We start from the raw sequence: 72,089 nt of genomic DNA, 5'->3' as shown, positions 1-72,089 counted from the left end.
AGGGATAATCCAGCAATCCCCTCAGTATCTGTTAAGGTCCTGTGGATTGACCTCCAATCCATTTCTCTGCAGCAACCATAACACACAGTGATGCAGCCAATCAGGACACTCTTGATAGAGCTCCTGAGAAGGTTGACATAATGGTGGCCAATAGCCTTGCCTGGTTCAGTCTTCTCAGGAAGTGCAGTCTTTGTTGCACCTTCCTGACAAGTGAGGAGATGTTGAGTGTCCAATTATTAAATTTTTACATTAAAAATAAATTTAGATATACAGCACAGTAACAGGCCATTGCAGCCCATGAGTTTGTGCCATCCAATTCAAGTACATTTCGAATGGTGGGAAGAAACATGACCATGGTGGGCCTAATTAGTAAGAATAATTAGTTCGCTACAGAGATGAAGAGCAGTCACTCAAGGACTGGTTCAGAGCCAACAATCCGTATCTGAACATAAATAAAGCAAAAAGAGATGGTTGCTGACTTCAGGAGGGCCCACGGGGGGTGGGGGTGGGGGGGGCGGGGCAGACTCCACTTATCATTGATGACTCCACCATTGAGCATCAAGATACACGGAGTAAACTTCATGGAGAATCTCACTTGATCCCTTAACATTAGCTCCACAGCCAAGAAAGCCCAGCGGTGCCTCTACTTCCTGCGAAGGCTGAGGAAAGTTCATCTCCCATCCTCCAACCTCACTACATTCTACAGAGGATGTATTGAGAACATCCTGTGCGACTGAATCACCAGCTGGTTTGGAAGCTGTACCACCTCAGACCACAAGACCCCCTGCAGAGGATAGCAAAGTCAGCAGAAAAGATCATAGGGGGCTCTCTTCCTACCATGAAGGAAGTCTACAATACTCGATGAAGGTGAAGGGCAATAAACTCCACACACCCATTAAGTAAACTGTTCTCCCTTCTGCCATCTGGTAGGAGGTACTGCAACACTTGGGTCCTTCCATCCAGATTGGGCAACATTTTTTTCCCCTCAAGTCATCAGGCTCCTGAATACCCAGAACACATGTGGATAGTGTACCTTGGACTTTTACTGTATACATCTAAATATTTTAATATGTTTAACTTCTATTCTAATTTATATTTATGTAAATATGCTCTGTGGTCCTGGAGAAATGTTATCTCATCTTTACCATGGAACAATGGTATGAATGATAAATAAAGGTGATGTGACTTGAGTTCACTTGGCAAGAGAACTCCAAGAAACTAGGTGTTCTCCACTCTGCCTACTACAGAATTGTTGATATGCAGTAGAGGGTGATCAATCCTGGTCCTCCTAAAGTCCTCGATCATCCCCTCGGTTAATAAGGGATTACTTAAGGTGTATGTGAGAGGGGTAAAGAATGGTTGAGAACTATTGCTATTCATTCAACTACATCAGACTGACTTTCACATCTTCTAGAGAGAAGAAACTCATTTTCTGTGCCAGAAAACTGCTTAACAATGAAATCACAGAATCCCTTGGCACAAAGGGGCCCTCAACAAAATAACACTTTGCTGGTTTTTAATAAGTCTTTAAATTTTCCCCTCTCCCATTTTCTTCCTGCAATTGTCTTCAAGTATAAATCAGTTTCCACCATACTGGATGAACAGCTGAGGCCAATCTATCAAAATTCCTCATCAAAAATGGAGATAAATTTGCATTGTGGCTCTTTGTTTAATAATTCATCCTTGTGTCATAAAAAAATGTTCATTTTGCTTTACTGAGATCCAAGCATTTGTAATAACCCTACAATAACCCTCATATGTTTAATTTGGCTTCAATTATTTAATGCTGTTTCATAAAGGATGGATCAATTAATAAGTTCTGGTCCACACAGGGTTTGATGTTCGTTAATTTGAGATAAAGTAATACCTTTGAGAAAGATGTAAGGGTGCGAAAGGGTGCTTTAGGCAAATTAAATGAAAGGGAAGGATGTTTCAACTGGAATACAAAGTGGAAGAATTTGTTGGAAAGAGGGCTGAAGTATTGTGCAGCAGGTGTGATGAGCTAAATAGTATGCTCTTACTTCTTATGTTCTTATTAACTGAAGCTCTTCAGTTAAACCATTGCATCAGAGGGCTAACAAGAAAAATGAGCAAATAAGTGATGGGAGAAATTAAAGATGATGTACCATAAGTATTTATGTCCCCATTCTATTTTGTGGCACTTTCATGGTAATCTAGGTTTTGACACTTCCCCGTGTTCTCTGATTTTGTCTTTTATTTTCCAAGCGTCCTTCCCAATCACTGACTATGTTCTTCTATGCAATGGATACAATTCCATGGATTGTCACATTGAAGAAGCTTGTGTGGCCCTGAGATCCTGAGAGCAATGCTGTCTGGAGCTACACTCCTGGTAGGGCCACCTAAGGCGGTAGGGGCGGGGTTGAGATCCCCGACAAAGAACAATTCAACCAAGACCTCAAAGATGGAACAGGTGGACGAAGTTAGTCTGAACTCAATGGCTGTGAAGGCGGACAAATGCTGCAACAAATCCATCAGCTCCAATCGTCATGGTTTTCATGCCATTGGAATTAGTTAGTTAACTTGTGAAGAACCGTGTGCTTCTTGGAGCGCAACATTAAGTACATGTTAAACAAATACACGCACAGGCACCTTCGCTCGGTGGGCCACTTTCTAAGATTGGACTCGTAAGCCACTTGAGACCCCATAGGGATGAAGACCATCATCCTTGACCTCGAGGAATAGCCACAATGATGACATTGGATACAATTATGGAACCAATTCCTTTCACTTGAGATTAATCTTCATTTCCAATCCCCTAAAAATCTTTTTGATGCTATTAACATTTCTGTTCAATTTGAATGGAGAAAATTAGTATTCTGATTATCTACTCTTGGAATGGGCATCGTATATTCTTGAATACTTCTAATTAAAGGTGATTTTCCTGATGTTAACATTTCTGAAGAAATGATAATGCTACTCTTTCTGTTAATTCTACTTCTGAAGTACCTCAAATGCTGATTGGAAAAGACTCTGGAGGCATGATTTTATGTTACCATTGGTCTGAAATAAATTTAGTGCGTCAGATCCTATTCTACCCTATCCAATGTACTATGATCAATTAGACCAGCCATTTTTTTTAGAAGAACATTGTTCTCAATAATTTTAATTACAACCAAAGATAACCATAGAATATCACAGTAGGGAAAACAGGCTATTTGGCTCTTCTAGTCTGTGCCAAACTATTCATTCTGCCTAGTCCCACTGACCTATGCCCAGTCCATAGCCTTCCATATCCCTCCCATCTAAATACCTGTCCATTTTTTGCTTAAATCTGAAAAATTGAGCCCGCATTTACCACTTCAGCTGGCAGCTTGTTACACACTCCCACTACTCTCTGTATGAAGAATGTCCCTCTCATGCTCCCCCTAAACTTTCCCCATTCAGCCATAACTTATGTTCTCTGGTTTGTATTTCACCTATCTCGGGATCACTACCTGTGCCACACAACAGTGAGAGCAGAAATAGAATGAGATAGAGGATGAATGCGTGGCTGAAGGAGTGCAGCAGAGGGCAGGGATTCAAGTTTGTGGATCACTGGGACCATTTTTGGGGTGCGTGTGACTTGTACAAAAAGGACGGGTTGCATTTGAACCCCAGGGGGACAAGGATTCTGGCGGGGACGTTTGCTAGGGTTACTCAGGAGACTTTAAACTAGAATGGCTGGAGGGAGGGAACCAAATGAAGGAGAACAGCAAGGAGAAGGTTAGAGTGCAATCAGAGAAAGCTTGTAGACAGTGTTTGAGAGGGAAAGGCAGGTGATAGAAAAGGTGGATGCTCTATACGAAGATGGAGAGGTCGATTGCAAAAGATCATAAAAAACCTGTTGGAAAAGATAGGGGCCTACAGGAAGTAAAAAGTGGGAAATCTCTAAAATGCATATATTTTAATGCTAGGGGCATTGTAAGGAAGGTGGATGAGCTAAAGGTATGGATGGACACTTGGAAGTATGACGTGGTTGCGATTAGTGAAACATGGTTACAGGAAAGATGTGACTGGCAGCTAAATATTCCTGGATTTAGTTGCTTTAGGTGTGATAGAACCAGGGGGGCAAGAGGGAGTGGGGTTGCACTACTTGTTAGAAAAAATATTACAGTGGGTGCTTAGGTGCAATAGAATAGAAGGCTCATCCAGGGAGGCTATTTGGGTGGAATTGAGGAATGGGAAAAGGGAAGTTACAATTATAGGGGTGTATTATAGATCACCCGAATAGGGAATGTGAATTAGAGGAACAAATTAGTAGGGAGATAGCAGATATTTGTAATAAGCACAGGGTAGTGATTGTGGGGATTTTAATTTTCCGAATATTGATTGGGAAACCCATTCCGTGAAAGGGCTGGATGGGTTGGAGTTTGTAAAATGTGTGCGGGATAGCTTTTTACATCAATACGTGGAGGTACCAACTAGAGAGGGAGCCGTGTTGGATTTACTGTTGGAGAATGAGATGGATCAGGTGACAGAGGTATGTGTGGGGGAGCACTTCGGGTCCAGTGATTATAGTGTAGATGAAAAACCTCACAAAGATAAGCGAATACAGAGCCGTTGTCATACCCACACTCCTGTTCAGCTCCGAATCATGGGTCCTCTACCGGCACCACCTACGGCTCCTAGAACGCTTCCACCAGCGTTGTCTCCGCTCCATCCTCAACATCCATTGGAGCGCTTTCATCCCTAACGTCGAAGTACTCGAGATGGCAGAGGTCAACAGCATCGAGTCCACGCTGCTGAAGATCCAGCTGCGCTGGATGGGTCACGTCTCCAGAATGGAGGACCATCGCCTTCCCAAGATCGTGTTATATGGCGAGCTCTCCACTGTACTCGAGATGGCAGAGGTCGACAGCATCGAGTCCACGCTGCTGAAGATCCAGCTGCGCTGGATGGGTCACGTCTCCAGAATGGAGGACCATCGCCTTCCCAAGATCGTGTTATATGGCGAGCTCTCCACTGGCCACCGTGACAGAGGTGCACCAAAGAAAAGGTACAAGGACTGCCTAAAGAAATCTCTTGGTGCCTGCCACATTGACCACCGCCAGTGGGCTGATAACGCCTCAAACCGTGCATCTTGGCGCCTCACAGTTTGGCGGGCAGCAACCTCCTTTGAAGAAGACCGCAGAGCCCACCTCACTGACAAAAGGCAAAGGAGGAAAACCCAACACCCAACCCCAACCAACCAATTTTCCCCTGCAACCGCTGCAACCGTGTCTGCCTGTCCCGCATCGGACTTGTCAGCCACAAACGAGCCTGCAGCTGACGTGGACTTTTTACCCCCTCCATAAATCTTCGTCCGCAAAGCCAAGCCAAAGAAAGAAGAAGCTTCAAGGTAATTATGGAAAAGGATAGGTCTGGGCCCAGAGTTGAGGTTTTTAAGTGGGGAAAAGCTAGGTTTGAGGAGATGTGAAAGGATTTACAAGAGGTAGATTTAAGAAAATGTGTTTTCTAGGTAGGATGTAATAGAGAAATGGAGATCTTTTAAAGAAGTGATTTTAAGAGGAGATAAAAATATCGTACAATAAAATCCCTGGTATCCAAAATTCACGCAACCAGCCAAAAAAAATTGAGGAATTAAAAAATTAAAATAAATAAGAGTAAAATACTGTAATAGGTAAAAATACATGAGTTTAAAATTGAAAATATTCTCTGAAATAACACAAAAACCTTTGGTGAAGATGGCAGCAAATATTCAGCTAGAGGAGTGCCTTGGTCGTGCTTTGCTCATCAATGCTGTTTAAATAAAGGTGTTTGAATAAAATGGTGTCACCCAGCATAAAGAGCTGGTTGATGCCACTCGCTGTTGGGGTGACTCTCTTAAAGTGTCTCCTAATAAGAGTCGCCTTAGTCTGAGACTTTATCTGTATACTTTGGGGAGGGTGTTTTAATTATCTATATTGTTCATCTTCCTGGTGGCTCCGTGGATGGGGATGAACCTGCAGATGCAGCAATGGTTAAATGTTTTCAAAGAAGGTGACTGAAAATAAATTAAAATGCTGTAAGGTTTATATATTCATGCAAGTGAAGTTTGTTCAGTGTAAGTACAGTATAGTATTTTTCTCTTTTAAATTGTTTATTCTTATTGTGGGTGCATGAGTTAGGCATTGTAAAAGTATTAAGCAACTGGAAAATATATTTATCTGGCATTTACCAATCCCCATATGTGCTGGATGCCAGGGGTTTTACTGTATAAATTTGCTGATGACACCACTGTTGTTGACCATATTTTAGGTAGTGAGGGGTTAGATTATAAAATGGAGATTGAAAATCTGATTATGTGGTGCTAGAGCAACCTTGGTCTCAACATCAGCAAGCTTAAGGAGTTTTATTGTGGGGAGGCTGAGGGACCACTAACCTGTCTTCACGGTCGAAAGGTTAGTACATTCAAGTTCCTGGGCGTCCTTATACATTGGAGGACTACTCCTGGGATCTCCATCAAGACAACTGTGAAGAAGACATGCCAGCACGTCCACTTTCTATTAAAGGAGATTCAGCATGCCATTGAATACTCTTAGCAAACTTCTATAGGTGTACTGTGTAAAATATGCTGACCGATTGCATCATAGCCTGGTTTGAAAACAAGTGCCTCGGAACACAAAAGCTTGCAGTAAAAGAGACAGACATCGTCACAGGCTCTGACCTTCCATCCATCATCCATCAAGAGATTAAATCAAGAGATTCCCCCATGGGTTCCTTGTCTTTCATCCCTCACGTTAAAGAAATGTGGTTACTTTTCCCAGTATTGGCTCCTGATATTTCACCTGTGTTGGCCTAGACTTTGTTTACCACTTACTGCTTTTAAAATTAAAGCATTAGTTGTTCTTTGCAAGTTGTGGTGAATAAGATTAAAGATGTTTTGTCCAAGTACCTTATTTTAAAAATCGGTACAATTACCTAATGATGTTAAATATCTATTTTTCTTACTTGCAGGAAATTAGAGTCTAACCGGCGCCTCATTACACTTGCACACTGCTGTTTTTCCTTCCTGATCTGACTTTACTGAAAGAGAAGGCTGGCTTCAGTGTTGCCAATTTTTTGCCCGGTTAGCAATGATTAGAGAGGCGAAGAATAAATGATGGCCATAAAAAGATAGAATAAAAGGAGGGGATGAAATGTGAAAACAGTGAGCACAAAATAAGTACTTTGTCTACATTGCTGAAGACAATAAATGAGGCAGAAATGGAGGAGAGACGAGCCTAGTGACAGCACATATTTAATTTGATTAAAGTGAGAGTACTGGAAAAATATAAGCGACTAATCTATTGAACTATTGAACTAAAAGAGGTGGCTGCAAATGTAATAGATGTGTTACTGATGATCCTCCAAAGTTCACATGGATTTGAATAGTCCAAAACTCAGTTGGAAACAACTGCTGGATTTTGGGATATAAAGGATATGCATCATATTTCTCAGAAACAGCCTCTTTAGCCCAACTCGTCCATGCCTGGATCAGCATGCAGCCTTAGTGCGTCCATGGAAATGATCAGTGAAGAGGAGGTGATATGGCTGATCCACACTGATTGGGGTCTGCCCAGAGTCTCTAAGAGCATCAGTTCCCTTGATTTGGTCATGGCTTTTGCAGGTATGAGTTGTAGTAAATGAATACTAAAACTGATGCAAGGTGATCTCAAGCAGAGTGGATTGAAGTGGATCAGTTCCTTCCTGAGATCCATATTAATCTGTTCCATAACCTTTTTCCTTCATTAGCTACAAAACAGCCATTTTTTTTCTGACATGAAATGAATAACTGTAGTAATTCACGTGTATGCAGGGGTGCAGTGATACAAGAGCTCACAAGAGTGCCGCTCCGGGCACTTTCTTATCACCATTTTTGGTGAGCTCCTGCATTTACAAAATTAGTACTGTACCACTGTGTGTATGTTCTTAAAATAAAAATATCCACCATCAATCCACTGGGTAAAATTCCCCACTTTATTACAGCTAACTTGAACTGAGTACTTTTAGAATTTTCAAGGAATGCCATCACTTCAGAGCTCATAATGGAGGGAAGGCCTGACATTTTTATTGTTATATTCTCAATATTATTATTTCTTCCACTTCTACTTGTCACCTGGCCTTCTCCATTTCTATATCCAATTAAAAACAATATTTGTGCATGTTTAATTCATATCTGTTTAAAGAGCACTTCAAAATGCAAATTTAAATTAATTCACATGACCTTAATGCCCCCCAATGATCCCACATCAAATAAGAAATGCAACATTTTATTTGGGTTACTGGCCAAAAATGTTGCTAAAACTAGCTATTATGTTACTTTTTGAGAGGCGTCACTGTATAAATAGGCCACCATATTTTGCTACTGCAGAGCTCGTCGAAGGAACCAAAGACTTGTTGATCCAAACCAAAGCTTTTATTAGCAAAAGACAGGAGCTCTTCACAGGTGGCCGAAACCTGGCTAGGGACACAACTCTTTAAGACCCAGACAGTAGGCGTGGCTAAGCTCTCAGCCAATCGCTGTAAGCACAGTCTAGATACTGTAACTATATACACTATATACATTGGTGATAGATCTGTACTATCACAGCTACTTTACAAATTCTAGGGTGAAACATTTTTCTTTTAAACCTATTCATGGACCAGACATTATTAACAGATTGGTAATTTTTTAATATTTTAATTCTTGAATGAAATTAAATTGCAAATCAGAGCATCTGAGGGCAATTTTCTGCATTACATTAGATACAGTGAGGTACATTAGACCAAAATTCAGCTCAAGAGCCATTTCATTGCAGAATGGAGGCAAAGGGTTTCGCTCTGGTTTCCGAAGGTGACATGTTAGAGGGCAATTTGAAGGCTGAACTAAGATAGTCGCAGGTTCTGGAATAAATAGAATTATAATTTCCTTCAGAGATTAAGAATGAGACATTTTATAGACTTCATCTACAATGATTAAATAAGTGGATTATTTTATCATCCCATGTCTGGAGATTGATAATAAGTGTAAATCCATAATAATAATTGAATAGGTTTTAAATAGATCAGAAACCAGGAAACGTTGCTTTCCAAATGGACTTTGGTGTTCTTTTGTTTAAAAATCACAGTTTAAAAAAAAATCAGTATAAATAACAATGTGGAAATCAACAGATAGTGTTATTTATATTTAGAGATGATAGTTTTAGAAATTATAACGTTTTATATTAGAAATACAGGGCCATAGCGAGACCAGAGGTGGAAGAGTGTCTGTCATTTTGTTTTCCCTTTCCTATGAGAGAGAGGTAGCAAGATTTTGCAATCAGACTTCCAGAATGAAGCATCGCCCTATGAGAAGAGTTGAGCAGATCTCATAGGGTTCGAAGATGGCGAGGAGGAAGTTTTGATGTGCCTACTTTATAAGATGCTTAACAGGGTTGATGCTGGGAGAATATGACACAACAGCTGGAAAGGAGGAAGCAACTGTTTAGGATTAAGATGAATTCAAAAGATTGAAATTAATTTTTTTTTTACTTCAGGCTCTGAAGATCAGTCACTGAGCACCTTCAATGAAGGAAGTGACTGATCTCAGTGTTCCCAATCAAGTGATACATGTCAAGTGGAGGCAAAAAAGAAGATTAAAAAGCCAGGCATGATTTTGTTGAATTATTATGTCTCCGTTTGCTGCCACATAAATGTTTGTTTGCACCAAATTGCAAATATTCTGAACTATATCCATAAACTCTATCATATCTATATATGATCAATCCTGAAGCATTGGTTTGGAAATTACTGACTCCTGCTGAAAACACTATTGCCAGATTTATTGAAATGTAGACACACAAAAAAGCAAATGAAAATAAAAGACCGAACAAATACCAAGATAAATGGCCCAACTATTTTGCAACTGATCTGAGGTACCAACTATTCTACTGCTGTCCACCCCAAGACAATTCGCAATTATTTTTGCCCTCAATTATGGTTGGAAACCGAATACGATTGTAAATGTTGTTAATTTTAACAGTGTAATTGTTTCAATGGAGAACAAAGAACATCACAATTATTTAAAACACCCCATTTCCTCTGCACAACTGAGTAGGTAGCGCAGAAAGAAACACATTTTAATGAGAAAGGATGACTTGTTCTCCAGGCCATCAATTCAAATGGTAGTTAAAGCCAGTAATCTCAAGTTAGGAGGGGTTAGAAGCACCACATTGTAATAAATAACATACAGTTGACAAGCATACAGTGCCCAAAAGCCAAATACTGAAAAATCTAGAAATTTGAAGTAAAACATTAACTTTTAGAAATATATATACTGTATATGCTGCACATGGATTTGGACATGTTCACAAAGTAGTGTGGATTTAAATAACACAGTTTTCCACCCCTCAAATACTTGTTCTGTGGTTCCCATTTGCCTCTGAATGAGGACATCAGGCCTCTTTTAATTGATTGCAGCTCAGCTTTTAATATCATTATTCCCTCAATACTGGCCAGCAAGCTTCAAAACCTGGGATTCTGCACCCCCCCACCCCACCGCAACTTCCTCATTGGAAGACCACCGTCAATCCGGATTGATAACAATATCTCCCCCTCACTGACAATCAACATAGGCGTACCCCAATGGTGCGTGCACAACCTATTGCTCTACTCTCTCTACACCCATGACTGTGTGGCCAGGCACAACTCAAATGTCATCCATAATTTTATTGATGACACCACAATTGTAGGCAGAATTACAGTTGGCAATGAGATATTTCAGATTGTTGAATGGTGTTACAATAACAACTTTGCACTCAACTTTAGCAAAACCATGGAATTTATTGTGGAATTTAGGAAGGGGAAACCAGAAGAAACAGTCTTCATCGAGAGGTCAGCAGTGAAGAGGGTAAAGGATTTCAAATTCCTGGATGTCAACACCTCTGAAGACACATCCCAGGGCCATCATGTCGAAGCAACCATGAAGAAGACTACTTCAGTAGGAGTTTGAGATTTGGTATGTTACCAAAGACTCTCACAAATGTCTCCAGATGTATCACGACTTATTGCATCACTGTTTGGTATGGAGAAGCCAATGCACAGGACAGGAAAATGCACATAGAGTTGTGAACTCAGCCAGCACCTTCATGGCCATTAGTCTTCACTCCATTAATGAAATCTTTAAGAGGCAGGTGTCTCAAGAAAGCAGCCTCTATCATCAAGGACTCTCACCACCCAGACCATACCCCTTTCTCTCTGCTTCCATCAGGAAGGAGGCACAGGAGCCTGAAGAAGAACACCCAATGTTTCAAAAATAACGTCCTCCCCTCCATCATTAGATTTCTGAATGAACAATGAGCCGATAGGCCAGAGATTCTCAACCTTTTTCTTTCCACTCACATTCCACTCTAAGTATTCCCTATGCCATTGGTGCTCTGTGATTAGTAAGTGATTGCTTAAGGTGGTATGTGGGTGGAAAGAAAAAGGTCGAGACCACTGCCTTAGATGAAGTGGGTGTGAGAGATCAGAGATGACAGAATGTTTATTAACTCATGAGACCCTTGTCGAGATGGTCTTTTTAGATGAATAACAACCAAATCTCCCCTCTTCTTTGGCATAGGGGACAATGGAGCGAGTGATGCACACAAAGTTTCCAAAACCATTTCTATGGTTCAGCAGAATTCAAGTGACCCTCACAATAGTCACAATCCAAATGTAGTCATTCTTCTGCTTCCAGAACCATTTCTGTGGGTCAGCTGACCAAAGTGACCTTCACTTTTTGATCTCACTCACCTATAACCTGGAGAAATCAGACACTGTCCATCACCACACAAGGCCACATTCACTGCAGTATCCCTTTAAAAGGATGCTTCTCCAAGATAGCCACACTCATGGGGAAAATCAGACAGATTGTCTAATAACCACAATCAAGGCCACATTCTGTACTGTGTTACTTCCAAGAGCATTGCCTCCTCAAAATGGCCCCTGAGCAAAACTGTATACTCAGTCTTGAATCTGTTGGTCACATGGTCTCTCTCTCTCTCTCTCTCTCTCTCTCTCTCTCTCTCTCTCTCTTCAGATGTATCCAATTTAAGAACATGCTGTCTTCAGCCTGCTGTCAGTTCACAGTCACTCTCCAAAACCTGTAGGGCTTTGTTAAATTTGTTACCTTAAAATGACAGTCCCTCACAATTGAAAATGAACTGGGTGCATGTAACACCTCTCACCAACAAAGAAACTTTTGAGCTGTAAGAGCAAAAATTTAACTGTAAACCAATGTCAGAAACAATACATTCACTATTTACATCACATAATACAGACAAGTATAACACATGTTAGTAATATTGCAAACTTAACATCTTGAAAAGACAGTCAGCATTTAAAAAAAAACAGAACTTCTGTAATACCAAACCATTCCCAAAAATCTCCCATTAGCTTTCTTACTCAAGGGAATGGGAAATTTTCTGAGCTTTCATCGAACAGTTGTCAACTTGCCTTGACTAACTGTAACAGAGTTAAAAAAGGGTTTTAATAATTTTATTTTCAATTCTGTATTTGTGAATTTTATTTCAATGAAGTATTGGTATTTAATAATGTTTCTGGTGGGAATGAGTATAGCAATACACCCCTCTTGTGCACCTCCTAAGCCCCTCCCTTCTTGTACCTCACACCACCTGCTACTTTGCCAAGGGAGAAAAAGGGGCAGAAGAGGAATAAAACTTGGAAGACAATGGTTGAGTTATTTCATCTTCTAAAAGGGAGCAAATAAGTGCTGGAAAACAACTCTGTGAGTCATCTCTTTTCTATGCCCTATGTGAATCCGTTATGCAACTACATGACCAAGACAACAAATTTTGTGATATGTTCATGACAATGAACCCATTTTGGAGTTTCCAAGTTCCATTCTCAAGAACAAATCCATACATCCATGCTTCCAGGCTAGATAAGTGAATGCTGCATTCTCTGGGATGCTTCCTTTTCACGCAATATGCTAAATGAAGCCTTCATCACTTTCGCAGACAAACATAGCTCAACGAAGAACAAGAACTGTTTAGAATATTGCAATTCAACAATATTGCAACAGATTATCGCATCATTATTACATTTCTTTTGGAAGTTTTCCACATGCATTTTTAACTGCCGTGTCAACATTTATGGCATCCAAAGTGTAGTCCATGTGCTGCAAGGCATGTTAGGAACTCAATTGGTGTCATATAAATGCAATTTAATTTTAAAAAGATGACAGGATTCAAATTCTGGTAAAGACTGAGGCAACTAACTAATGTGTAATTCTTCCAAAAAGTGATACTGCTTTAACACAGACTGATGGGATCAGGCAAAGCCCAGCTCTATGGGGATTCAATAAGTGCTTATTTTAATTTAACACAAATTTGTTAATTTGGGAAGACCATTATACTCCATTTGTATGAATCTTTGCCCTCCTAAATGTCCTGTCATTTGCTAGTACTTTAACTTCATATTTAATTGTTAAAGTTTAACAAGGTCCCTCATTTTCTCATTGTGCTACTTATATTCAGTGATGAAATAATTTGAGAAGCTGGTGTTGAAGCAGATCAGTTCCTGTCAGAATGGCAGCATGGATCCATTCCAATGTGCCTACCACAGTTGCCATCTCTCAACTCTTCATAAAACCCCTGAAACATCTGGAAGCAAAGATGCATATATCAGGATGCTCTATATCGAACTAGAGTTCGCCATTTAACTCCAACATCTCCTCAACACTGATCAGTAAACTCCAAGACCTTGGCCTATGTGTAATAGAATCCTGGATTTCCTTACCTCCAGACCCCAATCAGTGAGGATCTCCATCATTAGTAGAACACCACAGGGCAGTGTACTTAGGCCCCTTTACATCTGTGTCGCTTGATACAGCAACAACACCATCACCACCATCTACAAATTCGCTGATGATCCCACGGTAGTAGGTTGCATTAAAAGGGGTGATGAGTCAGCGTACAGGAGATAGATTGAAAACTTGGCTGAATAGTGCACTAACAACAAACTCACACCGCATGTCACCAAGGAGCTGACTGTTGACTTCCATAAGGGAGCGCCAGAGGTGTACAGTCGAGTGACCAATGGGGAAATGAGAGAGTGAGCAAATTTAAATTCCTGGGAGTCACCATCTCAAAGAACCTTTCCTGGAGCCAACACACTAATGTCATTGTAAAGAAAGCACATCATCGCCTCGAATTCCTCAAGAGTTTGACATCTGAAACCTTGGCAAACTTCGATGGGTGTGTGATGGAAAGTGTGCTGACTGGCTGCATCGTGGCCTGGTATGGGGACACCAATAACTGTGAGCATAAAGCTCTCCAACAAGTAATAGACACTACCCAGTAGATCACAGGCACCATCACATTCCTAAACAACAAACTCAATCAGAGGTTCATTTAAGGACTTTGCACATTATTATTGAATATTTATTTTCTGTCTTGTAGTCAGTTTGCTTTCATTTCTTTATTTATATTTCTCTCTTCCATATATATTTTCTTGAGTAGAGTTTTTTTTTTGCATGACCAATAAGTAGAACTTCTGTCTGGCCTTCAGGAAAAGGAATCTGAGTTTTGTATGTGATTTCATGTAATGTATTCTGATAACAAATCTGAACTTGAACTGTCCACTTATTCACTGCAAAATATTGCTCTTTCATCTGAGTTACAATTTCTCAAAGTTAATCTCATTGGACAGTACACTGGAAGAGAACAGAAAAAGCACTGTATATATTGAATCTTCCTCCAACCCTCAACTTATTCATTCAATCAAACTGCTTTATCAGCAGTACCTTTGTTTTATGGGCTAGAATTAGTGGTAGAATTAAAGGTAACAGCACTCAGTATCATTAAAACCTTTATCAGGCTGCAACTTTTAATAAATATACAAAGTTAGAAAATTCATGAAGCAGTTGTCAATACAGACCTGAGCAAAAAGCTGCAAGCCAGCTAGCATCCATCCGAGGAACTGTTCAGTCAATGCTGTGAGTCAGGCCCATTTGCTGACCTGCCTGCATTTTGTTACACCTGTGTAATGGTAAAGCAACTTAGCATTAAAACCCATGGAACAAGGTGAAGTTACCACACTCAAGTGTTAGGTAGTCACCAGAAAAGATCAATTGGCTATAATATCATAAATAAACTTTCACCACCATTGAAAATCTGAATTAGAGCCAAAAACAGTTAAGCTAAATAAAATTTTTTTTGGGGTCTGAACAACAGAACTACATTTTATGAATTCTTTTAATTGATGTTTAACAAATCTTCCATATTAAAGATTTCTACCCACAATGAATTATATATTTTTTTACTTCAGCTGCTGTTAATTCAGAACAAACAATTGCTCCAAGTGATCTCTCACTTCCATCAATGATCTCATCAATGATGTCAGGCTGGGCAGCCAATCACATTGAAGAATTGTCTGAGAGAGCAAACAAGGAATTTAATGTGTTTTTTTCCATTGGATTGTATTCTTTTCATGTGCTAAGATGATGAAAAGGCTCAATTAGGTGCCTCACAATAATAATGGGGGTAACTTTGCTTTTACCAAGAAAATGTTAGGGGAGTTGAGAATGAGGGCTCAACTTCAGGATGAAAATACATCAATTTAAAACTGAGATGTGGAGAAATATTTTTAGCCAGAGAGTCGTGAATCTGTGGAACTTGTTGCCACAGGAGACTGAGGAAGCGAGGTCGGTGGGTGTATTCAAGACAGAGATAAACAGATATTTGATTAGTCAGGGCATCAAGGGTTATGGGGAGAAGGCCAGGGAGTGGGAGGATGGATCAGCTCATGATAGAATGGTGGAGCAGACTCGATGAGGCGATTGGCTACTTCTGTTCCTACATCGAGTGATCTTGTGAAGAAAATGCTCAAACAGAACCTATGAGATTTCTGATGGGATGCCCATCAATGGAAGGCAGCTGCTAATATTTTTTCCACCCAACAATCACAGAACCAAGTGAATACTGAAAAGCATAGACCCAAAGGCTGCCAAACATCGGGCAGACACATTTTGGCTGCCTTCAAGGAGAGAGAGCTCCTATACTTACTAGAAAGGGCACCACAATCTGAAGAAAAAAGTGAGGTACACAACAGGAGGGAGGTCCTGTATGCCAGGGGATGATTAAAGTTGGGAGAGGAGTGGCAAGGTCTTGCAGGGTTATAGTCAGCTGAGTCTGGTAGAATAATGTGGTCACCTCCAGCAATGAAAATGCTCATAAATGGAACAATGCCATGAGGAATGGCATGACTTTGCAACATGGGCTGCATGTCATTTCAAATACTGTATTTCTTTCTTCCACAGACTCAGTAATCTGGACACACACTCATACAAACACTCTGACACAAATTGTTGATCACATACAGGCCCACGGATATTATTGCCAACCTTCACCCCATCACTAATACATGTGCCCTCCACACCTGCGCAGAGGTAAACCCCTAGAGGCAGGGTAATGTAACAGTTGCTCAACATTCTTCATCTCTTTCATTCTAGGCATGGGGGGGGGGGGGGGGGGGAGAAAGAGGACCATTAAGACAAGAGCAGGATCCTTCCATGTTCAACAGTTCTCAGATCAAGTGAAATTTTCATGGTTTTGAGATGGAAATGAAGGAATACAAGAAACCCATCAGATAAGCTCATGATGGAGACGAGATGACATAGTGGAAACAGGAGCAAAAAAAAACAAACACCTGACGGCAACTCAGTGGAGGGTAAAAGACAGTTGCCACTTGAAGTTTAATTTGTTTAGGACCCTGGATGGAGGTGAGTGAGGAGGCGTAGGGACAGGGTTGCACATAAGGTCTCCATCAATTATGACATGAAGCAAAATTAGCTTCAGTTACTTGAAAAATATCCCTCGGGGTCTGAGTTGAGAATCAGTGTGACTTTGACTTTTGTATAGTCCAGAGAAGACAGATGCTCAAAGGCCATTCTGTGGGATATCAGTGATGACTGTTTTGGAAAACCAAGGCCTGCTTGTGCTTTGTTCACCAGAGAGCTCTGGCATGAAGTTGTGTTTTGAAGATTATGAGAGTAAGCACTGACAAGCTTATTTACCTTCAATATGGAGGTTGCCGACCAGCCCTGTGACCTCTCTTATCTGTAGTGAAAGCTCTGGATATTGAGAGCTTGCAGCAATGTCACCAGTGAGACTCACTGAAAATCACAGAGGGCTCAGTATAGGAGACAATAGTCCTGTTAAGTTTTATCATTTTGTTTCAGTTGCCCTCAGCCACAGTTCTGAAAGTGCCCAGTAAGTTTTCCTGATTTCAGTCTATGGGTTTTTCAAGTAATGAGAAAACCACCATAATGACTAATATTCTCCTAATTGTTTCAGTATAGAACTTTAAGATATCAACAATTTATTGAAAAAAAGAAAATCCTAGAATATATTTGAATGGTAATTGAGTAAATACCCACATTTTCATATTGGTTAACTCATTGAAAAGTTTACTCATGATTAATGCTGCTACGAGAGATGAATAGTTACTGAATTTATCCTTGTCCCTCTGAGACCCAAGTTTCAGTTTCTCATCTTACAAAAAAAATGATAAATTGTGTCCAGTACCTGATCAATAGCCAGGTCTGCTATGTCATTATATGTGATTGAAGACTGTTTCTTATTTTCTATTGATAAGAAAGTCTGCTACATAATTTCTAATTCCACACTTTTACTCAATATAAACTACAATTCTTACTGTTTCATTCTTCTTGTGGTGGGGAGAGCAGGTAGGAGAGACATGTTCGTTGCTGGTAATGCTATTTCTTGCCTATTCTAAGTAAGGATGGTTAGCCAACTGTGGATAGAAGATGAAGTTCTCTTTCTCAGGTTTGCATCAGTTCTCATTTCAACAGTATAGACGGCCACACTTGGACAGAGCAGAGAGGACGTGAGATGGTTGAGGGACACAGATTTTGAACATGTGGATTGGAACATTTTGTGGATGGCACACACTTCAGCCATAGTGAAGTGGTATCAGAGGAAATAATGTTTAAGGTGGAAGATAGCTGATAGTAGACTCTTCATCCTAGATGGCACTTTGAGCATTTTTCTTGGCTATCAAGAGATTATTGTTTCAAGATTTTGACGTGTTCAACTTGACTATCAGTCTGGAAAGGATTTAATATGCCTGTATCATCTTTTTTCAAGCCTTTTATTGTTGTACCAATGCTATATCATCTCTCCAAACTATCCAGACTTGTTCTCCAATTACATTTTCATTGTATGATCAACTATATTTGGCAAGTTTGTCCACCTCTTTTATTTCTTAAATTGAGATTACTCTTCATTATTATCAGAGAATCTCATTTTACAGATAGCAAAACTATACTTCAGGTTCCAATTTCAATCTCATTATTGAGTTTGTCATTGTGTACAGCAGTAATTTACCAAGACCACAAATTCACACATAGTTCCATCATCAGATAAATTACCTTGGAATTAAATTCAGCCGGAGAATGCATTGTACCTACCCATTAAGATTTGAAAATGTGAATCAGGAATTCATGGGCATATCAAATGAACCATAATGAATCCTACAACTTGAGATGAGTTTTACCAGAAGCTCTAGCATGTTGTACTTTCACAGCATTCAAAGGATGGGTGTTGAAAATGAATGTTGATACTACCAATTCCAACTGGTCACAAGAAAATGATGGGTGACTCCACCCTGTATGGTCAACATATCTTATGTAGGAAGTTCCTTAATAGTGGAGCTTGCAATGATGAAAGGACAGCAGTGACTCAAGTGTAGAGGATAAATCAAGCTCCAGTGAGCAAAGCAGCCAGGAAGAAGATAGGGATCCAGTGGGGGTCCGCAGTATTTACTTTAATGCTCACAGGCAAATCAAATGAGTTTAAGAGATGGATCGGCACATGGAATTATATCATTGCTATCATGGAATTGTGATTGAAAGACACGCAGGCCTAGCAACTCAATGTTCCAGAGTCTCAAAGTTTCCAAATGAACAGACAAAATGTTGGCTTTCAGAGGTCAGGGCACAATATAAATACTGGTTAGATCGAATTTATGGCATTTTGTGGACTGGGACAGCACTGGCACACACCGGCACTGGCACAGCACTGGCATAGCACTGGCACTGGGATAGCACTGGCACTGGGATAGCACTGAGCTAACCTTGCCAGAATAAAATGGGCAACAGGAACGCTTAGGCTCAAGATTGGAAATGGTTGAAACTGGGACAACTGCATAACATTCTGTAGAAGGGTCATAAATAACAAATGAAGTTTTCTCTTTCAAGCACAATCTTAAGTATTTCTAAATTCTTTAAAGTGAAACGCAGATGTATTGTATTCACTCCTATTTAGCACAAGATTAGCAAGCATTTAAAAAGAAAATGCCATCACTTTTGATCTGCCATCATTTTAATACAATGCAATACAAAATAAAAAATTTATGGTCAAACCATTCAGGAAGTTTATTAAGTAAACTTGCGCTTTAAAAAGTAAAAACATAAAGCTGGAGAAATTCAGCAGGTATTTCATGAAGGGCTCAAGGCCAAAATGTTGGTTATGAATCTTTATCTTTGGTATATAAAACATCGTTTGATCTGTTGAGTTTCTCCAGCATTGTGTTTTTACTTCAACCATGTTATCTGCAGACTTCCATGTTTTATTTTGGTCACCATCTTGTTAAATTGTAGACTAATTACTTGAACCAAGACTTGCATCAAGACCTCCATAAAGTGTCTGTTATTTCTCCAAATCAGCGACATACAAGACTTAATTAATTTCAGAAGCAAACTGAACTTCCAAACAATCCTGCACCTTAAAGACTGATCATTTAAATTTTAATTTCTAAGCATGTGAATGAAGATAAGCCAACTATGTGATTTGATGGTGACTCCTTAAAACAAGTGTCAAATAGATACAATATAGGCAATTGGCCTCACCTTTGAGGATAAAATTGGTAGGGGTGCAACTCCTGCTGGAAATCAAGTCAAAAAAGAAGCAAGTATAATTAATTTAATAATTTAAGCAATTGTGATGAATGATTAATTTTCATGTCTCTTGCCACAAAAACAAGATTCAGAACATTTTTTTTCCAGACAAACAATGATTAAAACAAGTTGATTTTGAGACGTTATTCATTTCAAAACTTATAGTTCTAGAATGGGTTACAGTCAGAGGCAGTTTCTACTGTTTACTTTTATTTAAATACATTTCAGGATTCCTATCTTTTGCATGAAGGATACATAACGAGTTGTTTAAAACACTTGGGGAATGCAAGGTATTATTTAATACCAGACATTTTACAATAGACTTTATAAAGAAAGCTTTGGAAATTCCCTTGCACACACTGCTTAATAATTACATTTCTTTTGAAATGATACTTATACTGGTGTTCTGGTACACCAATTTACACAATAGAGAGACTTTGCCACACAGAGATCTTTGCCCAAAAACTTTCATTTTCATCAGGCTCATCCTCCTAGAACTTAAAAGGAATGTACACTGAAGACAAAGTCTCACATCCAAAGCAATTCTAAAAATAAGTTTTCTTCAGCAGAGGGATAGGTTCTGGGTGACAAATTGTTAATGGCTTCCGACTCGGTCCCTGGGAATAAGTCGTAGCTCTGATCCATGCTTCAGGAAAATATTTCCTACAATAACATTAAAGGAAAAACAGGTTACTAAAAACAGCATACACTCAACATTTATTTGACATAACTATTTTAATTGTTAATGCTTTTTGATCCAAAAAAAAGCAATGGAAATACATTGGTCATTGCAAATATTCAAGTGGTATCCCTAAGAAGTAATCTGAAAAACAATTTTGAAATGCATACGAATTTATGATTTCTCCTTCCTCTTATCAGCTTGTACAACTTAAACCCCAAACACAATTTTCAACAAAAAAAACTTAAAATTAAAATGTTGTAATAAAAAGCAAGCAAAACATGTAGTGATTTTTAAAAAAATTTAAAACACATTGCATTCTGGAGAAAGGGATTCCACTCAAATTTAGATGAAAAAAAAATTAAAAACCTAGTACCCTTTATCCAAAATGCATGAGACCAGAAGTGTTTCAGATTTTGGAACACCATTTAAAAAAAATGCACTCATTCACTCAGAAAAAGATATATACATTCAATTACAATACAAATATTTACATATGCATTGTTAGGAGTCATTGGGCTGAAACGATTAAATTGCTGTAGCAAGTAAAAAATAAACTTTTGTCGCAATGGAGCAGCTAACTGTTTAAAAATAGATCCTTCACCTTTGCAATTCACATCAAGTCGATTACTGGGCCTGCTGGACATGTAGGTCACAAACAAAATGAACCACAGCACGTTGCCTTTCAGCACAAAAAAGGCTTCAGAATTCCGAAGAAGATTCACACTGCAACATCAATGTTGGAGCTGCAGTTCCAACAATCAAGCCCCACACCAAACCATACACTGGCATCACATTTGTCCCCTTAACAATTCAGCTGCTCAAGAATTAATAAGTACATTTCACACCTATGAGCTACCGACCTTTCATGAATCAAATACTGTCAAAACCCAATTACATTTTCAAACCAAGCTAAATTCAACTCTGGCAAGTAATGCTAAATATTAGAAAATACTGCGAGTACTTAGCAGGGCAGACAGCATTTGCAGAACGAAGTGGAGGTAACATCTTTTCAAAAGAAAAGGAGAGCCAGCAAACATATTTCTTCTTGTGGGGGTTGTGGCAAAGAATAATAAGGAGAACAAGGGTTTTGGTTATGCCAGGGTGGTGACCAAGTGAGACTAAAGGACACAAATGATGGTAGTGTGAGCTCAGACAAAGTGGAGAAAGCTATCAATCACAGCTATCTGCCAGATTGAATTCTGAGGGATTGATTTTGAGAGCATAATAGACAGGAATTTTTAGTGAGGTGGTCACATCCAAGGTGCCTGGCAGGTAGCTGAGTGACCATCAAAAGAGGTAGAGGATGTCGGCAGAGAGTGCAGGATTCCCCTGTGGCCATTTCTCTCAGCAACATATTTACTGTTGTGGATGATCTTTCAAAGGACAGATGCAACTGCTAGGTCTGTGGCCCACTGCTGTCTCTAAAGAACAGGAGGGAAGCATAGAGACAAGTGGAGTTAGAGAAATAGGGGACAATATTTAAAGGTCAAGACAAGAGCTTCTGTGGCGACAAACAAGACTCAAGGATGATGTGTTATTTCCTGGGTGCCCAAGTCAAGGATGTTTCAGAACATTCTCAAGGGCAGAGAGCGAGAGCCATTGTACACATTGGTACCAACAGAAAACAGAACAAAGTTCTCCAAAGTCAATACAGCGAGTAAGGCAGAAGGATTAAAAAGTAGGATCTCAAGGGTACTAGTCACTGAATTACTCCCAATACCACTTACTGGTGTTGGTTAGATTAGAAAGACAGGGCAAATGAGTGCGTGACTGAGGAGATGCAAAGTTTAACGTTCAGATTTATTGTCAGATATCATGATATCACATACAACCCCGGGATTCTTTTTCCTGCAGACTGGACAGAATTTGTACTTGTCGGTAGGACAAAAAAAAACTGCATTCAAGTAAAGATACAAATACAAAAGGAAAAAGAAAAAAAAGAAAAAATGTAAACAAACTGACTTCAATACAGAAAAAAATATTCAGCAATAAATAACCTGCAAGTACAAGTCTTGTGGCACCTATGCTTCAAGTGGGAGAGAATCAGTTTCCTTGGCCATTGAGATACCTTCTGGAGCAGAGGTAACCGGCACAAGAGGAATAACCTGCACTGATACTGAAGAGGGACCAAGATTCTGGCAGGGAATTATGCCAGTACTACTCTCAAGGTTTTAAACCAGTCTGATGGGCAGGTGAGATCTAAAGCAGCAGTGTGGCAGATAAAAAGGATGAGGAAAATACAGACATAAAGACAGCAAACTCAGTAAGCTGAAAAAATGGGTACATGACAGTGGGAAAAGGCTGGGGAACTTCACTGCATTTATTTCAATGCAAAAAGCCTGACAGGTAAGGCAGATGAACTCAGAGGATGGATAAGTACATGAGAATGACAAAAACATGGCTGTGGGAGAGACTGGACTGGACTGAACCAATGTATAAATGCTTAGAGGTGAGTGTAAAGGAAATGCTGCATTTTGGTTCAGGAGCACAGTACAATAATACATAAAGAAGATATATCTAGGAGAATTGTTAAAAAAGGCTATACAAGTGGAACTGAGGAATGACGAGGTGATGAGATTGTAGAATAGGCCCAAGAATAGTCAGAAGGAATTAGAGAAATATGTAGGGAAAATGCAGATAGTATGAAGAATATGGAATTGTAAACTTTCCAAATATCAACTGGATCTGCCACAGTGCCAAGGGTGGAATAAATGTGCTCAAAGGTTTCTCAAGCAATATGCAAATTGTCTGACAAAAGAGGGTATAACCCACAACCTCTGCTTGGGAAATAAGGCAGTGCAAGTAACTGAAGAGTCAGTGGGGGAGCATTTCGGGACCAATTTCCATAACTATTTGTTTTAAAATGTAACAACGCTGTAACAGTACCAGCAACTGGGGTTCAAATCCGACACTGTCTGTACAGAGTTTGTATGTTCTCCCCGTGTCTGTGTGGGATTCCTCCAGGCACGTCAGTTTCCTTCCACCATTCAAAATGTACCAGGGATGTAGGTCAATTGGGCGGCATGGGCTCGTGGACCGAAAGGGTCTAAATTTAATTTTTTTTTAAATATAAAATAATAATAGAAAAATATTGGTCCACAAGTTAAAACCGTAAATTAGGTCAGGGCTAATTTTGATAGTATTAGACAGGAAACTATATAGGTTGATTGGAAAGGTTGCTTGGAGGTAAAGGACATCTGGCAAGTGAGAAGCTTTTAAAAGTGAGATAACAAGAGCTCAGGGACAGCTTGTGCCTGTTAAGAGTGAAAGACAAAGCTGACAGGAAAAGGGAACACTAGATGACTAGAAATATTAAGGCTCTGGTCAAGAAGCTAGGAAAGAAGCTGCAGAGGTCCTGGCAGAAATACTTGTCAGTTTTTAAAAAACCCAGTCAAGGTATAGTCAGGAGAGAGTTGTGCTTTTAAGTTAGACTGCAAGGACAACAGGCCAGTGAGCTCATTATTTGTGGATATGTTATTGGAGGGGATTCTGAAATACAAGCATTTGGAAATGAAAAAAATAATTTGGGATAGTAATATAACTGTGTGCGAAATAGTGTCTATTTTATTTAAAAGAGGTGACTAAGCAATATCAATGAGGGCAGGGCAGTAGACATGGTATACATGGACTTTAGTAAAGCACAGGACGACCCGATCACACAGGGTAGGCTAGTTTGCAAGATGAGAACACATAGGATCCAGGGTGATCTGGCCAATTGGATAAAGAAATGGTTTGTGGATGGAAAGTCAGAGGGTGGTTGAGGAAAGTTGTTACGCAAACTGAGAGTCTGTGTTCAGTGGTGTGCTACAGGGATGAGTGCTGGTTCCACCATTCTTTATTATCTATAGTAACACCTTGGATGACAGCATGCAGCATCTGGAGCATTGAAATCAAGTGCTGTGACATACAGGTTGGTAGAGTCACACCTGGAATATTATGTGAAACTTTGGTCAACTAGCTACAGGAAGGACATTATAAAGTTGGAAAGTGTACAGGAGAGGTTTACGCGGCTGTTGCAAGGATTAGGGAAACTAAGCTATCGCGAGAGACTGGAAAAACTAGGCCCGTTTCCCTTGGAGGTTAAGAGGGGATCTTGTTGAGGAAGCATAGATAAGGTGAATAGACACAAACTGCTTCTTTATCAATAAAGCTGGTTTCAGCTGCTCTCAATATTCTTATTAAAATACAAATCTAAAATGTTTGCAAAATGAGTGGGTAAGGACACAATTTTCAGGTTTGTTATTCTTGAACCTGCTCAATAAATTCCTGGGATTACGGTCATGTCAATTTTTCACAGGAAATCTCAATATTATTCACTTTCTAAAAAAAAAACTGTGTCCTGCCTTATTATCACTAGTTTATAGGCACATTTTGACAATATTTCCTCTTTGGATTTTCAGTTCTTGACTTCTTTCATACCATTCCCTCAAGCACCTGCGCTTTATCACTGCTTGAAAACAGCCCACAGCACAATATGGTAATTTGAAACATAGCGAATCCATTCCTGCACCCACACATTCATATCTTCCCACCTTCAATGTATAATTAAAGACATATTAAAATTTTATTGGAAAGGATTACATTTGGAACACTAGTTTTTAAAAAAAAACACATTGAGCCTTTCATTTGTGAGCTGTGGTGCACAAGCTATTTTTATTCTTAAAAATGATTTAGCCGCATGTTTATTTTTCTTCATGTTGACTTGCATGCAGTCCTGTTAATAATGTACATTAAACCAGGAATTCTGTGCTCACAACCAAAACTTCTCAAGCATGGAATACGTATGGGCCATAAATATTTTAATATGCATGCAGATAAAACAAAGGGACTTATAAAATGCAGATGCTACATTTTTAAATCTGCAACTCAAGTCCAAACAAACACTCTGGCGCAAGTACAATAGAATACTTGGATTAAACTGCTGCAAGTCATTTAAAAAAAAAACTGTTACCAGAAAACTGCGATAACATTCGATTTCCACAGCAAAAGAGTACATAGAGATAAATTGGGAAAGGATTGTTGGAGCAGGTCACATGCAAACACTTTAAAGCTCAGAATATTTGCAGGAGCTTTTGCAAGAGTCTCAGACTCATGATGGACTGTTATTTGCAAAAGGCAACAAATGAAACAACAGCAGCTTTGTCTGGAAAACAGAATTTATTGTCTGGAAGGTCATGTGATCTTTGCAGGCAGAGAGCAGATAAAAAAACCAGGCTTTGCTAACAGAGTTGGAGGGAGTGAGAGAGGAAAGACACAGTCATCAGTTCCAGAGGGATAAGCTGGCAAACTTTGGAAGACAGCCTGGTCAAAGGAGAGGACTGGCTGTCTGGTGTTTCCCTTGGAATAGGTGAAACAGAAATGAAATCTGTGGTGACCTGAAAGAAAGAGGTTATCATCTGGAGAACCCTGAAGGGGGCAAGTTTCGTCAGCAAGACACTGGAGTGGCTGATTAAAAAGGAATCAGTTGTGGATGCCTTGGAACAAGAAAAAGTCTCTCTCTGAAAACCAACAAGAATCCTTCTGAGTGGTAACTATTTACCTGTTAAGCATGAAAGCCAAGTGAACTTTATTAATGTTAACTTCTGTGAACAGTATAAGCATTGCCTGCAACCAGTGAGATTGGACTGTGAATCAAAGAACTTTGCTAAACTTACACACACACGTGCACTTAGAATTAGAAGGGGGTTAAGTAGGTTAAGTGATTCAATAGAGATAAGCTAAAGTTTGATTTTATTATCATGTTCAAAGATAATTAAAAACAACTTTTGTTTAAGTAACCCTTTGTCATGGTGCTTATCTATTGCTGCTGGGTTTTGGGGTCCTCTGGACTTGTAACACCACCATCACTTGATTTCTAAGTAAAACCCTTTTACACTTAACTAGTAAAAGTTTAATTAATTTCCTTGTGTATAGACAATTTGTGTCAGTTTATTAAAATAGTAAATAATGATGAATTAAGATTTAACCTACAAGTTCACTTTACAAACAACTTGGATTTTGTGAGTATTATTGCTTTTTACATCAGACAATATTCAATCCATTTTTTGGATGCTGCAGAGAAATGGATTAGAGGTCAATACACTGGACCATAAGAATGGCACAAAGGATCACAGGAGTCTACTGTCCCCACCTCCTCCCCACCCTCCTGATGTGATCTACCGGGATCGCTCTCTGAAGAGGGCGTACAAAATCATTGAGAACCCCTTCCACACTGCACACAGCATCTTTCAGCTGCTCCCATTGGGGAAGATACACAGGAGGCTCAGAGGCAGGACCACCAGGCTGACAAACAACTTCTTCCCACGGGCAGTGAGAATGCTGAATGACCAAAGGAACTGCTCACACTATCCATCTGAGACGCTCATTTGTACAAAACTTTATTCATTTTTATAGCTATAATACTTGTCCTGCATATATATTATTTGCGTTATATCTTGTTGTATGTCTGCATGCTTTTGCACCGAAGACCTGAGAACGTTGTTTCGTCGGATTGTACTTGTACAATCAGATAACGATACATTTGACTTGAAATACATGAACATATTCAGCATTAATGTATTCAGAATTTCAAATACCGCAAAACAATTTTTTTACGAAACAATTTGAAAAAATAAAATGGGAAGAAGGAATCCTGACATATTCTTATTGTAGACACTCCTCCAAAACCAACCAAAAGCTGACTAAAGAATTTTAAAAAGTGCTTGTAAGACAGCTACAGAATACTTCAATGCCAACTCTACTGCAAGTCTCCAAATACATTTCCAAATTTTCAAGCTCACTAAATACTGATGCAGGATACCAAACTATTTTGCATGTAGAAATCCAGAAATATGGGAAGAAATCCAAAAGTTACCTCATTTTCATTTTCCTTAAATGCACAATTGGTATGCACAATCTATACCTCTTGAAATATACATATGAGTGGATTACTGAAATAGGTGTTAGCCTATATTTCTAAGCAGGTATATAAGAGTAAAAATATTACCCATTTATTTTACAAATTGAAGTTGAGAAAGTTATAGGTTTTAAAAAAAATCATAAACAGAATCTACAACTCCTTCAATGACATCCCTTCTATCATTAGGCAAGCAGTGGGGATATTAGCTGATGTTCAATTCCATTTGATAATCTCTCAATGCCTCCATGCAGCAAGACCAGGACAATATTTAGGCCTGACAAGTGGCAAGTTTAGGATATGGCTACTGAGAGAAATTATCATTGTTGAGTACCCCTCTTGCATCAATTTTTGGTGGGGAAGAAGAGCACCACCCACAGATTGTGGCTATCAGAGCATGTCAGAGGCTGCATATCCTGTTGCCCATGAGACTCTCCTCTTGATAAGGCCTCTCCATTATCTGGAACATACAAGTCAAGCGTATGATGGAATACTTCCCACTTGCCTGAATGAGTGCAGTTCCAACAATTCTCAAAAAGTTTATCACCTTCCAGGATGAATCCAATTTGTCTGACAACCCATCAACCATCGCCTACATCATCAACAAAATGCACTGCAAATTCACATTCTCTAGCACCAAAGGTTCTCTGGGAAAAACAGTACAAATTATTATGCTTTAGCTAAAGGGGAAAATGTAAGAAATAATTTCACAGAAATTAAAAGTTAATTTGACAAAAGGCCACACACATATGGGGAAAAAAAGTACAAAATCAGTCAGCTCTGGAGATTAGAACAGAACAGCACACTACAAGCCCTTCAGCCCACAAAGTTGTGCTGACCTATATTACATTTTTAATTTAAAAAATTTAGACATACTTCACAGTAACAGCCATTTCGGCCCACATGTTGGTGCTGCCCATTTACACCCAATTAATCTACACCCAGGTCCATTTCAAATGGTGGGAGGAAACCGGAGCCCCCGGGGAAAAACCACACAGACACGGGGAAAACTTAAACTCCTGACAGACAGCATGGGATTCTAACCCCAGGTCCAATTGCTGGCGCTGTAAAGGCTTTGTGCTAACCACTACGCCAACCATGCCGCCCACCTATCTATCAAAAAAACTAAACCCTCCTTACATCATAACCTTCTATTTTTCTTTCATTAATGTGATTGTCCAAGGGTCTCTTAAATGCCCTAAATGTGCCAGCCTCCACCACCACCCCTAGCAACATATTCCAGGCACCTACAACTCTATGTGTAAACCTACCCTGAGGTCTCCCTCAAACTTTCCTCCCATCACTTTGAACAGAAATTCTCTGGTGTTTGCTACTCCCACCCTGGGAAAATGATGCTGGCCATCTACCTTATCCATGCCTCTCATAATGTTGTAGACCTCTATTAAGTCACCGCTCATCCTTCACTCCAAAGAGAAAAGCCCTAGCTCTGCTAACCTTGTCTCACAAGGCATATTTTTCTATCCAGGCAACATCCTGGGAAATCTCCTCTGCACCCTCTCCATAGCTTCTATACATTGGGATTGAATCAGAGCTTTGAGGAATCTGCACTAAATGCTGTGCATTCATGGTCCTAATCTATTAATAAATGCATAATTTAGTTCAATTAAGAGGCCATAACTACCCCCACTCAAAAATAATTACTTTTCTCTCCCACAGATGCAAGCTAACTCAAGTATTTCTAACAATTTGCCTTTTTTTTCCAAATAATTTATGGTGATACAAATATTTCCTATTACTGTTTTCACTTTGAAACTAAGAATTCACAACACATTTCATTATTTAATTGGTAGAATAAAATATAATATCTTCAGAAATTTAGTTAAATAATTTTACTCACCTGCTGTTTGAGCTGGGTTGATTCCTATTCCTTCTGCAGTGAAATAAATACACATTAAATCATAGTTGGAGGACAAAGACAAGATTGGAAACATTTGCACCCAACTCTCTAAAATGACAGAATATGCAATTATATGGAATTCCACTGATGATTACCAGTATTATCAAGTACACTCAAACTATAACTATCATTCACTTCACAACAGAAAATATGCAAATCTCCATTTATTGCTACATAGATTGAATGCTAGATTAGGCATTAAGACAATCTGCAGAGTTGTGTTTAAGATTGTTTGGCAACCCAAAATCAAATCATGCAACCAAAACATGGTATCCCAAACTTAATCTCTGTAAACCTTTAAAGTTTTTATTCAGTCTATTTCAGTAGAACTTTTTCAGAAGTCAGGTTTGTTTTGAGAAACTATTCTTCATACAGCTACACAAATTAAATAGTCAGTGGATCATTTTGGTAATATTTTATTAACAAAGTTAGCTTTCTACATACATTTTGGATTTTCTTGGGTTCTAATAAGAAATCGCTAGCTATTTTAAAAAACAAACAATCCAACAAGAACAAATGGCACAGTAATAAAATGCTTGTTTTCTTACCATTTGTTATGATAGCACTAGTTGCTGCAGGTACTTTAAACTAGAGAAAGAATGATAAACAACATTTCAATTCAATTATTTTGTTGACAGTGAACTTAATTCTCAAGCATCTATGCTCGAGACAATACAATATAAAATATCAGAAAACATAATCAGTATAGCTTACAAATATCAATATTTTGGTCTCTGCACAGATCAAAGCCATAACTATTGGAAACTAAAGGCCTTCGGTCAACTGATATCTTGGGGGACAAAAACATTTTCAAACCATCCAAAATTGAAGACGACCTAATATTGTTGGTTTTCAAAAGATGCTTGCCTTTATATCTTCTCTCCTCACTGCATGGTTTGATTTAAAAATAAAAACTTGGACAGTACCACTACTGTCAATATTCCAAATAGAAATATTAAATTTGACAAAGTTCACAGATTATCTTTGTATTTCACATTTGCTACTTTCCTTTTCCACAGGGATTGAAGATAATTTACCTTGAAATACATCCAAGAAAATTTGCCCCAAAACGTTGTAATACTCTAATAGCATGAATACTGAAATAATTAGAATAGATCTTTCTTTCTCCTCCAACTATGATTTACTTTCTCAGTGAGAAAGTAAAATTACAACAAAAATCAACAGGATCTGTTGATCAAAGATAATGGCACAGCGGCAGTAACATGGCTAACATATGCTTTTTTTTTGGATTACTTGCATTAGGAAAGCCCATTTAAGTACATATTAAATGGTTATAATTTTCACTAAACCAGCTTAGCATTGGGAAAGAAGACAGAATTACACTATGTTTAAACATATTAACCTATGTTTAGCTTAATTTGTCTCTTTAAGAGCTACCTCAACTTTTATTCCAGGCAAATCAAATTACTGTTAGCGAGAGGATCTAGTGGACTGTCAAGAATGCTGGTTAGAAGCCAGCATGAAATGATCAGTGATGCGTTAAACACTTGAAATTACTGATGCCTAAAAGTCAAAGCCTTAAGAGTGCTGCTATGTAATCATGGGGACTGGAGATATGTTCTGCTTGTATCTCCTCCCCATATTTTCCCAAAGGGCTCTCTGATTTTTGATGATCTCAATTTTTCTTATCTTGGTCATCAGAGCATTTATAAAATTGCCTGGGGGTCTTATTCTGGATCCAGCTTTGTACAATAGATCAGCTCGATTTAGATATTTAGATCACATTTGGACCGACATCTGATCAATTGATTTGGAACTGTTTTGTACAGCACAGAAACAAGTCCTTCAGCCTAACAAGTTTTCACCACACATCAAGCATTTTTTTTATACATTTAATCAAATGCTTTTTATCTATTTAGCTATCAATTTTTTTCTTTCCACTCCCATGCCACTTTAAGTAATCCCTTTGCCATCAGTGCTCTGTGATTAGTCAGGCATTGCTGAAGGTGGGATGTGAGTGGGAAAGGTTGAGAATCACTGCTCTAGACCCAATTGTTACTGAAATATTTGGCTTGAGAAAAATGGTAATTGGCCTATCTCTTTTGGAGTTATGAAACCGTGCACAAAACGAGCCAATTAGGTAGGATTAAAAGCGGTTTCAAATTTTTCAGATACCTTTTTAAGCAATCCCTTACTAATCACAGAGCACCTATGGCATAGGGAATACTTAAAGTGGTATGTGAGCACGGATGGCAGTCTCTTCAATCTGAGGCACCTGCAAGCTCATACCAAGACACAAGAGCAACTTGTCCGTGAACTACTCTTTGCAGACGATGCCGCTTTAGTTGCCCATTCAGAGCCAGCTCTCCAGCGCATGACGTCCTATTTTGCGGAAACTGCCAAAATGTTTGGCCTGGAAGTCAGCCTGAAGAAAACTGAGGTCCTCCATCAGCCACCTCCCCACCATAACTACCAGCCCCTCCCCATCTCCATTGGGCACACAGAACTCAAAACGGTCAACCAGTTTACCTACCTCGGCTGCACCATTTCATCTGATGCAAGGAGTGACAAAGAGATAGACAACAGACTCGCCAAGGCAAATAGCGCCTTTGGAAGACTACACAAAAGAGTCTGGAAAAACAATCACCTGAAGAAACACACAAAGATCAGCGTGTACAGAGCCATTGTCATACCCACGCTCCTGTTTGGCTCCGAATCATGGGTCTTCTACCGGCATCACCTATGGCTCCTAGAACGCTTCCATCAGCGCTGTCTCCGCTCCATCCTCAACATTCATTGGAGTGACATCATCACCAACATCGAAGTACTCAAGCTGGGAGAGTCCGCAAGCATCGAATCCATGCTGCTAAAGACCCAACTGCACTGGGTGGGTCACGTCTCCAGAATGGAGGACCATCGCCTTCCCAAGATCGTGTTATATGGCGAGCTCTCCACTGGCCACCGAGACAGAGGTGCACCAAAGAAGAGGTACAAGGACTGCGTAAAGAAATCTCTTTGTGCCTGCCACATTGACCACTGCCAGTGGGCTGATATTGCCTCCAACCGTGCATCTTGGCGCCTCACAGTTTGGCGGGCAGCAACCTCCTTTGAAGAAGGCCGCAGAGCCCACCTCACTGACAAAAGACAAAGGAGGAAAAACCCAACACCCAACCCCAACCAACCAATTTTCCCTTGTAACCGCTGCAACTGTGCCTGCCTGTCCCGCATCGGACTTGTCAGTCACCAACGAGCCTGCAGCAAACATGACATACCCCTCCATAAATCTTCGTCCGCGAAGCCAAGCCAAAGAAGAAAGAAAGATGTGAGTGGAAAGAAAAAGGTTGAGAACCACTGCTTTAAAAAGAGCTTGCCTCAAGTAAGACAAAATTAAAAATCTATCACCATACTCCAATTTAATTGTTAATCTAAATATTATATTTAAAATCATTTATATGATTGAAACAGGCTAGCACTAAACTCAAATCTGAAATATCAAATATTTTTAAAAACTTATAACATTGAAATACACCTATGAGAAAATTATAAATATGTAGGATCAGAGGTACACCATAGCATATCAAAACATTCAATAACATTTTCAGGGTATTTATAAACAAGATTACTTTGCATAACCTGAAATTCTCAGCAATTCAAATTGACTGCAGTGCACCACTGGCTCACAACCAACACCCTTGAGATTTCAGCATTATTTTTTTATTTAATAATGTCATGAGAGAAATATAAATTTATTTTCTACACTTTGTTAATGGCTTCCTGCAATACTGATGTCAAAAAATCCTGACACCTATGTATATTTCTGAAGGAACTGTTTTGTCATCATTTTTGCAACAAAGACAAGGCCATTGAAATTGTAGTTTGATCCTCATTTTATCATTTACGTGTTGTATATTACTGTAATCCGCTGAAAAGAAATTTGCTTTCTACATTAATTTTTTTTGTTTTAAATGATCCTCTCTGTGAAAAGCTGCAGATCTAGCAGCTTAGTGAGTAGGATGTTTCCACTTAGATTGCAGGAAATAAATACAAAAGATCATAGCTTTAGGCTGAAAGGGGAGAGGTATAAGGGGAACATTAGGAGAAAGTTTTCCACTCAGAGAGTGGGAGGAGTGTTGAATGAGCTGCCATCTAATGTAGTGAATGCAGATTCAATCTTGAGTTTTAAAAATAAATTGGATAAATTCATGGATAGGACTGGTCTGGAGGCCTATTTATGGAATGAGAGCAAGTCACTGGGATAAGCTCGTTTTATTAGTTTGCACAGACCGGAAGGGTCTGTAACGTTCTATGGTTCTAGTACTGGAGTTTTGTCAGCAAAATGGTACTCAACTAGTAATACAGCAACAAATCTTCAAAACATCAATACATTTACATTTCCTGAGGAAAAAAATATGAAATTTAAAAATATTTCTCACATCCAAACCATTTAGTATTAAAATTATTTTTTGTATTTTCAAGTAGATATTCTTCTAGGGCATGTGAGCTGGCTGCCACTTGAAGGGGTAGGGAGGGGGTGTGCCACTGTCCTTGCGTCGGGAGTCTTCACACAGTGGAAAGAAATGGAAAGAAATTTAGCTGGAAACAAAGGAGTTATTTACACAGAACTTCAGTCGCTGATTGAGAAGGAAAAGCCGAAGTGCCGTGATATCTTGACAAGAATTCTTCATTCCATGTGACTCAGAACCTGGCTTTGTTAAATCAGCTAGATGATGATTCCAATGTGGGAAATTTCCTTGGCTTACTGAAACTACTGGCCATCTTTGATCTGGTCATGTGGAATGTCACCCTGGATCCATGTCTCAACTTTCACCGGGTGTCCAGAATGAATTCATCCATATGGTGACACCCAGTGTTCGCCACAGTTGTTCTCATATTCAACTTGACTCCTGATCAGGCACACAGTGACCAGATATCAGAAGTAGTGTGGTACGTGGATGTTGATTTTGAGAGGAAAACAGTCTGTGTGAGAGAGTCTTTCCATGGTTTTATCCAGGTTAAGCCAGAAGAATGCTGAATGCTTGGTTGAAGACATCCTGAAACAGCTAGAGAAGGACCAAATAGAGCTCCAAGATTGTTGGTCACATGGCTATGACACCCTGCTGTGATAGCACAACACTGAAGTAGTGTTCATCAAAGAATAAGTGAGAAAAACAACCTGGCAGTGTTTGTGAATTGTGACAATTGCTCACTCAACTTGATGGGTGCACATGCAGCCAAGCAGGATGTAATGATGGCCACATTTTTTGTTCACACAGCACTGGGAAAAACTCAAAATACTGTGCCTGTGATTAAGTTGGAGTGCAAGGAGAGAAGTAGTGAAGCTCGTCAACAAGCATGTCGAAGAGATACTTTTAAGTTCTCCAGGACATGATAAACAATGAAAACGAAACGAGTAAAACAAGAAGTGATGCAAGGCCACTATACAACCACATGTTAAGTTATGATTTTCTGACTTTGCTAGGACTTTGGAACAAAGTACTCATTCGCATTGACCGTGTTCAAAAGAGGCTGCAGGATCCTAGCATGAACATCCATGATGGTGCCCTGGATTTGAAAGACCTCCGAGATCATTTTGATAATAAAAGAGAAATGTTGGTCAGTAAGTCACTTGAAGATGGACTCGGTCTCTGTCAACAAGAGAATATTGAAGTTGAAAGACGTCAGAGACAAAAGAAACGAATGGCTGCTGAGAACTCGAGAGACAGTGGGTTAACAGCCAAGGAGGAAATGGAAAGAGTTATGAAGAGAACACTCAACTGTCTTCACAGAGAAATGGATGAAAGAACAGGCTCTGTATGTTACATGAATATTAAAAAAGATTGTTTGTTTGACGAATCTATGAAAATTAAAATAAAATGTTTTTTAAAAGAGATGAAAGATTCATTCGTTTGTGCGACAGTGACGTCAAGTCGATGTCGAGGGATTATGTTGAGGTGCCGACGGTAACAACCAAAAGAAGAAATGCAAAGATTTGTGCAAATTGTACAGCTCTGATTTTGATGGACAGCAGCTCTAAGAAGAAATTTTGATTGCAAAATATTATTATTATTAAGGCAAGCCAACATGAAAATATCAAGACCAGAAGAGCTTCTCAAATTTATTGTTCAGCATGGCGAAGACAGAGTCTTCCCCAATCTTCGCATTGCTATCCAGATAATGCTAACCATCACAGTTTCCATCGCCAGCTGTGAGAGATCATTCAGCAAGTTGTAACTGATACTTTCATATTTAAGAGTCTCCATGGGTTAAGGCAGACTCTGTGATCTTGTTCTGCTGAGTGTAGAAAGAGAAGGAACTGAAAAAAAAACTGACTGTAATCACATCATAGACTGATTTGTATCAGTGAAAGCAAGGCAGGTCCAGTTATAATTTTCATGTAGTGCCATAATTTGTTAATTAAAATAGGAAGAATAATCTAAACGTAATGCTGTTTCCCTCTATTTGTATCTGAGTATTTTTTGGAAATTTGTGGCTTATGGGTGTGAATGCCGAGGCCTTTTAAAATGTCTGTCGCTCTTTTGACAAAGGTAAGTCCATTTCCTCCAAGGGGTTAATATGCCACTAAAGTTGAGAAAGGGATTGCAGAAGAGCACCTCGTCTGCCATCAGTGCTCTCCGGCATAATTTAAAGACATAATTTCAGGATATACTGCATGCATGACCCACTGAGTTCCTCCAGCAATTTGTTTTTGATTTACAGCCTTTTCTCCAGTTAAAAAACAAACTTGAAATGCAAATCTTCATGCTAGTACGGGTCTGATATAGATCAGGACTTGGGGTTGATGGAATGTCATCAAAAGGCATTTAAAACACGGGAACTGTTGAAGGTGAAAAAAGATGCAAACTGGTTGATAAACACATGACACTTTTTGAATTTCAGCAGGATCAATAAATGATCAAACCTACTGATAATATTTAAAAATGGAGTTCTAATAAATTACAACACAATGTGTGAAATTTACAAGGATATGTTGGGCAGCATGATTGGTGTAGCAGTCCCCCATCTAATTCCCGACGCAGCAGTGGTGGATGTATAGCATTGGTTTGAATTATTTATCAGGATTCAGTGCAGACCAGAAATACCAGCTGTTTGCATTATCAGTGAAGACTCATCCCTTGACTCCTGATAGGCGACAGACAGTTCAGGGAGCAATGAAAACCATCAGGAAATGTAGAGCATTGTTGGCAGTAGGCAGGGTTTAACTTGCTTGCTCTCTTTTTCTTAACAACTGCTTTCACCAAATAAACTAGAGCAAGGGGATCCAGAAAGTGCCAAACTTTAAACTGCAGCAAAGGCACAAAATTAAACTATATCAACAGAATGGCCAACGGTTCCTGTTCCAACTTGGTCCATTATAGCTGGGATACGGAATGGTGTCAGAGAGTGTTCTTTATCATGTTTCTTTGATGAGCAAGTGTTGGCTGACACAGGAGCTCCCAATGCCGACTCCAAACCTTCCCCTCAGCTTACCGCACATGCACATCAGAGTCTGATGTGCATGTGCGGTAGTCGGGCGAGAGGAGGGTTCAGAGTCGGGCATCGGGAGCTCCAGTCTGTGGTAGGCTGAGGGGAGGGTTCAGAATCGGGCGTCAACAGCTCCGGTCACTGGAACTCCCCACACCCAATTCCAAACCCTCCTCCATAGAAGCCAGGGCTGAGGAGAGTGTACACTGAAGGATGAGTTTGAGCGTGGGCTTCGGCATCTTCCTGCTTCTCTCCCACCAGGTGCTCACCATGAGAGTCACCTTTCCACCCCAGGTAAGAAAGGGCACCCACAGGGACGGTGACAGCCGCTCAACATCTTTAACTTTGGCCGCTCTGCTCCAGCCCACAAAATGCCACTTGCTGCTTTCATTCAGCGAATACTGATCTTTGAAGTAGGCAGAGGGTTTTTTTTAAAACAACTGTCGTGTTTTTTAAGGTGTAGATTATTTTCCAATATTTCAAGATATCCAACACAATGTTGGATATGACTATTTTAGGGTTCTAAAATGGCGAGGACAGGTAGGGAAGGCGAAGTGGATGGCATAGCGGCAGTGAGAGGTGGTTGCATGGCGAAGGTTTGAAGCAGGTTTCAACAGGGGAGCACAATTTCAGTGCTTGCCATAGGTATTATTTTCCCTAGCTCTGCCACTGCTCCTACCAATAATGGATTATAATATAATCTAGGTCTTACTGCACCACTCATTGTTATGATCACCTCTGTCAAGTTGAAGCATGCCTGCATCAATGCAGATAAACCAAAGCTTAAATAAAGAACCAGTCATCATGCTGAACAAATACTTCAGTTTTCTGCAGCCCATTTACTCAGCAAATGTGGACAGAATCATCTCCAGAAACATAGTTCTAAAAATAGAATTACAGTAAACCCCCAGTTATCCAGAATTCAAGCAACTGGCAGTATCAAGTAACTGGAAAAAAGTGAAAGTAAATAGGTAAAAAAAAGGAAGTTCAAAATTGGCAGACCTCATCATTATTTTGTCAGTCATACAACACGCAATCTCAAGCAAGTGGTTTCACTGTACAGAATTCTTGTAGCAAAATAGGATGCTATTTAGCCCATCAAGTTTGTCCCTGTTCCTATGAAAGGAGCTCTTATTGTCATTTTTTGCTTATTACAATCCTATAAATTATTTTCCTTCTTCAATGCATGACAAATTCTCTCTCTTATAGAACCATAGAAGACTATAAACACAGAAACAGATCCCTTTGGCCCTTTTAGTCTGTGCCAAACCAGTTTTTTTTGCCTGGTCCCACTGACCTGCACCCAGTCCATACCCCTCCATACCTCTCCCATCTATGTACCTGTCCAAATTTTTCTTAAATGTTAAAATGGAGCCTGTATTCACCACCTGAGCTGGCAGCTCATACCACATTCCCACCACTCTCTGTGTAAAGAAATTCGCCATCAGGTTCCCCTAAACTTTTCTCCTTTCACTCTTAACCCATGTCCTCTGGTTTGTATCTTACCTACCCTCAGTGGAAAAAGCCTATTTACATTTACTTTGTCTATGCCCCACATAATTTTAAATACTTCTGTCAAATCTCCACTCATTCTTCTACGCTCCAGGGAATAAGGTCCTAACCTGTTTAACCTTTCCCTGTATCTCAGTTCCAGAAGTCCAGGCAACATCCTAGTAAATCTTCTCTGCACTCTTTCTATCTTATTGATATCCTTCCTGTAGTTAGTTGACCAAAACTATACACCGGACTACAAATTTGGCCTCACCAATATCTAACAAAATTTTACCATAATATCCCAACTCCTGTACTCAATACTTTGACTTATGAAGGCAATATGCCAAAAGCTCTCTTTACAACCCTATCCACCTATGACACCACTTTCAGGGAATTACATATCTGTATTCCCAGGTGCCTCTGTTCTACCGCACTCTTCAGTGACCTACCATTCACCGTATATGTCCTTTCTTGGTTTGACCTTCCAAAATGCAACACCTCACAATTTTCTGCCATTTTTCAGCTGGTCCAGATCCCTCTGCAAGCTTTGAAAACCTTCTTCACAGCACTTCCAATCTTGATGTCATCACCAAACTTGCTGATCCAATTTATACCAAATTATCATCCAGATCATCGATATAGATGACAAACAACAATGGTCCCAGCACTGATCTCTGAGGCACACCACTAGTCACAGGCCTGTGGTCTGAGAAGAAGTCATCCACCACTACTCTCCAATCCTCCAAGACCACACCCGTGGCTAAGGACATTTTAAATATTTCTGTCAGAGCCTCTGCAACCTTTACACTAGGCTCCCGCAAGGACTGAGGGAATGTCTTGTTAGGCCCAGAAGATTTATCACTCTTATTTGCTTCAAGACAGCAAGCACATCTTCTTTAATCTGTAAAGGTTCCATGACCTCACTGTTTGTTTTTCTTACTTCCCTCAACTCTGTGCCTGTTTCCTGAGTGAAAACTGACGAAAACTTTTAAGATCTCCCCCATCGTTTTTGGCTCCATTTAAAGCCAACCACTCTGATCTTCAATGGGATCAATTGTGTCCCTTACTATCCTTTTGCTTTTAATATACCAGTAGGAACTCTTAAGATCTTCCTTCTCATTGTTTACCAAAGCAATCTTGTCTTTTTTTAAAGCCTTCCTGATTTATTTCTTGAGGTTTTTCTTTCTTTTTTTTAAAATATACACATCAAGTACCTCATTCGCTCTAAGCTGCTGATACCTGCTGAACATCTCTCTTAAAATCTGAAAATTGTGCATTTTCAAACACCTTCACAAGCAGCATGTTCTAGATTATAACTTCCATTTGTATAATTTTCCCTCAAATCCTCCAAACATCTTAATATTTTAAAGATATTCTTTGTGGAATTAAAATGGTTGGCTACTGGTAGGTCCTTGCAATTGCAGCAGACAGAGTGAAGTTGCTCCATGAAACAATCTCCCAATTTGTGTCCAGTCTCACTTATGTAGAGGAGTCATCTTTGTTTGGTCCACCTTAATAGCAAGGACATCCCAGTGTCCAACCATTTTAATTCCACACATCATTCCCGAACCAACACGTTTATCTAAGGCCTCATACACTGACAAACCAAGGCTACCCGTGAATTGGGGGAACAACACCTTGTATCCTGTCTGGGCACTCTCTAACCAGATGGCACAAACCCCTCCCGAGTCTATCCTTATCCCTCCATCTCCTTTCCTTCAGTTCCTCACTCCCTTCTCTCTCCCAGAGAACAACCCTCTTCCCCGTCCAGTTCTCAGCTTTTTTCTCTTCTACCCTTCCACCTGTATCTACTTATGACATCTTATGTATTAGTCTGTGGCCTCCCTCTGCCACTTCCTCTCCTCCCCCCCCCCCCCCCACCTTTTTATTCAGGCATCTCCCCATTTTATTTCTGCTCATACCTTGACAAAGGGCTCAGGCCCAAAACGTCAGTTATACTTCCTACAAATGCTACACAACCTGCTGAGTTTCTCCAGCACATATGTGTGTTGCCCTTGGCCCTAGTGTCTACAGACACTCCTGTAATAACTATACCACAGTAACAATCCCTTGGTTTAAAAAAAAATAAACAATTTAACACCAACACACCAATGAGCTTGTACATTTTAATTATAATACTGATATGAGTGATTTGAAATGGGAAGTTCTATGAGAAAGTGATCATTCTTTCTGCTACAGTTTCACAACAAATGAGCACAAAACACAATTTGTGCACCAAACAAACAAAACACTGGGAAGTATAGAATTAAAACACATCTTTCCTCACCCAACCCGGAAACATTGCAGAATATGATGCACGGATATGGAGTTGGCACAAGACCTGGCATCCATACTCAAGAGCGACACTCCAACCACAGATGAAGTATCACACCAGCTTCACACAAGCATCTATCACCACTTGAGTTTGAAACCGAGGCGATTTCAGTCCACGACCAAGACTTCTCAATCTGAAGTAACGCTCCTCATCCACTCTCGTCAAGTCACAATCATCAATCAAAATTACCACCAGAAATAAACTCGTTTGGAGTTGACTATCTACTCCTTGGCCAATGTACCTGCTGCCATCCACTTGATTTCTTATGCTGCAGGGATTTAAATACAAAACCTTTACCCCTGTATTTGTCACGTTTGCAGACTCAGTATTCCTGTTAGCTTGCAATTCATCCTAATGGCTGCAATTTTGCCCCATCTACTGGTCCTTCCACACAATCTCCCTACCAGCTGTCCCTAATGTATTCCAACTGTCTCTTCCTCTGCTTCTTCGCAGTGGTTCCTGCCCCTCTGCAAATCTAATTTAACCCCCCCCCCAACAACAACATTAGCAAACCTCCCTGCCAGGATATTAGCTCCCCTCGAGTTTAGGTGCAACTTGTGTCCCACATGTACAGGTCACCCCTTCCCCAGGAAAAGTTCCAATGATCCAAGAACTTGAAACCCTGCCATGTGCAATCTTGCAAACCATGGCTAACACTGCTGCCATCCACTCAAACTGCCCAGAATAAAGCATGCATTTTTCTCGCTTAAAACCACCCGGCACAACTAAAACCCATATGTTAAGGTAATACGCAGGCCTAATATATCCCATCATACTTGGTTCAGGTCACCGTGCTTTAAACTGAAATCTACAACTCACTGCAAAATGCACATAAATTGCTCTAGCATTGACAGAAATAGCAAATCATAACTAATTCTTCCAGCGAAAATTAAGCCAGGAAACCTAAGAAGTTGCTCAAAATGAAATTCCAAAAGGTTTTACAAACAATACTATAATAAATTTTACATTATAAAATCATAAATATTAAAAAGACCACATTGCTGTGGTTCCAGGTGACAGGTAGGCCATTACTTTTAAATTTACTATGCATGATGCAGGAGAACTGGACAACAGATTTCCTTCCATGAAGAACATGAAAACCAGATAAGTTTATTTTACCATTACTAATTCGCTCCTACCATCCATCCCACCATCTAAAGACTTACTTGGTTAACTAATTAAATTTTCCAAGTTACCATAACTTTAAGGTCTTCGACAGATCAATAATCCAGGCCATTGGAAACTATTCTAGAAAGTTAACCTTTATGCACCACACCTGTTTTATGACATGTGGTAATACGTAAACGACCATCCAAATATAAAATTACCAAGAAGCCTGCCATATGCCCAATATACTGAAAAAAAAGTTAGGATGTTGCTCGATACTTATAAAGAGAGCATTAACACGGCTGGAATAAATGCATGTAATCTGACTAATAACAGCTCTTTTCAAAGCCCTATGATATACACAAGCACACATTTACCTCTTCTGCTGCAAACTTCAAAACTGCGGTGAAAGGGGTGCTTTCCGGTACACTCAATCTAAAACAACAATGTTTAATTTTAATTACAACTGCAATTTACACTTTATTTCTTACTCAGTTATCTTAACTAACACATTTCATGGGTAGAAATGAGACACCAGAGACGAATACAATAACAGACTTAAATAATAATATCTCCAGTAATATGTCATTACAGACAAAGGTGAGAATAAATAAATTTTGCCATGGGAAATTTTAATCCAAAAATCAGCAATTTCTTCTTCACTTACCACAATGCATATAATAAATTGTCAATAAGCTTTTCATACATCATATTACTGCAAGAAATAGTAGGATTTTTACAATCTGTAATTTTAATTTACTTTTACCTGAAATTTAGAACATATCTGTGCATTTCATATTATTTTTTTGTCAAAAGCCAATATAAAGAAAAAAAAAAGTTGGAATAGCTCATTCATGCCCTGCCATATTCATGGCGGATCTGCATCAATTTCCTGCACTAATCCAAAAATCACCCAATTCCTTAATAACGAGACCTTTTGTTGAATAGAATTAAAGATTTAAAATCCTCTGGATGATGTAAAGGATTTATTTATATTTGATTTTTAATTCTTCAGCGTACTTTAGTCCTACTTTGCACCCATCTTTCAACAGTACATTCAATTTATTAGCTTTAAGATAGCCATGGGAAAGCCTAACACTGGTCCCGAAATTAGAATCCTAAATTGGGACAAGGCCATTTTCAACAGGATTAGGCAAGATATGCCATAGTTGACTGGATTTAAATGTGAGAGAGCAAAAGCAGGATTGCTGAATGGGATGAGTTTCAGAGGACGACAAGGAAGCTCCACTATGAACCCATTTCCACAACGGTAAAGGACTGAAATGGCAAGGTACAGAAACTCTGGTTAACAATAGATAGAGGCACAGATCAGAAAAAAAAAAGGATGGATCTATCAGAAACTTTCTTTCCATTTACATACCACTTTAAGTAATCCCTTACTAATCACAGAGCAGCCATGGCATAGGGAATACTTAAAGTGGTATGTGAGGGGAAAGAAAAAAGTTTGAAATCTACTGGGTTAAAGGGAATACCTTGAGGAGTGTAAATAAGGTAGGAGCATAATGAAAAGAGCAATAAGGTGGGCTAAAAAAGATTATGAGATGGCTTTGGTCTACAAGGGAGAATCAAAAGATTTCACATTAATAACGAAGGAGTCACAAGTGAAGGAATAGATCCCCTGAAGGATCAGGATGAACATCCATCTTTGGAGCTGAAGAAGAGGGGGAAGATCTTGATGAATATATTTGCTGTTGAACAGGAGAAGCAAAAATGGTAGGGGAAATAAACGTGACTAAAGATAGCCTAGGGCATGTCTGCATCAGTAATGAAGAGGTGTTAGCAGCCTGAGATCAATTCAAGATGGATAAATTTCTAGGTGCTTTCTGGAACATTATGGGAGGAAATAGTTAGGGTCTTGTCGCTGAGGACAGGAAAAGTTCCAGAGACCTGCAGGATAATAAATGTGGTGCCATTGTTGAAAAAAGACTGACAGGATAATCCAGATAACTGTAGATCTGTTAATTTGTTGTCAGTGCCAGGAGAGAGAATCTATCAACGTTTGGATGGCCAAGAGAAAGTTAGGGAGAGGCAGCATAAATTTAGGCAGTACTTGGGTATTGTATCTCACAAGCTTGATAGAATTTTTTGATGGGGTAGCAAAGAGGGTAGATGAGGCCAAAGCAGTTGGATCATTTGAGAGGCTGAGGGGGTGGTGGACAGGAGTTAAAGGGAAACAATCATGCCAAGGAGGCAGGTAGCTAGGTGAAAGTCAGGAGGTGGAAAGGGAACAGGTATGCAGTGCAGGGTTCCCCTGTGGCTTTTCCCCTCAGTAACACATGTACCCCTTTGGATACTTCTGAGGGGACTGACCTATCTAGGCCAGGTAGCAACCATACCAATAGCACCATGGTCAGCTTTGAGCCTCAGAAGGGTTCAGGGAGAACGACAGTCATAGGGGACTTGATAGTTTGGGAAACAGATAGAAGATTTTGCAGCTGCAAGAGACTCCAGTATAGTGTGTTGTCTCCTGGGCCCAGGATGTCTCTGAGAGAGGGTAGCCTCTTAAAGAGGTGGGTGAGCAGCCAGAGGTCATGATATATAGTGGGCTAGAGTAAGTTTAGAGAGTTTGGAAAGAGGCTGAAGATTAGAACCTCCAAGGTGGTAATCTCTGGATCACTCCCAGTGCCTTGAGTAGGGAAGCTCAGAACAGGAAGATAGTTCAGACCAATGTGTGGCTGAAGAGATGGTGCAGGCAGCAGGGTTTCAAGTTCTTGGATCATTGGAACTTTTCCTGGGGAAGGGGTGACCTATACATGTGGGACACAAGTTGCACCTAAACTCAAGGGGAGCTAATATCCTGGCAGAGAGGTTTGCTAATGCTGTTGTTGGGGGGGGGGGGTTAAATTAGATTCGCAGAGGGGCAGGAACCAATGTGAAGAAGCAGAGGAAGAGACAGTTGGAATACATTAGGGACAGCTGGTAGGGAGATTGTGTGGAAGGACCAGTAGATGGGGCAAAATTGCAGCCATTAGGATGAATTGCAAGCTAACAGGAATACTGAGTCTGCAAACGTGACAAATACAGGGGTAAAGGTTTTGTATTAAATCCCCGCAGCATAAGAAATCAAGTGGATGACCTTGTAGTACAGTTACAGATTGGTGGGTATAATGTTGTGGCCATCACAAAGTCTTGGCTAAAGGATGGTGTCATTGGGAGCTGAACGTCCAAGTGTATACAGGGTATCGAAAAGATAGGTAGATAAGCAGGGGGGTGGGGGGGATGGCATGCCTCTGTTGGTAAGGAACATTAAATTGTTAGAAAGAGATGACATAGGATCAGGAGATACAGAATCATTGTGGGTCGAGTTAAGAAATGGAAAGGGTACCATACTGTGTTGGCAGTTATATACAGACCTCCAAATAGTGGGTGGTATGTGGACAAAAAAATTACAGCAGAAAATAGAAAGGAAGGGTCAGAAGGGCAATGTTATGATAGTCATGGGAGATTTTAACTTGCAAGTAAATTGGGAAAATTAGGTTGGGACTGGATCTCAAAAGAGAGAATTTGCAGAATGTTTTGAGATTGTTTTTTTTTAGTGCAGCCCATGAGGGGATTGGCTGAACTGGATTGGGTGTTGAGCAATACATCAGAAGTGATTAGAAGCCTAGAGTAAAGGAACCATTACGGGGCAATGATCACAATATATTAAGTTCAATTTGAGGTGGAACAGGAGAAACGAAAGTCAGATGTGTCGGTATTTCAGTGGAGCAAAGGGAATTACGGTGGCATGAGACAGGAACTGGCCAAAGTAGATTGGAGGGTGGAACTAGTAGGGAAGATGGCAGAGCAGCAACGGAAGGAGTTTCTGCAAGCAATGACGAAGGTGGAGGATGCATACCAAAGAAGAGGAAATTCAAATAGAAAATGTCACCACTGTGCCTGACAAGGGATGTCAGAGCTAACGTGAAAGAAAAAGAGATGGTATACAAGAAAGTAAAAATTAGTGGAGAGAAAGAAGATCGGAAAATTTTTAAAACTGACAGAAGGTTAACTAAAAATCTCATAAGGAGGGAAAAGATGAAGGATGAAAGTAGGCTAGCAAATATCAGAGGATACAGAAAGCTTCTACATAAACCAAATGAAAAAGGTGAGAGTAGAAAATAAAAGAGAAATAATAATGGGAGACAATGGGATAGCAGAGGAACTAAATGAGTATATTGCATCAGTCTTCACTGTGGAAGAGATTAGCAATGTGCCAGATGTCAAAGGGCATCAGGGAGAGAAGTGCTATTTCAAGGAAGCTGTTCAAGAAACCTCAATGGACTAAGAGTCTCCCGGACCAGATGGATTGCACCCTCAGGTCCTGAAAGAAGTAGTGGTTGAGATTGTGGCAGCTTTGGTAATGATCTTTCAGGATTCATTAGATTCTGGTATGGTCCTGGAAGACTGAAAAATCACAGATGTCACCCCACTATTCAAGAAAGGAGGGAGGCAGGAGATAGGAAATTACAGACCGATTAGTCTGATATCAGTAGTTGGGAAGATGTTGGAGTTGGTGATGATGGATGAGGATATGGAGTACTTGGAGGCATATGACAAGATAGGCCAAAGCCAGCCTGGTTTCCTGGAGGGAAAATCTTGCTTGACAAATGCATTGGAATTCTTTGAAGCGGTGACAAGCAGACTGGATAAGGGAGATGCAGTGGATGTCGTGATTTTGGATTTTCAGAAAGTCTTTGACAAGGTCCCACACATGAGGACAAGATAAGAGTCTATGGTATAACAGAAAACATACTAGAGCAAGCAGAGTATTGGCCAATTGGCAAGAAGCAGAGAGTCAGAATACAGGTCTCATATTTTGATTGGCTGCCAGTTGTTATTGGTGTTCCACATGGGGCTGTTTCTTTTTATGCTGTATTAATGATTTAGATTGAGGATTGCATGGCTTTGTGGTCAAGTGTGCAGATGATATGAAAGTAGGTGGAGGAGCAGGTAGCATGGAAACAGAGAAGATGTACAAGGACTTAGACAGGTTAGGAGAAAAGGCAGAGAAGTGGAAAATAAAATATAATGCTGGAAAGTGTACTGTCACGCAGTTTGATAGAAAACAGGCAAACTATTTTCTAAATGGGAAGAATAATGAAAATACCTAGATGCAAAGCTACCTGTGAGTTCTTGTGCAGGATAGCCTGAAGATAAACTTGCATGTTGAGTCAGTGATGAAGGACACAAATGCAATGCTTGCATTCATTTCAAGAGGAATAGAATCCAAGAGCAGGGTTGTGATGTTGTGGCTTTGAAAGGCACTGGTGGGAACTCACTTGGAGTATCGTGAGCAGTTTTGGGCTCCTCATTTAATAAATGGTGTGCTGACATTGGCGGTCTGAAGGAAGTTCACAAGAATAATTCTGGGAATGAAAGTGTTATCATGAGGAGTGTTTGCAACTCTTGCCCTGTCTGTACTCGTTGGAATTTAAGAGAATGAGGGCAGATCTCATTGAAACATTTCTAATGTTGAAATGCATGGACAGAGTCGATGTAAAAAGATGTTTTCCACTGTGGGAGAGTCTAGGACAAGAGGGGACAATTTCAGGATGAAAAGGCATCACTTAGAACAGGGATGCACAGGAATTTCTTCAGCCAGAGGGTGGAGTAAATCTGTGGAATTTGTTGCCACAGGCCGTTGTGGAGGACAGGTTATTAGGTATATTTAAGGCAGAGATTGATAGGTTCTTGATTAGCTAGGAATGCAAGGTTATTGGGAGAAGGTGGCACTGTGGGGCTGAGTGGGAAAGTGGATCAGCTCATGATTAAATGGCAGGGTAGACTCGATGGGCTAAATAGCCTATTTCTGCTCCTATGCCTTATGGTCTTATTTATATGAATTTTAGTAAAGTGTTTGATAAGGTTCCACATGGTAGGTTGGTATGAAAAGTTAGGACAGATGGGACAGGAGGCCAGCTGGTCAATTGAATAAAAAACACTTGCTTTGTAATTTGAGTCATAGAGTGGTTGTAGAGGGTATTTTCTTTAGACTAGAGGATGGTGTCCAATGGAGTGCTTCAGGGTTCTGTAATAGGCTTTGCTTTTTGTAACATACATAAATGATTTAGACAAAGAGGTTTGTGGCAAGGTGAGTTAGCACCTTGTTGACAATCAAGAAGGTTACCTGGATTTACAATAGGATTTACATCAGATGCAGAATTGGACTATAGAACTGAAGATGCAATTTGACTCAGAGAAGTACAAGGTGCTGCATTTGGGCAAATCAAACCAGGGCAGAATTTAATCTGTTAATGTCAGGGCCCTAAAGAACATTATGGAGCAGAGGGACCTTGGGTAGTAGGTACATAGCTCGTTAAAGTTGGCAACATAGATATCATAGTGAATACAGCATTTGGGATGCTTGCTTTCATCAGTTGGCTGTTGAATACAAGTGTTGGGACATCTCGATGAAGTTATAAAAGACATTTGTGAGACCATACTTTGAATATTGTGTGGAGCTTAAGTTATCTAACTGCAGGAAGGATAAAACTGGAAAGGGTACAGAAGAGGTTTATGACATTGTTGTTATGATTAGGGAAGTTGGGCTACCATAAAAGAAAGAAAAAACTGGGCCAGTTTTACTTAGAGCAGTAATGAGAGGCGATCTTATTGAGGTTGAGAGGAGGATTGACAAGGTGACTAATGGGTCTGTTTCCTAGAGTAGAAGAATCTACGGGAGCGAATAACTACAAGGACAGGTGGTGGGATTTAGAAGGGACGCGAGTTTTTGACTGAAGAGGGTGGTGGGCATCTGGAATGAGCTGCCAAGGTGGTCGCAACAGATCCATTAGCTTCCTTTAAAATAAATATGGATGATAATTTGGATGGGAGGGGGATTAGAGGGGTTTGGGCCTAATTTGGGCAAGTGGGATTATAGCAAGAGGGCACATTATTCAGTACAAACTGAGCCTGCTTCCATATTGAGGGACTCTATACCTCTCATTTTGCTTCTTTCTTGGGATCAAAGCAAAATCATGAAATTACCCTATTCTCTAAACTTACAAGTTATTTCTGATAATTTGGACTAACAGTTCAAAGGCAGTTAGTGGGTGGGTCAAAGGGAAAAGAGAAATACTTTGTTTCTCAACCCATGTTTGATAAAATTCTATCTGTGGGTGGCCCGCAATGCTTGTACAGCGCCAGTGACCGGGGTTCAAATCCTGTGCTGTCTGCAAGGAGGTTATACGTTCTCCCCATTTCTGCATGGGTTTCCACCCACCTTTCAAAAACATACAGGGGTTGTAGGTTAATTGGGTGTATATGGGTGGCAGGGGCCAGTAGGGCCTGTTACAGTGCTGTACGTCTATTTTTTTAATTAATAAAAAAAATGACTTAAAAAAAAAAGATACAGCAATCCAATGGGCCTTTCTGACCCACAAGCCCATGCCACTAATAAATTATTTTCATAAACGGGGCACAATAACAAATATTAATTATTCAATTCTGAACTAAAAATGTGCTAAGCAAACAAAATTGTGATAACATAATAGCCAGCAATACAACAGTTACAATAAAACAGTTACAATACAAGAGCATTTTCCGAGCTGAAAGTTACAATAATGGATTAATTAACATTTATTCAGAAGATAATACTTGGATCAGAGCTCCCATTTTCAGCCACATCAACTTACACTTTGTAAGGCAACTTTGGATCTGATGTCAGTGTGATTTTAAAAGTAACTTTTGACCTAAACGAAAGGATAAAATTGATCAGTCACAACTAGCTGTTGTTAAGCCATCTGTTAAGGATACTAAGAAGAGTTTAATTAATCTTCTTAAAGTTGTTGTTCACTAAAATGTGTCAGTTAAACTTCGTAGCTACATATCAACTCGGCAAGACACAAGTTGCTGCAGGATCTCAGAAGGACAGGCAGCATTTGTGGATACCTTTTATCATGACCCTTCAACTCTCTATTTCCCTCCAAAGATGCTGCTTCTGTGCCCAGTTCCTGAAGCAACTTGTTCATTTTTTGGCTCCAGATTCTAGCCCTGCAGTCTTCTCATATCTTTTTCACTATAATCCAGTTCACAAATGTACCTTCTACTTCTAAAGTTGGAAATATTAATTGTATTTTATCACACCACGATCTGTAATTTCAACCCACTTAAATTACATCTACTAGCAATATCATTCAAAAATATGAACACTCTTGTATGACTCCCATTCTTTTAAAAATTGCTACTTTATTTTACAGCTTTCTCTCTCTCAGTAATGTTCAATGCAGTTAAAAAAGAACAAGTTGCAATATTTACTGCAATGTGTAATCATTGATATGGTTTATTAGCCAACCATCCTTTTTTGGCACATAAATAAGGTGCTTTTTATGACCCATGTAAAAGTCAACCCCCACTATTTTTGGACCCATCTACCTGTCTGGCCAAGCTCCCAACCGGGGATCCTCACCCTGACTTTCCGAGCACGCATACCAACTCCCAACGCCCTGGCCGCCCATGCACCAGAGATCCTGACCACCGATCCTCTCCCAGGTTGCCCGCCCATCCACTGCTCTGTGGAGTCTCTATGGCGATGAGCCTATCGTCAGATTAGCCACGATAACAGACCAGATGGCCTAATCCTGCTCCTATTTCTTTTATCCTTCTAGGCTTATTCAGGTGCATTTTCTGCAAAGAATGGACCTGCAGAAGTGGATTCAGACCTGTGGAATGGTCGTTCAGGTGGCAGCGCTGAAAGCACAGCGCTGGCCATCTGAAAGGGACAGCTTCACGGGAGGCTCCTCGGAGCGCACTCTGACTCCTGTCCCTTCAGGCTGTCAGGGTTGGGGTGGCTAGCTGTCAGAGCTGGGACAGCCGGCGCGGACTGATACAGGACTGTGGGAAGAGAGCAGGGCAGTGGGATCAGTGTGGGGATGTCCTGTGCGGACCGCCCCAGCTCTGACAGCCCCATAATGTGGGGACTGATACAGGGCTGTGGGGAGAGAACGGGGAAGTGGGATCAGTATGGGGACAGAATGCGCCAGCTGTCCCAGCGCTGACAGCCTGCGCCAGGGGGCAGGGGCAACGGGGGGAGGGGGAGCTGTCAGGTGCTCACCAGCTGATTGTCATCCGCTTTCAGGCGGCTGCATTCAGGTGCCAGGTGGAACCTCATTGCTCCTACAAAGTTCGCCTCGCATGCGCCTCCTGCTCTTTCAAGAGGCCTCCTGACAGCCGCATATGGGCATAATATGCGGCTTTACATCGGGGAATTTTGGTCACCTGAAAGTGCCTTATGTAATTTAGAGACAAGTGAAAGAAAATAGATAGAACATATATACTTTTCATATTGCATTGACTTCTGCAAGGCCAAACACATTTGAGCAACTAATGTGCACAACAGCAATGGATTAATTTAATTCACGTGTTACTCAAGTTTGTTACAATAGTGTACATAAATCAAACACAAGTCTGCAGATACCATGGTTGAAGTAAAAACGCAACATTAGAGAAACTCAGCAGGTTAAATAGTGTAGGGCAAAGATAAAGATACATAACCAACATGGTACACAGTTTGACCTGCTGAGTTTCTCCACCATTGGGCTTTTACAATAATGTCCCTTCTCTGTACTCACATTCCAATGAAACGAGTGCCTCTTATTTTAAGAAAGCAGATCACATAGTGAATACTTGCACCAATTATTATTTCTACACCTCCTTTACAGCCCGCCTTTGTTTATTTAATTGACCATCCTCATTTTGAACACTCCTCCCTTCCCCGGTGTGACAGTAATTTCCCCAATCTCTGACATCCCAGATACGGAGCCTTAGTCTAGTTGCATCCCAGATACGGAGCCTTGGTCCAGTTGCATCCCAGATACGGAGCCTTGGTCCAGTTGCATCCCAGATACGGAGCCTTGGTCCAGTTGGATCCCAGATACGGAGTCTTGGTCCAGCTGCATCCCAGATACGGAGCCTTGGTCCAGCTGCATCCCAGATACGGAGCCTTGGTCCAGCTGCATCCCAGATACGGAGCCTTGGTCCAGCTGCATCCCAGATACGGAGCCTTGGTCCAGCTGCATCCCAGATACGGAGCCTTGGTCCAGCTGCATCCCAGATACGGAGCTTTGGTCCAGCTGCATCCCAGATACGGAGCCTTGGTCCAGCTGCATCCCAGATACGGAGCCTTGGTCCAGTTGCAACCCAGATACGGAGCCTTGGTCCAGTTGCAACCCAGATATGGAGCCTTGGTCCAGTTACATCCCAGATACGGAGCCTTGGTCCAGTTACATCCCAGATACGGAGCCTTGGTCCAGTTACATCCCAGATACGGAGCCTTGGTCCAGTTACATCCCAGATACGGAGCCTTGGTCCAGTTACATCCCAGATACGGAGCCTTGGTCCAGTTCTGACGAGCCGGGCTGGCACTGCTCCACTGAATTGACCTGTTTTATCAACTAACGCTGAACAACCCAGCCGTCCCGCATGACTGACCACCTGTTCCCGCCCCCCACCCACCCCACCAAACCCCCCAAACCCCAGCTGTCCCGCCGGTTCCACGTTAGCGGCCCCATTTCCAGCCGCTGCCCGAACTCACATTTTCGCTGCCGAGTCGGCGCTGGAGAAGCCGGAAGTCGCCCCGCTGTCACACGTCACCAGAACAGGGAGGACCCCGCTTTAGACGCCCGCTCCTGTACAAGATGCGGATTGAGAAACCGCGCCAACTCGCTGCATTGATCGATTTTCCTTTTGTTAATATTTCCTGGGTTGCTGTGGGTTGCTGTAGCTTCTTTCCGAAACTACATGGCCAGCAGGCATCTGTTTAGACAGCTAAGTCCCCTGTGGCCAGTGGAGAGGAAATGGATTGGAGGCAGTTGCCTGTGATCTCCATGCCCACCAGTTGGAAGGTCTATTGAAAACCTCTTGTTGAATGACATTCTGTACCAGCTACCTAGTAGACCACAAAAACTGGAGCACTCCACCACGACAAAGAATCTCCCAGAATTTACATGCTGGTGCCTTCTGAGAACTCAGTGCAGGTCGCTCAAACTCTCAGCCTTGCAAGGTGGTACTAGAACTTGTGCCTTTCAGGAAGCAGGCGCCAGTAGAAGCGTGTAGCGAAGATTCATTAAGATCCAGTTGAAAGACAAGTAATCCAGCAGGCCTGCCAGGATGATCCAAATTTGAAAGGGGGAAGCAACACTTGTGAATCAGCCGGGCTCATCTGCTGTCTTCAGTGGTACTGTTGCTCATTTTGAATATACAACAGTGCGAGCTCCCTGAAACAGATTAATACAACACTACAAGCTCCCTGAAACAGATTAATACAACACCGCGCACTCCCTGAAACAGATTAATACAACACCGCGCGCTCCCTGAAACAGATTAATACAACACCGCGCGATCCCTGAAACAGATTAATACAACACCGCGCGCTCCCTGAAACAGATTAATACAACACCACGAGCTCCCTGAAACAGATTAATACAACACCGCGCGCTCCCTGAAACAGATTAATACAACACCGCGCGATCCCTGAAACAGATTAATACAACACCGCGCGCTCCCTGAAACAGATTAATACAACACCGCGCGATCCCTGAAACAGATTAATACAACACCGCGCGATCCCTGAAACAGATTAATACAACACCGCAAGCTTCCTGAAACACATTAATCAATATTTTATTATGACTTAGAATTGAAAAATCAAATCAAAGGAAGAATATTGACCCTAAAAAAAATGGAAAAAAAACTAGCGTGATTTCTGACATTTTTTCTCGCAGAGTGCTTCAGAACTGCGCTAGCCTCGTGCTTTACTTTCTGGGGACCCTATTTTTTTTTCCAATTTTGGCATTCCCCCCAGGCTAGTGCCTGGGGCAGACCTCCCATACCCCCACCCTCCCCATCAATACATTTGAGCACAAAGATACATACAGATACAAATCTCACTCACTATTGAACTGAAAAAGTAAAGGGGTATAGATGGAGACATAATTGTTGAGATAATTTGGAATCCTTATAGTCAAAGAGATCATTTGGAATGTATGACCGGTCAGGAAAAGTATAATTATAATGTTAACCAAGGATAACAACAGTTAAAATAAGGGAAGCAACGGAGAAACATCGGAAGAGAAAAAACACGTTATGAAATTAAAAAGAACAAAGTGATTTTATTTGGAAGATACCACAATTGTGTTGTACTGACAGTGTTGCCCAGTCACATCTTTCACACCAATATAAGTTTATTTTTTCAAACCGACTTTTTAATTACTTCCTATACCCCACTAAAATATTCTTAAACCCCACACCCTGCCAAAATATTCCCATGCCCCACCAGTGGACCTTGAGAATCTATGACCTCTATCTTTTAAACATTTATCCATATTTGACCGCAATACTGACCTATCGTTCCAGACACTTAAATTTACTTGTAATAAGCCCATGAGCCTTCACTGATTTGATTTACTGTTCTTTGACATTATGAATTCGCAAAATGTGTGCAAGTTATTGGAAACTGAATGATATCAGAATTCTGACCCAGTTAAACAAAAAGATAAAAGGAACCCAAAAAACTGATAAAATGTAATCATCTACCAAACCATTAAATAAAAATGTTAATGCATGCATGTTGCAGAATAGAACATTTGTGGGAACTTCAGGAGGAACATTTTTTGATTGTTGATTGTCAAACGCAAGTAAAAATGACAAAGGTTATACACAGTGCCACAGCTCCTTCAGCTCCATTCATTTTTAACAATTTTGAGGAATTGGCAAAGAGAAAGGTGATATATGGCACTTTAGATGAAATGATATGCTTCATTGGGTTTAGCACATGACAGGAGAGCCCTCGAGGATATCGTGCATCATGAACCCACAATTTTCTGATTTAAAGGTTTCTCTGTGTCACTTTATGTAGAACAGATGAAAAATTAAGACCAATGTAGAGAATAGTGCAACATTTTAGTACATAGCAAAACTTTTTGCCATTCCTCAAAACAGATAATCTTATAGCTGAATTGAATGCGTGAAAAATGTTATTCTCGGTTCATTCAGTTATGAAGAGCCACAAATACACTAGTTAACAATATCTTCTTCCAGACATGTCTCCAAACCCATAGTTCAGTAGGTAGTATCGCCATTTTACATCTCCAGCAAGCAAGGTTGATCCTGCCTGGGGGTGGAATTTGCACATTCCTTCTGTGATTCCATAGGTTCCTCTCGAATGTTTGTTTCCTCCCACTTCCCAAAGTGGGTGATGTTTTTAATCACGCCACTTAGTTCTCACACCGTCATTTGGGGGCTTCAGGCTATTGCAAGAGGAGAGCCGGAACACTGGCGAGCTGAACATGAATGCTTATGACATCATCGACAGGAAAGACGAAAGAGAGGCTGGGGCAGCAGCCGCTGTTTTGGCTGATGAAGACTCCTGAAACAAACTGTCGATTTATTAGATTTAATGTTTGTACAACTTACAAATGCCTCCAGTAGGTTAATTAGCTACTGTAATTTATCTGCAAACTAGGTGGTTAATAGGAAAATGTGAATGGAGTTGGTCGATACACAAGAGATAATTGGTTACAGGGAACTGAGGGGAAATGAGATTGCTTCAAAAGCTGGTATAGATCTGATGGGAAAAATGACCTATATCTTAAATAGTGGAAAATGCATCTAAATGGGACAATTAATCTTACTCTATCCTTTTCTCTGTCTTATGTTTAGCTTAAACATCCAACCCTCCTCTTCTACCTAGTGCAGGTGGAACCATAGCACAATCTATTATCTTAATTTATGAGAATGTCCAATATATATATATTGTCAGCAATACTGTACCATCATGTACTATGTGTTGCCCTAATTGGATGCTGGAAGGTGTTCTTGACACTGATATCAACCTAAAATTAAATAGGAGAAAGGATCAGTCCAGAAATTGTTTTTTAGACATGCAGCATTGTAACGGGCCAATTTAGTCCTACGAGTCCGTGCCACCCAATTTACATCCCATTAACCTACACTCCAGTATGTTTTTTAAGAGTGGGAGGAAACTGGAGCTCTCAAAGAAAACCCATGCAGACACGGGGAGAATGTACAAACTCCTTTCAGACAGTGCGGGATTCCAACCCAGATCCTGTCCTGATTGTTGGCACTGTAAAGGCATTGCAGTAACTGCTATGCCAATAAGTCTTTGCCTTATTGGAATTATAATTCATCAAATGTGTTCTTAAGTGATTATTAGCCATTTTGAGGAATGGCAAAAGGTTTTGCTACGTACTAAAATGTTGCACTATTCTCTACATTGTCCTGAAAGGAAACTACAGTGGCTTTCAAGTATATCTAAGTATTAATCAATGGCATGGAAGCCACTGAGTTAAATATATATACACCATGACAGATCACCAGGACTACTACAAATGAGAACCAACTAATGAAAATTATAATAGCTTTCAAACTGAATTATACACAAGTTACTGACCCATTGAGATCAGATAATTGACAAATAAACAAATTATTTTGCAGTTAAGGAATTTTTAAAAAATGATGGGATTTAAACCTTTATAATTTAATTAATGGTAACAAGATGATTGGAAAGGCTTCAAATTGTTTATGTTACCCTTTAGGCTCAAATGTCCCATCTGTCTTTCATATGAGCAGTGCTCTGTACCAGGTGTGCTAATACATATCAAAAACATTATTCCAATATTTACGAAAGTGAGTTGGATTGAAAATGTCAAGATCACATTTTGAATTCAATAATGTACATAATTTCTGTTATACTGTTTTGATATAGAGGAAATTCATAATTAGATTCTCAAATTGCTTGAGATAATATTAATTGATCACAATTAGTGTTGTCAAATATCAATGAATATCTTCATGAAGAAGTTCATCTTTGGTTTTTAATAAACGATAATGTTATTTATCTATTAAAACAACATTTTTTAGTAGAGACTGTTTTTAATACAGATACTCCTCGACCTACGTCCGTGTTCCGTTCTGGCCCTCTGGTCGTATCTCAAAATGTTTGGTTTTAATAGGCAATCAAAAGCTTCATCGTGGAGGTTTTAGTGCCATCTCAGAGCAGAAAGAATGTAGAGAAAAGGAATGAGTTAGGGAAAGAATGCTGAATATTTGAACATAAGCTACAGAAGGCTTTTTGGTCAGTGGTGGTTTGATTAAAATTTGGGATGTGTCTGAGGTCAGACTTGAAGGTGCATGAAGAACTCAAAATGGGATTGAGGTCATGAGTAGCATAGCTTTGAATGGGATGATATTTACATAGGATGGAAGATGGGAAACGGCCAGGGGAGGAGACCTTAAAATCTAAATGTAATAGAAGCATGAATGATTGTGTAGTAAAAGTGAAGTTAGTAGTAATGTAAATAGTCTTTATTGTACTGAATAAGCCAGCATTCTATTCAGAGATCTTTGGTACTAAAACCTCCAAACTGAAATAGATTAAGTTTTTTTTACTTCTAAGAATAAAGATAATAGCAGGTGATTCAATAGAGTTTTTAATAACTATAATGTTACCATTTACTTAAATATTATAGTCTGGCAAATGGTTCTTTTGAATCTCCTGTGTACAATGGAAGCACACTGTAATGAACAAGACACTCTGAATGGTCAAACAACTTTGCTGGGTCAAAGCAGTTGACAGAGTTGGTTTAAAAGCTTTGAAAGGCAGTGTGTCCAGACACCCAAGTGTTGTGATGGCTGATTCTAGGTACACAAACATCCAAATTATTGACAGACAGGGCAGGAAAGCCGATGACCATGTTGAATACATCAGCTGATACCAATGTTTTGAATGGGTACACCCAGTTAAAGCAAATATGCACCTCATGACAGAAAGTACACCATGGCTTGAACAGACTAGCAGGAAGTCAATGACCGTGGATACAATGAAGAATAACAGAGCATGTGAGAGAGAGAGAGAGAGAGAGAGAGAGCGAGAGAGAGAGAGAGAGAGATCAAGCAAAAAGGATCTTGACTGTGGATACAATGAAGAATAACAGAGCATGAGAGAGAGAGAGGGAGATCAAGCACAAAGGATCTTGAGCACTGCACTCAAGCCTCAGTACAATAATTAGTATTACAATTTTGTCATTTGCACAGAATGATATCTAGCAGCATATTGGATAACAGGAAAAGTGGACAAAGGAATGGCAAATGGAATTTAATTCAGACAAGTGCGAAGAGATGCATTTTGGGAAGTGAAATTAGGATAGGATGTACATAGAGAAGGGCAGGGCCCCAGGGAGTATAGTTGAACAGACACCTTCCCTTCATCGCCAAAGGCATTGAGTGCAGAGTTTCAAAATCATGTTACATGTACAAAAGATTAGGGCACATTTGGAATTGTGTAATTCTGGTTACTAATCCCCATGGCCTGCATGGATTTCCTCCTGGTGTTCCGATTTCCTCCCACATTTAGTGTTAGTAAGTTACTTGGTGACAGGCTCATGGGCTAGATGGATAGGTGCTTGAGTGAACAGAGCATAGAGGGATATAGAATTAATGTATATAAGTGGGCTTAGTATAGATAGGCATGATAATTGACATTGGTTTCATACGTTCCTTGATTCTTTGGCACACTCCTCTCACCCTTGGTACATCCATGTTCCTTTATTACTTGAAATACCACAGAACTACCATTGGGCCATTGAATGGAGGAAATGAACGATGGATTGATTGCCAGTCAAGTTTTGTCCTGGATGGTGTCAAGAATATGAGTTTTGGCTCATCAATGCAAAAAGAAAATATTCTATTACTGTTCTGACTAGTACGAATTGTGTAAGGATGTTGGGAGTTAGAAAGTGAGTCACAAGATATTCAGCTTCAGCTCTTCACTTGTAGACACAGTATGTATGTGGTCAGTCATGCCCAGGAAGCAGTGAAATGGAGCAGTCTTCTTGACTGCTTTGGGGATTTGGAGCATTGACTTACAGCGGTGTCTTGGGTAAACTTATACCTCTCATTTTGTTCGTTTTAGATTGGTCACAGTGTTTGAGCTACCGAAAGAAAATAGACACCGAGAGCAGTTCAGTTTATGCAAATGTTTATTACAAATTCAAAAGCTGATTTCAAACTATAATATGCAAGTCCTTCCCAACTATACTTATCAATGCCTGGACTTGTCCCAACTGCCGAAGCGAGGCAACGACTGCACACTTGTAGTAGGTTGTCAGAGCCCCAGTAGCAACTTCTCCACCTCCCCCGACTGGGACGTTGACTGGACTCTAGAAGTTTTTCTTCTTGCTGAGAGATGTTGCCGCCTCTCTGAGAGTCTCCAACTTCAGCAGCGGGACCATGGCTTATATTACCCAAAAACTGCTTACCCAAGCACCTATTCCCAGCACAGCAAGAAAGATAAGCTAGCATGCTAGGCTTCTATCGAATAACATAATTTTTAGCTTATCACTTTGAATACAATGGTTTATTTTGCATCAAGGCTAGGCCTCTGACAGTCTGTGACCAAAACAAGCAGGAAGATTAAATGTTCTTGGTACACAGATGTCCTTTCGTCAGGTAACAGCAACTCTGGCCCCTCGGTGGAATTTAGCTTATGTCTGCTGATTCTAAAACACAAGCAGGTTCTCAGCCCTGCAGAAGCAAAGGCTGCAAAAGTAAAAAACACGGTTAGAATCTTCCATTACAGCTGGTTGTTGCTATCTGCCAAGTAGAATTATCCTCCCAGGTTAAATGGAGATCTAAAACTCTCAGAGAAGTACAGCCATGGAAAGCTAATGAGCAAGTTATTAAATTATGCAGATCTATGATGTACTTTGAAGAAGAGTATTAAATGATAAACTGGAGCTTCACGGGGTTTTCAAAGACAAAGCGTTGTGCAGGAGCTAGCAAACCAAGCCAATGGCATAAGACAACAAAGAAGAGTTACAAGGTACCTTCTATCATCAAAGCACCAGAAGAGTGGAGTCTCAATGGCAAATCAAACAGCTAATCAGGCATCTGCAGCAGTGAACAATCAAAATAAAGAGAAGGAAACATGAATTGTTAACACTGTGACATCCAGCAGCAATAAAACTGCAGTCAGAAGCAGGCAAACTTAGTTGAAGGGATGAGTCAATTTAGTAAGTCATCTTGAAAAAGTACATTCAGCCCAGGCTAACGACCCAAGTAGTCTATATATGCAGTAAAGTTGGGAATTTATGATTTGATGATAGAATAAGTGGTTTTGAAGTAGAATCCTATCAATAACTTGGCAGTTTAAGTGATTTGTAACAGTGCTAAGAGCATAAGAACTGTAAAAAAAAATGGAACATATCATTCCAATAAAACTAAAGCTTCAAGACTGTGTCTTGTAAATTGCAAAGTTAAACAACTCACCAGGTCAGATTGGTTGGGTAAATTTAGTTTCTTTTGCAAGCCAGGAATTTAGCTTTTTCATTTATTTTAGAGAGCTGAATGTTTATTGTCCCTCCCTGAATCCTCTTGGGAATGTGGTGCCAACGAAGAATAGTGATGTATTTCCAAGTTGGAATGGTGTGCAACCTGAAAGGGAATCTGCAGGGCCAATGTTCCCTAGTCCTTGTTATTCTTTATAGAAGAGGTTTCAGACTTGAAATGTTCTGTCAGAGTAGCCCAGGCAAGTCACTGCAGTGCTCCAGTGACTTGCCTGGAGCTATGGTATTTAATGGCTGCTCCAGTTAAGTTTCTAATCAAGCTGAGATATTGAAGGTTCACGTACCTGGTGATGGTAACGCTACTGAATGCCAAAGGTAATGGTTTGACTCTCGCTGCAGCTCTGTGGAAAAGCCTGCAAACATAATAAAACAATTTTTTCACACCTGATGTTTTCTGGCAAGAAAGAATGAAAGTGGTATGCAGGCTTGGAACAGGACAACTTAATCATCTCCCAGATGCCATGGTTGATGACAAACTGTCAGATGTCATACATATTTCTTTTAGAAGTACCAAATAATTGTGGACTTGTACAAGGAGCCAGTAGAAAAAACAATCAGATTTAAGTTATCTTTTCAAATTGAACCGGTGGCATATCTGTCCTACTCCTGACTTGGTATGCAAAGTGCATTGGTATTGAGCTCTCTTGTACCATACCAAATATCATTATAAAAATCTTACTCCACATACATTCAGTAAGTAACTTTCTCATAAAATTGTTTTCTAGTGTGATTTGTCCCACAATAGTGCACATCTGCTGGTACCATATTAGACACTTGTTGTATCTATCATGCAGTCAGGTAAAAGACACATAGTTGACAAGAGAGGTCGGATAGCTCGTCAAAAATAAGAAAGAAACATACATAAAGTTTAGGACACAGAAGTCAGAAAGGGCTCATGAGAATTACATCGTAGACAGGAAGGAAGGAAAGAAAGTACCTGGGAAAGCTGGAGGGAGTCATGAGAAGACCTTGGCAAGCAGGATTAAGGAAAGCCCCAAGGCATTCTACATGCTCATGAAGAACAGAAGGATGTTTCGAATACCCTGCAGAAATCACCAAACCATAAAATATTTGGAGACACAAGAGATGACGGATTCTGGAATCTGAAGCAAATAAACAATCAGCTGGAAGAGCTTAGCAGATGAGCTGCATTAGAAGGAGAAGAATAGTTGATAATTTGGGTTGGAACACTTCATTGAATTTGGGGAAGGGATGCATGGGAAAGAGTTCAATAAAGCGGAGAACCAGCTGAAAACCGCAAAAGCTCCAGATGCTGGAATTTTTAATCAAAGAATAACTGGAAGAACTCAGCATGTCAGATAGCATCCATGGGTAGAAATAGTCAATGTTTCAGATCAAGACCCCTTAACAAGACTAAGCTAGAATTGATGCATTTACATCTATAAAAAGGAAAAGAAGCTGGAAGAGGTTCTAAACAGAAGCATGAGACGTGGAGAGACTGATAAAGGGACAATTTATTAGGAAGGGAGGTAGAGAATTAAAAGATAGAGAAAAAAAGTACAGGAGGAGGTAAAGAAGAGAGGGAAACAATGGAATCAGGTGAGGGGTAGGGGTTACCTACATATAGAAAAGTTATTCTTCTTGCTGTTAAATTTAAGGGTGTTCAGGAGGGATGTGATATATTGTTCCTCAAGTTTACCTTTAGTCTCACCCTGACAATGGATGAGGCAGAGGACAGACATGTTACTATAGGAACGAACGTGGGGAATTAATACAGTTACAGAAAGCAACAGGCTCCATGTGCGGGCCAGGGATTAGTCAGTTCAGTAGTGTGGAGGTGGGGTAGGTGGGGTATTGGAGGGTGTGTGTGTGTGTGTGTGTGTGTGTGTGTGTGTGTGTGTGTGTGTGTGTGTGTGTGTGTGTGTGTGTGTGTGTGTGTGTGTGTGTGTGTGTGTGGTGGGGAATAGGGTTACTGGTTTAGATGTAAAGCAGGCACTCTCAGTAGTTTCCTGCTTTAAGGAGATTGTACTTTGTGGACCCCGGTCAGGTGTCATTTCAGTCTGAGCTAGTTGTTGTTTTAGATGGGCCCCAGGGTAGATGTCAGGATGTTTTAGGCACATGCCCTGGTCATAGGCAGGCACTCATTGTGTCAGACAACTGAAGATGGAGCACTTGTCATCCTTGATAAATGTAACAAGTTGGCAACATTGTTGACCGAAAGAATGCATCAGAGGAAGAAACAGAGGATATAGAATTAAGACAGGTAGCACATGCTAAAGGGTGAGGCCCAGTGCTCAGGCAGAGAATGAGAGAGGGTACGAAGACAGTAATGGGTAAAGCTTCCGACCTGGAGGGAGAATCGTAGAATGTACATTTATCACATCCTATTTCAGGCTGAATGGGAAACTGGAGTTGTGAACCATGTGGAATAAAGCATTTGTGACGATAGGTTGAGAAGCAATGAGTCTTGATGAAAACATGGCCTTCGAGCAGAGACCAGGGTGTTGAGGGTGAGCTGTGTGAGGGAGCATCTCAGATATCGCTTTAGAGAGAGGAAGAAAACTTCTTCAAAGAAGGTATATCTTGAGAATTCACAGTGGAACAGAACAACAGAGAAAGACAAAAACTGCAGACATAGGAACCAGCTGCGTCTGTTATAATATAGCTGAAGTGATCAGAGAAACCAGGAGCAAAACATTTCTATACACATCTCCAAAAACAGTGCCACGCTGTTGAAAATTGATGAACCAGGTGAAAAGCAATTTTGGATAAATTTCTGAGCACTACCCAATGATCAGACCGAATGATCAAACCAAATGGTCAGACATCCACCAACCTCATTGGTGGGGGTGGGGGGAGGAGAATTCACTACCCTCAAAGAAGAGATTTCTACACACAATAGGTTCATTATTTCCTGTCTGTTGTGGGATAGTGTATCCACCGAGTCAAAAAGTTCTCCTGAATGCCTTGCCCCTTTAAAGCTTTTCACAATAAGTTGATCCCAATTAAAGTTGGATAAATTGAAATTGTGCATCCATAACTCAATTTCTCCAATATATATCTCTGATTCTCTGGCATATCTATTCCTCTCTCTTACAGACTGTTTGGAAGCCTGTTGCACACCCCCAGAAAGGTGATTTCCCCTTTTTATCTAAGTTTCACTCATTTGAGCACTGTTCTGTGATATCATCCCTTCATTTCTTTCTTCCAGTAAAAACAGACTCTGATTAATATTGCAATGTCACTTCCTCTTTTCTATCTCCCTGTCATGCCTGAAGATGACATTCCTTGGAATATTGATTTGCCAGTCTTGTCTATCTTTCAAACATGTCTTTGTGTGGGCAACATGTCATATTTTCATGTGCTAATCAACACACTCAGTTCATCCACCTTACTAATCAGAGCCCCTGTTTGAAATAGAGGCAATTCAGCCATGTATTCTTCCAGTCTGCCTTATCAAGTGAATATATGTTTTGCCTCCTCGATTAACTTTGATGTCCTTCTGTACTTGCCTGGTGTTCCCTTATTATATTCTTGCTCTGTGATGCGTTCCCCTGCCAAGTTTAAACCTTCTCCTGCAGGACCAGAAATTCCCCTGGACCTTTTCTCTTTCAGGTGCCAACTCCCTCTGGCCTGTAAACAAGAAAATCTGCAGATGCATAATGTCTCGGTTGTCTCCAACCAAATGGCATTAATGTTAGCCTCCAATGTCTGTTAATCTTCTCCTTCTACCTTCCTTTTCATATCAGGGAGTTATCCTTGACCTTCTCTCCCTATCACTTCTCAGCTTCTTTCTCTCCTGTATCCACCTGTTACCTTACCTGTTAGCCTGCACCCCTCCCACCCATCTTTCATTCAGGAATCTACCTGATGTTGGCCCTCCTGATGAAGGGATCAGACCCAAAACATTAAATGCCTTTTACTTCCTAAGAAATGCTGCAAGACCTGCTGTGTTATTCCAGCATTTGTGTGCACTCCCTCTGGCTTGTACAGGTCTCATGTTCCTAAGAAAAGGACCCGGTGATCTAGAAATCTAAAGCCCTCCTCCAGTCATGTATTATTCTGACATAGCTTTCTATTCTTACACTTGTTAATAGATGGTAAGGAAACTAATCCAAAGATTAAATCATGCATCTAAATTTTCTATTTACCCGTGTCATTAGTATCAATGTGAGGCATAGCACCTATTGTTAAGCCCTCCACCCTTAGCATAACTTGCAACCATTCTATGACATAATTTAACCCAAGAACATCATGCATGGTTCATAGGTATAACTGCAGACTTACTTGTTTATACCCTTCACTGAGCTTTCTACCACTATTGACAGTCTTTCACCAGGCACAACATATCCATCTGTTCCTCTTAGAGCATCCTGCCACCGCCTAACTAATTCTTACAGCAGTCATTCATTCACTCTTCAACAGCTGAAAGAATAATGCTTGTATTGTGATTTGCTCCTTTTAAAGACACATTCTATGCCAGGCTGGGAAATTGCTTCTTCCCCCAGGTTATGAGATTGATGATCCTGTAACTGAATAAATCAATTCAAATTATTTAGATATATTTATTTTAAATTATGTTCTGTACATTGTGTGCGTATATGTGTGGTCTAGAGAAATGTCTTTTTGTCGGGTTGTATACATGCAGTTAAATGAAAATAAACGAACTTGAAATAATCATAAAAAATAATCAAAAAAAACTTACAACTCTTAAATACTCAATTCATCATGCTTTATCTAGACAAGGCTCTTTACTATTCCTGTGAGGTACTTGCTGTTAGTTTCAGCAAATCTAGCGGAGACAATACCGTTCATATGAAAGCCCTAGTGATATTTGTGGCTGATAGATTCTAACACGTTTACTCCAAAGGGGTTCTGCCTGCAGTTACGGCATTTCAGTTTACCTTGGGACGGCTATTCAATGCAATTGTTTATCTGGCTAAAGTACTTACAGTAAAAGTCCTAAAATCTGGACTGCTTGGGGATTGGGTCATTGCGGATTTTTAGATTTTCCATATTCTCAGGTAGTACATTTAAAATTCAAATTTAAGGAGAATAAATAGGAAAATTTTGTAGTTTATTAACGAAACATTTTTTTCATATAAAATACAAAGTACAAAAGAAAATACATATTTTTCTTACATTGTCGTGACTTACATGTGGTCGCTTGTTTCTGCTGTGCATTTGTGGTGCTTCCACATGCACACACTCGTGCACACATTCAGACAAAAGCAGAGAGTTTTTAAGAAATCCAGAATTTTGGGTGGTCCAGATTTCAGCCGAGAGTTTTCGAGAAGTCCGATACTCGCTGGTCCGGATTTCTGTCCTTTGGAATTTTGGACTTTTGCTGTATTTTCAAATCCTCTTTTCCTCCTGTCTATGCCAACCATTTCTCAAATAAATCATCTTCAGGGAATTTATTTGCCTTTTGTTTTTCATAAACCATGCAGATTTTATGTGTTACTTGGCAGGGGTTTAATATTTTAAACTAATATTTTAAAGATGCATTTTAACATAGAAACACATTAGTCTTCAATTGACAAGCCAACAAAAAATTAACGATGCGTTGAAAAAAAAACGTTGGAAATATTCATCGCCAAACTTCAAAGACTTAAACAGAATTGAAACTTTGGATTGAAAACCTTTCACCAGAACTGAGAAAACATGGACATTAAACCATATGTTGGAGAGCAGGTGGGAGTGATGGAGAAAACAACAAGAATGTCTGAAACATTAATTTTGTTCCTGGCTCCAGAGGTCCTGCCTGACCTGATGAATATATCCAGAATTACGTTTTATCTCATATTTCAAAAAAAGTGGTGTTATATTTCAATTTTTTTTATTCGATCATCTGTAATTAACAAGCCTTCACAATCCTCTCTTCTATATCTACCCTTGTATGTTATTACTCTTTAGCTGTCTTGGCATTTTGTGGTAATTTATACTATTGTAGTGGGAAGTAAATCACAAAATTCTGTAGACCCCATGGTTGAAGTAAAAACACACCATGCTGGAGAAGCTCAGCAGGAACAACAGTGTCCTTTAGGTGGCAAAGGTAAAGATACAGAACTGACATTTCATGCTTGAGCCCTTCATCGAGGTATGGAAAATGTCGGCAAGTGTCCGAACAAAAGTGTGGGGGGGTGGTGGGTGGTGGTGGTGGTGGTAAGGCAGGAGATGACAGGTGGAGAAAGGATGAAGAGGACAGCAGCACTGAGGGGGAGGGGGGGTGGCTGGGCTGTGATGGTGAAAAAACTAGAAAGACAGGAAAAGGGAGGAGGGGAAAGAAAAGGCAAGCAGGTTTATTGGAAAACTGTAAAGTCAATGTTCATGCCACGTGGCTGAAGGGTGCCCAGATGAAAAATAAGGTGTTGTTCCTCCAATCTGTGGGTGGTCTGGGTGGGATAGCACATAAGGTCATGGACAGACATGTGAGTGTAGGAATGTGACCTGGAATTGAAATGGTTGGCCACTGGGGGGAGGTTGTTGTGGTTGCGAATGGAGAGGAGGTGCTGAGCGAAGCGATCTCCCAGTCTGCCACCGGTCTCTCCTAATGTGGAACATGGTATTGCGGGCACGTTCCCCACTGAACTGGGCAGGCTGGCCTGCCTGCTGAACCGGCAGCCCCTCCCCCTAAGACCCCTAATAATTGCCAAGAGCCCTAGTCTCCTCCTTCATACCTACCCTTGGACCTTTGGTCCTTACTTTGTGTCTCTGAGTGGTCATTGATCGCACTACAATTTATTGATCTAAAATTTTAAGTGCCATGGACAAGGCGATTCAGTTGGAGAAGCTGGAGATCGATCCGAAAGACCCAGAGGCCTCTGTGAAATTCAACATGTGGCTATACTGCTTGAAGAGCCACATGAGGTGTCACAAAATCACAGCAGACAGCGATGAGTACGATCTACTATTCACAGTGGTAGGCCATTGAGTGTACCACCTGATTCGCGATTTCACAGAGTCTGAAGAGGCAATGGCCCTGCTCTGGCAACAGCATTGAGTGCTGAGGAACACCATGAGGAACTTCCAGCTTGGCTTCCCATGCCAAGGCCTGGGTAAGTCAGTAGACAAGTTCGTGTGGGCCATGCGGGAGCTGGGACAAGACTGGGGGTGCCAGGACACGGTGGCAGCAAAGTACCAGGAGGAGCTCATCCGCGATGGGCTGGTCACTGGATTCTGCTCCCAAAACATCTGCGAATGACTCCTGGAGAAGGGCGATCAGTCCCTGCAGGAGATCGTGCAGATAGCCCAGGCCATGGAGAAGGCCCAAAAGAATGTGGAGGCCTACGCTATGGGCCACATGACCTCCAGATACATTGAATGGGCAGCACTACCTTGGGATTCTGGTCCCTTGCCCCTGACTGCCACCACAAATGCCAAGCACACGAGGTGCAAGCATTCATGAAAGTGCTGACCTGCATGTAGCGCGAACTGCTTGAGATGTTGGTGAAAAGGTCACTACGCAAGGCTATGCCAATCGAAGCCCCCCTGAGCAGCACCGCGAGCAGACTGCAACCTGCGTCACCATTTTGGACCAAGCAGCTCCAGTTGTGACTTCCGGTTGTGGAGAATTGAACTTCTGGATACATGTCACAACAAGAAGGGACATCGCTGCCGGTTTCACTTCTGGGCCGCACATCGTGCAATCCATAGGGACGGCCATATTCAAGATCTCCCGGGCGATCATCTTGGTGACTGCTGTCTCAACGACACGGCAGCAGTGAGTCAGACAGTGAACCGATGTTAGCCTTGATCATCTTGGACCAGAGTCAACCACACCAACTGGGACATTCCATGATGGACATAGAGGTAAATGGTCACACCATGGGTTGCCTGTTTGACAAGAGCTTTATACATCTGGGCACCGCTGAACGCTATTCCCTGACTGTGGCCCCTGCAAAGTGCCGGGTAGCACTAGCCTCCAAGTCCTTCTCAACAGAAATCCGTGCGAAGTGTTCCATGAATCTAACCGTGGGGTGGGGGGGGGGGGGGGGGGGCAGGGAACGGTGGGGACGAAATACAAAAATTTCAGATTGCTGGTGATGCCCCATCTCTTCACCCCCATCATTTTGGGACTGGATTTCCTGGGCCAGCTAAAAGGGGTGCTGATGCATTTTAATGGCCCCTATCCCCCACTCACAGTCAAGAACGACCAGTTCCGGGAGGTCCCGCGCCACCCCCGTCTTTGGAGAGGCTGGGCAATACTACTAACATGCGGCCTGGTGCTACTTACTGCAGCCTGACCACTCCTGCTGTTCCAAAACCTCACCCGAGACTGTACACCAGTGGCCAATAAGAGTAGATGGTACAGCCCGAAGGACAGGGGATTCATTGAGTCTGAGGTGGAACGGTTGCTGAGCGAGGGCATAATAGACCCCAGTAATAGTCCATGTGGGGAATGTGCCCGCAATACCAGTTCACCCTAGTGGACACCTACCCCCTTGCCCCAAATTGATGACATGGTGAATGAGTTTGCAAAGTACAGGATCTTCTCAGCTATAGATCCATCAGATTTCTATCTGCCCAAAACACTGGCCTTACACAGTATTTGAGGCTAACGGTCGACTGTATCAATTTTTACGGATCCCTTTTGGCCTCACAAATGGGATGTTGGTGTTCCAAAGGGAAATGGGCTGCACGGTGGGTGACAAAAGGTTAAAAACAATTTACCCATACTTAGATAATGTCACCATATGTGGCCATGACCAGAAAGAACATGACGATAACCTGCGGAGGTTCCTAGCCACATACAACCAGAAGTGTGTGTTCAGCATGGAGTGGTTGGTGATTCTGAGGTAGGTGGTGGAGTATGGTGTGATTGCCCTGGACCCTGAGTGCATGCACCCCCTCCTGGAAAAACCCCAAGGCTTTAAAAAGGTGCTTGGGGCTCTTTTTGTATTACACACAATGGGTCCCCAACTATGCTGACAAGGCCCAACCCCTGGTGAAAACCATGACCTTGCCCCCATTGGCAGAGGCCTGTAAGGCTTTCGAGAGCATCAGGGAAGAGATCGCCAAGGCAGGAATGAACGCCATTGACAAGTCGGTCCTGTTCCAAATGGAGAGTGATGCTTCCGACTTTGCCCTGGCCACCACACTGAACCAGGCAGGTCATTGGCAATTTTTTCCACGCACTCTCCAGGGCCCTGAATGCAAGCACTCCATCGGGAAGAAAGACGCACAGGCTATAGTGAAGGCGGTGAGCCACTGGAGGCACTACTTGACTGGCAGGCCATTCACCCTGCTGACAGACCAGAGAGCCATCGCCTTTATGTTTAATAACAAACAGTGGGATAAAATTAAGAATGACAAGATCATGCAGTGAAGAATTGGGTTGTCCACCTATAATTACGAGATATTTTACCGGCTGGGTAAACTCAACGAGCTGCTTGACGCTCTATCCAGGGGAACCTGCACCAAGGTGCAAGTAGATCGCCTTCACGTCCTCCACAATAGCCTCTGCCACCTTGGGGTCACAAGGCTCTACCACTTCACAAGAGTGCGTATCCTTCCCTACTCGGTGGAGGACATCAGAGAGCTGACACGCAATTGCCTGGTCTGTGTGGAATGCAAGCCACAGTTTTACAGGGCAGAGAGAGCCCACCTCATCAAGGCCACTCGCCCCTTTGAATGTCTCAGCATAGACTTCAAGGGCCCCTTCCATACATGAATCAGAAGCTATTTCCTGTACATTGTTGACAAATACTCAAGCTTCCCATTCACCATTCCCTGCCCAGACATGGTCATTAAAGCACTCTGCACCATATTCACCCTGTTTGGGTACCCCGCGTATGTTCATAGCAACTGGGATTCAGCATTCATGAATGAGGAGCTGTGCCATTACTTCCTCCCCAGGGGCATAGCAACAAGTAGAACCACCAGCTACAACCCCCGAGAGAATGGCCAGGTAGAAAGGGGAAACGGCACCATTTGGAGGGCAGTCCTCTTGGCTCTAAAAGCAAAAGAGATGACTATGTCCCAGTGGTAAGATGTACTCCGGAAGTGCTGCACGCCACCAGGTCCCTACTCAGACCTGCTACGAATGCAACGCCCCATAAAAGATTGTTCTTCCCATGGAGGTCGGCATCAGGAACCATGCTGCCGATCTGGCTGATGGCTCTTGGGCCAGCTGTGCTCCTTGGGAAGCATGTTAGGACCCACAAGGCAAACCCACTGGTGGAGGAAGTGCACCTCCTGCATGTAAACCCCCAGTATGCACTGGTAAGGTACCCAAACAGACAGGAAGACATGGCGTTCATTCAGGACCTGGCGCGAGTGGGAATCCCAGAGCGGAAGGTGCATCCAATACCATTGGACAGTGACTAGCTGACCCGGGTTGAAGACTAAGAGATCCCACCCTCAGCACGACCCCTGCTGAATGTTGCCCTCCTCAATTACTAACTAACCTCCCAACTCCCACAGACCTGGGAGACACTAATACAGTCCAGCCGCCGGAGCAAGAAGCACAGTCAACAGGTCTGTGGAGATCCCGACGACAGGTAAGACCACCGGAGAGACTAAACCTGTAAACATTGCTGAGCAACTCGTGGACTATAAAGACAGTGCCCTGCATCACTCCGCCAGACTCTATCTAAAAAGGAGGGGTGAATGTGGTGGAACCTGGTATTGTGGGCACGATTCCCTCTGAGCTGGACAGGCTGGCCCACCTGCTGAACTAGTAGCTCCTCCCCTTAAGTCGCCTAAAAAAAGACCAAGAGCCCTAGTCTTCTCCCTCATACCTGCTCTTGGACATGAGCCAGCAGCATGCTGAGGCATGATTGGATCTTTAGATCAATAAAGCCTTTGGGCCTTACTTCATGTCTGTGAGTGGTCATTGATTGCGCTAAATCTCCAATGTAGAGAATGCCACAAAGGGAACACTGGATGCAGTAACTAAGTCCTCAGTATGTACAAGTGAAGTGTTGCTTCACTTGAAATGCCTGTTTGTGCCTCCAGACTATGGTGAGGGAGGAGGTGTGGGCGCAAGTGTTGCACCTCCTGCGGGCACAAGGAAAAGTGTGGGGGTGCGATGGAAGGGGAAAGATGAGTACAAAAGGGAATCGCAGAGGGAGTGGTCCCTGTGGAAGGCAGTGAGGGAAGGAGAGGGAAAGATGTGTCTGGTGGTGGGATCCTGTAGTAAGTGCCGGAAATTCCAACGGATGATGTGGTGTATCTTATATATTTAGGTGCTGCAGCAAATAAGAATGTTGGTGCATTTGTCATTATGTATATGACAATAAGCTCTCAACAATGCACTCAGCCAACGTTACCACCTATTTATACTATTCAGTGTCTCCTGCTTTTGACACCATTACATTCATTCCCTTTGATCATCTACCCCTTCTCTGCAGCATAGAACCTGCTTCATTTCCAACCTCCCAGATTTTATGAAAGGTCATTGAGTTAAAATTATGATTCTTTCAATCTCCAGCATTTACTGTAGTTATTTTAAATTTACAGCATTTGCAGGTTTTACTTTTAGATTAATTGTGAATTACCAATCATGACTGATTTGATTCTGATGAATGTTGTTTTGTATGACTCAATCTTCCACTAAAATAATTGGCAATCATAATCTGATGCCTGAACAATGTTTACAATTATTTACACTCTCCGCCTGATGCGTCAGTCACCATTACTTTGAATTGGAAGGGAAAGGATGCTTGTTGCAAAACTTAACAACAATCAATTGAGCAAGAAAAGCAAAGCAGTGCTTCATTATTAAACGACTATTTAAATTTTAAATTTGATCTTTTCTTCAACTTCCAGAACCATTAAGCACCAGAATTAGATTTACTTTGATCACCTCATTATGACAATAGGCCCCAGTAAGAAAAGAGGCATTATAATAAACTCTGCAATAATTTGGAACAGTGGTTGGTTTCCAAAGATTGCACTATCTGATTTTCTTTGTTATGAACATTAACTCCTATTGAAATCATTTACACCAGTTAACATTCATATTTCAACAAGGTAATTTTTTGTATTA

The 72,089-nt window shown here is 40.9% G+C and overlaps 1 protein-coding gene across 1 annotated transcript; it reads right to left on the bottom strand.

Moving 5' to 3' along the window:
• Positions 1-19,910: 19,910 nt before the first annotated feature.
• On the bottom strand, positions 19,911-52,375 carry ufm1 (ubiquitin-fold modifier 1). Its single transcript, XM_069891714.1, has 6 exons — positions 52,309-52,375; positions 49,412-49,468; positions 42,152-42,209; positions 29,944-29,983; positions 29,336-29,368; positions 19,911-20,563 (listed from the first exon to the last, which is right to left on the bottom strand). Coding segments are annotated over exons 1-6 (258 nt in total). The 5' UTR covers positions 52,311-52,375; the 3' UTR covers positions 19,911-20,495.
• Positions 52,376-72,089: the final 19,714 nt, after the last annotated feature.

This window comes from Narcine bancroftii, chromosome 7 (genome assembly GCF_036971445.1).
Source record: "Narcine bancroftii isolate sNarBan1 chromosome 7, sNarBan1.hap1, whole genome shotgun sequence".
NCBI lineage: Eukaryota > Metazoa > Chordata > Chondrichthyes > Torpediniformes > Narcinidae > Narcine > Narcine bancroftii.
Note: the sequence above shows the minus strand (reverse complement) of the source record. Positions and strands in the feature narration are given on the sequence as shown.

Excerpts from the sequence above, each read along its gene's own strand:
- ufm1 (XM_069891714.1), bottom strand. Across the intron at positions 42,210-49,411 it reads CCAAAGTTGCCTTACAAAGT|ATTGAGTGTACCGGAAAGCA; the intron begins GTAAGTTGATGT and ends TTGTTGTTTTAG. Across the intron at positions 29,984-42,151 it reads TGAAGTTTGCAGCAGAAGAG|TTTAAAGTACCTGCAGCAAC; the intron begins GTAAATGTGTGC and ends TTCTTTCTCTAG.